The sequence below is a fragment of the Lygodium microphyllum genome, chromosome 29, assembly GCF_053477565.2.
Source record: "Lygodium microphyllum isolate KBCC chromosome 29, Lygodium_microphyllum_v1.1.10, whole genome shotgun sequence".
NCBI lineage: Eukaryota > Viridiplantae > Streptophyta > Polypodiopsida > Schizaeales > Lygodiaceae > Lygodium > Lygodium microphyllum.
Genome location: NC_141163.1, coordinates 25464720 through 25536808, shown reverse-complemented (window position 1 = coordinate 25536808; position 72089 = coordinate 25464720). Strand labels below are relative to the sequence as shown.

Sequence of the window (72089 nt, the reverse complement as noted above, 5' to 3'; positions counted from 1 at the left end):
ATTGTGACAACATGAGCACTATACAGTTGGCTAGGAACCCTGTGTTCCATGCCAGGACAAAACATATTGAGGTACATGTCAAGAATCGCGTGGTGGGGGGACTTGCTCAAGATGTTGTGCTGAACACACATAGAATGCACAAGGAGAAGCTCACTCAAGAGACAAGAAGAGAGATGGAGGCCAAAACGTTTTCTTGCTGGTTTTTTCTTCTTCTTCCACACTCTTTACAATGTACACAAAGTATAGATAAAGGAAAGTGGCCTACTAAGTCAAACAATGCATAACCGACTAAACTAGTCAACTGTCGCTATAACTATGCCAGCTGTAAATAGGTGTAACAACCTGAATATAATAAGTAATGAGTCAGTGGCCATGTGAGAGTCATAATGACCACCGATGTGCTAAGTGTAGACGTGTGGACCCATCTAACCAGGCGGTCCATCATCAATGTTCTCATGTGTTGAGCTTGTAATCTCAACACTCCCCTCAAGCTCAATTGCATCTCTGCAACTCCAAGTAAGCTTCGAAACTTTTGAAGCTTCTTTGTATCCAATGCCTTCATGAAGATGTCAGCTATTTGATCATGTGTGCTGACATATACCAAGTCAATCTCACCTGCTCGTACCTTCTCTCACACAAAGTGGTAGTGTACCTCAATATGTTTTGTCATTGCATGGAACACAAGGTTCCTAGCCAACTGTATACTGCTCATGTTGTCCCAATAAATGACAACTGCACCTTCCACCTGCACATCTAAATCAACCAATAACTTTTGCAGCCATACTATCTCACATGCTGCAACAACAGCACCTCTATACTCAACCTTTGTACTCGACAAAGCAACTGTAGACTGCTTTTTGCTGCTCCAAGCAACTGCTGCACTACCAAGAGAGAACATGTATCTGCTGGTAGATCTTCTATCAGACATACTACCAGCCCAATCTGCATCTGTATATTCAAACACATGTACATCTATACCTGCCTCATAGAAAAGTCCATAATGTAATGTGGACTTCACATATCTCAATATACGTCTGACTGCATCCAAATGTGGCTTTCTAGGTACTTGCATAAACTGACTCACAAGACGAACAACGTAGCTCAAGTCTGGCCTTGTAATGGTCATGTAGATCAAACTCCCCACTATCCTCCTAAACATAGTAGGGTCTTCTATCTCATCCCCAACATCAGCACTCAACTTTACATTCTGCTCCAATGGGACTGAAAGTGGTTTGCATGCTGTCATACCATACTTGGACAACATATCCAAGCCATACTGTCTTTGGGAGAGCCATATACCATCATCACATCTGATCACCTCAATGCCAAGGAAGTACCTTAGCTCACCTAAATCCTTCATCTCAAACTTCTTCTTCAAAAAATCCTTGACTTCAGCAATCCCTCTATCACTATCACCTGTAATAATCAAGTCATCCACATAGATGACTATGATGACCAAAGCTGCATCTCCCTTTCTCACATAAAGTGAGTGATCAGCATCAGAAACATAAAAGCCAATATTGACAAGATACTCTCTGATCTTGTCAGACCATGCTCTAGGTGCTTGCTTGAGCCCATAGAGCGCCTTCTTCAACCTGCACACATACGTGGGATGCTCTAAATCTTCATAACCTGCTGGTTGATCCATATACACTTCTTCCTGCAAATCACCATGCAAGAAGGCATTCTTCACATCCATTTGCTGCAACCTCCAACCTTTGGCTGCTGCCAAGGCAATCACACATCTGACAGTTGCCATCCTAGCAACTGGACTGAAGGTTTCATCGTAATCTATGCCATATGTCTGGGCATAGCCTTTTGCAACCAGCCTAGCTTTGTATCTACTAATAGAACCATCTACATTGTGCTTAATCTTATAAACCCACTTACATCCAATAGCTTTCTTGCCCTTCGGCAATGATACTTGATCCCAAGTCTTATTGGCCTCTAATGCAGCCATCTCCTCATCCATTGCTGCATCCCAATGAGTATGACCAACAACATCCTCAAAACAAGTGGGCTCAACATTCTCAACTAGTTTCACCATGTAAGCATAATGGTGAGCTGCATAACCTTCAAAACCAAATATTTTAACATGGTATCTGACCCTGCTAGATCTGCGTACCATCGGATCACTCAATGGAGCCTTTACATTACTATGAGCTCTCTGTACACCTGGTGTCCTGACAGAAGGAATACCAAGCTCATCATCCAAGCTCTCTGAGCCACTAGAGTCTCCATCAAGAACTGCATCAATGCCATCTGACACTTTATTCTTTCCTTTGTCTTTACCTGTAGTGCTACTAGATGCATCTGAAGATGTAGAGGTACTCCTTAGTCTCCCAGACCAAGGACTACCAGATGATGTCTCTGGTCCACTAAGAGTCCGTGATTCTTGTTTTCAGCTTGGACATGAGTGTCATGATCATCATCATCATCCAATGCATACCAACTGCTCATTTCATCAAAGATGACATCCTTGCTCACTCTAAACTTACATGTGACAGGGTTATAATAGCGATACCCTTTCTGCTCTAAAGAGTATCCAATAAAGACACACTTTTCAGTCTTTGGATCCAGTTTCTTTCGCAACTCATTTGGAACATGAACATACGCAATGCAGCCAAACACTTTGAAGTGTGAGACATCAGGCTTCTTACCTGTAAAACATTCTTCGGGGGTCATACCATGAACTGCAGCTGTGGGGGTTCTGTTCATAATATAAACAGCAGTATGAACAGCCTCAGACCAAAAATGCTTAGGCATATTCTTTTTAGCCATCAAGGCGCGTGCAAATTCTACAATATGCATGTTTTTCCTTTCTGCAACCCCATTTTGCTGTGGGGTATACCTGCATGTGAACTGTCTCTTTATCCCATGAGACCTTAAGAAATCAATGAACTCATTCGAGAGGTACTCTCCCCCTCCATCTGACCTTAAGCACTTTACTTTCAAGCATGTTTCTCTTTCAACTGCAGCCTTGAAAGTTCTAAAGTGCTCAAATGTTTCACTCTTTTCTTTCATAAAATATACCCACAACTTTCTAGAACAATTATCAATGAATGTGACAAAGTATGAGCTGCCTCCAAGAGATACATTTTGTGTAGGCCCCCAATTGTCTGTATGCGTAACATCAAGGATATTTCTGCTTACATCTCTATCATGTGAAAAGGGTTGTCTTGCCTGCTTGCCAAACTGACATGCTTCGCATACCTTATGAAATTCTGCAACTCTAAATGTAGGCAAACATGTAACCAACCCTTTGGACTACATTAATTTCAGCCTTTGTACATTTGCATGTCCAATGCGTTTGTGCCAAATTTCAATATCTGCAACAACAACCTTTTCCTTTAGCATATATAGCAGTATTCATAGTAGGAATTCTAGCATCCAGAGTAAACATACGTGCAAGTCTACTTCCCTTTGCTACCAACCTGCACTTGTCATTGAAGTCTTCTACAAAGCAGCCCTTTGCATTAAATCTGACTTGCAGCCCTTGCTCTACCATTTGACCGACTTACACCAAGTTCTTTGTAATAGATGGCACATGTAATACATCTGAAAGACTCTTTGTCTTACCATCATGCAAGGACAAGGGAACTTTTCCAACATGTGAAATTGGGTGGCATGAATCATCACCCGTCTGCACATAATCTACATTTTGCAAATCCTGCATCTCTCCAAACCATTCTGCATGGTTGGTCATATGATTGGATGCACTTGAATCGACATACCAAACATCATCATGTGTTCCCTTTCCTGTAATAGCATTCAACATATGCTGCATAACAAACAGATGTTCATTTTTGTCTTCATTCTGTCGTGAAGACGATGCATTGTTTCCTTGCTACAACTTACCACTGCGGATATCATCTTTCTTAGCATAACATTAGGCTGCGATATGACCTATTTTGCCACAATAGTGGCACATAATATCAGAGTTGTTAGAACCCCTTTTCTTCATCCACCTCTTCCTCTAAAGCTCCCCCTGCCTCTAAAGTTACCACGACCTCCTGAAACCTGCATATCTCCAAATTGCTGATTCAATCTGATTTGCTGGTTGTCACTACCACGTCCTGTACCACGACCTCTTGAGGAGAACCTGCTACATCCCCTTCCTGAACTGGAGTAGAAAGCCTGGACCTGTTCACCACTTCTTTCAGATGTCTCACTCTGCATGTTGATCTCTTCAGTGATCATAAGGGAGACCAACTCATCGAAATCTGGAAATGGCTTTCCGACATATACGGAAGTTACAAAAGACTTCCAAGCCTTTTCATTGTTAAGTCCACCCAAGGTAGAGGACACCAAATCATCATCATCAGGCATTGCATCAATTGTTGCCAATGCATCTGCAATGCTCCTTATCTTTAGTGCATACTCATTGATAGACATCTTCCCTTTCTTCAATGTATTCAACTCTTGCTTGAGTTGAATCTTTCGTGCCTTTGTATTTACAGAAAACATACTTTCAAGTATGGTCCAAGCTACATATGAATTCTCTGTATTTCTAATATGTCCCAGCATATTATTGTCAATTACTGCAGACAACCAATACATGACCTTTTTATCTTTTGCATTCCATTCCTTCCGTGCCTTTGTCTCTTCCGTAGTTGGAGGATCACTCACCTCCGGCTCCTTTTCTTCACCTGAAACAAACTCGTAGAGGCCTTTTCCAATAAGGAAGTTCGTGACACGGAACTTCCATGAAGGGTAGTTGTTCTTATCAAGCTTCTCAATGATGGAGCTTCCACTGTTCTCTGCCATTATCACAAAATTAATACCAACAGCAAGCAAATTTCTGCAACCCTCGACCATTAGTGCACAATAATACACCAGATAGCCTTTTTCACTGTCTGCTCAACAATACATGCAATCTGCACAGTTTGTAGATAAACCTTGTGTTTACTTGCTGGTAAACACCTTTGAACTTACAGATCTGAAATCTGTAACCTGTGCACCCACTTTCGGTCAATATAGTCGAAGTCACAGTGTATCCTGAAACTGCTGTCCGCAACCTTGCGGCTCTAAAACAGGGCCTGAAATGGCTTCAGATGCCCAAAATAACTATGGGAAAGCCCTAAAGGCCTTATTTGCGGAATACAAAGCGCTCTTCGTGCACACCAAATCTCACTGCAATCTGAGATTTTTGCTCGACCCTACTTTCAGTGCCTCCACAGGCACTATCCAAGAGAGAGAGTGGAAGAATAGGAGAGCTTCTTACCCGTGGCTTGCTTGCTCAAACCTTGCTTCTTCTCATTCGCTTCAGCCTTCGAAATCAGCCTCTCTTAGTGGCGCGGCTCTGATACCATGTCAAGAATCGCGTGGTGGGGGACTTGCTCAAGATGCTGCGTCGAACACACACAGAATGCACAATAGGTGTAACAACCTGAATATAATAAGTAATGAGTCAGTGGCCACGTGAGAGTCATAATGACCACCGACGTGCTAAGTGTAGATGTGTGGACCCATCTAACCAGGCGGTCCATCATCAATGTCCGCATGTGTTGAGCTTGTCGTCTCAATAGTACACTACCACTTTGTGAGAGAGAAGGTACTAGCAAGTGAGATTGACTTAGTGTATGTCGGCACACAGGATCAGATAGCTGACATCTTCAAGTTTCGGAGCTTACTTGGAGTTGCAGAGATGCAGTTGAGCTTGAGGGGGAGTGTTGAGATGACAAACTCAACACATGTGGATATTGATGATGGACCACCTGGTTAGATGGGTCTACACGTCTACACTTAGCACGTCGGTGGTCATTATGACTCTCATATAGCCACTGATTCATTACTTATTATATTCAGGTTGTTACACCTATTTACAGCTGGTATAGTTATAGCGCCAGTCGACTAGTGTAGTCGGTTATGCATTGTTTGACTTAGTAGGCCACTTTCCTTCATGTTGTATCTTATCTATACTTTGTGTACATTGTAAAGAGTGTGGAAGAAGAAGAATAAACTAGCAAGAAAACGTTTTGGCCTCCATCTCTCTTCTTGTCTCTTGAGTGAGCTTCTCCTTGTGCATTCTGTGTGTTTTCGGTGCAGCATCTTGAGCAAGTCCCCCCACCACACGATTCTTGACATCCTCATGCCCTGATTCCACATTTATCACCACCTATAACTATCTTCATTTATTGTGAATATTATTAAAACAAAAACCTAATGTGGAGGAAGAGTGATTACCGCCTCTCTTCTTTTATATCAATGTCAGAATAGATAGTTGTGTAATGGTGCATCTTATGATGAGGGCCACCCTCTTGCCATAATTTTGGATGAACCTATTATGACAGTAGATTCACTAGGTATTACCACTCATTTTTGTCATCTACCCCAGTCAATGTAAGAGCTAACTTGAAGGGGTATATGTAGAGCAGGGCCTTTCTAAGCAAATCCCTTAAGCCTCCACATAGCTTGGCCCCTGCTCATGAATAGGATACATCTTAGTGTGCTCCTTTTATAATTCAAAAAAAAAAAGAAAAGAGAAAAAGGAAAAAGAAAAGGGAAGAGAAGGAAAAAAAGTAAAACAAGGAAAGAGAAAAGAAAAGAGGAAGGAAAAGGAAAAGGAAAAGAAGAGAAAGAAGTGGAAAAAGGAATATAACAATAAAATCAACCCGTCCATACTCTATGAGCATCACAATCATTGCATCTAGGGACATAGGGCACATCAAGAGCATGACATGATCGATAGACCTCTCTCCCTAAGTCCCTTGCAGTACCTCCATTCATAGAAACTTGGTCCTCAAGTGTGGGACAATACCTTAGGCTTGTCTATGGTTTCAATCCATCTCCCAATCAAGCATCACCTCCACAATGCAGTATACGGTAAGGTAGATACAACCCCCTATAAAGGGCACTCTTTTTCTTTTCAGAAATATTGTATGGTGGCATGGCAAATAAACACCTATGGAGGCATTCTTCAACCAATCATCTATCTTCGCCATCGGTAATCTCCCAAACTCACTTCCTAGAGCATTCGCAATGTGATCCACATCCCCAACAACCTCAAGAATCATTCCTCATTCACCCTCTATAAATTCAACCCATATCATCAGCTACCATGGGATTGGCACCTAGCTAGGAGGGGGATAATGTTACACCCTCGAAAGGCCAAGACAAAAAAGTCAAAAAATTAGAAATGGAAGACAATTCCAAGGCAAGAGAAAAAAAGAGGAGAAAGGCACACTCAGAAAAAATATGAAGACATGAAGTATAAGCAAATTCCTCTATGTAAAAGGAAGCACATAATAATAAGCGCACTATGATATGCTAGCAAGAAAAGTGTTGGGTGCAGAGCAATTCATTTTGTAAAAGAGTGTCAGGCTCTCTCTTGTGCAAATTGTAAAGAATGAGAGGTGCAGGTTGAGGCCTACACTAAATAGGAAGGATAAGAAAATAGAGTAGATGAATGGACAAAATCTGAACAAAAGCCGAACAAAAGAACCAAAAATGGGATGGCTGCCCAAGGGAGGCATAAGGGCATGTATAAAAGTCAAGAAATGAATGATGAAGCTCATTCTTGTGTATGGCCAAGCTTGTTCTCTTCTTGCTGTTTGCTCTTCTTCCTTTGTGCGCATGAGAGAGAGAGAGAGAGAGAGAGAGAGAGAGGGAGAGGGAGTGCGAGAGAGGAAGAGAGTGCGTGTGAGAGAGCGAGGGACTGTGGAGAAGCTCATCTTCTCCTATCTTCATCTTCTTCTTCTCTCTTTCCCCTTCTTGTGTGCATAGCTATGGAGGTCAAATCTCGGATCTTGGAGATGGATCTTACTTGAGGGTGCATCTTGAATCATGGAGCTATTGGAAAATTTGTGGGAGGAGGTACTCAATCGAATTCGAAGGTAAGCTCACTACATTGGTGTGTGAAAGAGCGTGCATGGCTATGTGAGATGCAGCCATAGCTCTTCGCTTGAAACGCTTGAAGCAATAAGCAATCCGTGGGTCTTGGTGGTTTGCTCACAAAAGTGATGATATTTTTTTCGTTTGATCTTGTCTTGCTTATCATGTCTTGTGCCGAGGATGTAGTTGTATCCTCTTGGGAGATGGTTATCATCTCTCTAGGTGTGTTGGGATCATTCAATGCTTCTTCAATGATGGCCACCAATACCCCTCCAAATGAAACCATGGCTACTCTCCTAGTGGCTTTTCCCCTGGTAGGCTTTTGGCTTCCCACTATGATATCTTTAGACCTCATGGACTCATTAAGTAGCATGGTTGTTGCATGAATGGTGCTCCTTATGTGTGCATCTAGGTCCACATCGTTCAAATCTCATGTGACCAAATCTTCAAACATGTTTAGGTGGATCCTGTTCATTGTGGCATTGTGGCAAGCACCTGAGAACAATGTGTGGATGAACTTGACTTGTAGCTATAGATCATGGTCAAGGATTTCCTCAAACTTGATGCCATCATCGTCCATTTGTTGCTTTGTGAAATCAAACTGGGCCATAGCATCTTTCTTTTCCTTTGGTTTGTAGGGGCATTGTGGTAGACCTAGGGCTTGACACACCAATTTTCTCAGAGTGGAATCTTTACCTTCTATAGTCTTTTAGGCATATTTATCATAATGGTCCTTGTTCTTTTGTTTCCATCATATTTTGTTTGAAATTCAGTGCATTTTGGGTGGTTAACTCTACCTCCAAAATTCTCTAGATACTTAGCCAAGGAACATAATTTTACCAATTATTTCTCCTTCTATTTGTCATCCAGCACTTGTTCGAGGTTCTGTATCAGTTTGTATCTTAGATCTCCATTTCTTAAGATATCAACATTCATGTTGTATTTTGCTTGCTCTACATCTATAAAGGGGATTTGTAGCTCCAAATGTCTCTCATGGACAACCTTCTCGTGGATTCCTACCATTTTTTATGTCTTCTGTGAAAAAGAAAAAACTGCAAATGAGAGGAGCTATTACAAATATTGCTAATAGTGATATGCAATAACTAGCTTTCAACACTTGATAACATTTAATGAACACACACTCTCCTCCCTAGAGACTTAGCAATGCTTTCTAGCTTGTAGGGGATGAGTGCGAAGAAGAATTGGGGTGTCACAAGGCTCAACACATGTTATTACAAAATGACATAAAAGATAAAAATAAAGAGAAAAATAAAATAATGAAACTTGTACATGGTGACTGATAGAGATGCACATGTGGTCATAGTTGTGAGTGAACAGGGTGAATGTATTGTCAAGACTGTGAATGTTGTCAACTATACTGTCACCCATATTGGCAACCATGTCTGTTGTGAGTTCCACGATTATGGAAGGTATGAAGTATGTGGGAAATAACTCAGTAGAGGAGGTTTTGGTTTAACATGACTCATTGATTATATACTTATAATTGACCTCTCTGGAGGATTTTCCTGATTGTCTTTTAGTGCTGGGGCACACTTAGAAGTAGTTGTGGTCATTGAGGACTATCCCTCTAGAATAATTGTATTGAAAAGGGAGATGGCTTGTCGAGTCTTCTTGAGATGGAGAAGAAGTTTCCTTCAGGTCTGGATAGTGGGTTTAAGACTTAAGCTTTATATATATTTGTTTGCCATAGCATCAACTTCTTTGTTGGATTTTGTGATAGTGGGTTCAAGACTTAGGTGGCCTTTGAGATTGGAGTTTTGTAGAAACAATACTCTTTGTTAGAACCACACCTAGCGTAGACATTTTGACTAGGGATTAGCTCGCTTATAGGTTTCTGTTTAGCTATCTAAGCTTGTTACAAGTCATGAAGCATTTTTTTACCCCTCTCACTAGAGTTGGTGGGAGATGAAAACCTCAATGGCGGCACATGCCTAGGCCTGGGTGCTCTTTTTCTAAAAGCCATTATTATTGTGACATTTGTGAGACCAAGGTGGATACATTGGGTCACATAGTCAACATTGCATTGAGTTTGTTTCTTAAAGGTTAATTTTGGCCGAGGTCATAATCAATAGGGATTGCCCGTGGTCCACAATCATCATATGTGATTATGTTATTGTGAGCATCTTTGTCGATCAATGCATTAGACTTTAGTAATTAATACTACTTGTATGTTTATGGGTGGCATCATCATAGGGGGTTCATGCAGTGGGTGTGTAAGTGGGTAGTATTTCTTAATGCAACTTTCATTGAAGAAGCCTATGCCCTCCCCATCTAGGTTTTCAAGCTCCACATTGCTGGTTCTACTAGTATGATAAACCATGAATGGTCCTAATTCGCAAAACTTCATTTTTTGCTTATGGCTCTTGATCAAATAGAGTAACACTAGGCCACCTTTTTTAAAGTCAAATTGTTTGACATGCTTGTCAAACCAGGCCTTCCTAATTTGTGCCTTTTCATAGATGAGTGCATAAGTGGCGATAAGTCGTGTTTTAGATCATCTTTCCAATTCAACTAAGCATGTAGTCCAAGGCTCCTACTCTTCCCATCTCTCATGCATAGCTATTCTGGGCTCGAAACAAACAATTCCATGGACAAAATTGCTTCCATTCCATAGATTAGCTTGAATGGTATTTGTCCAGTAGTAGCTATTTAATACATAGTGCAATACATCCACAAGGCTACCATTAGCTTATTGTCCCAATCACTTTGTGAGGTAGAGATAGTTTTTGTCGATACATTGACCAAGATTTTGTTCATTGCTTTAGCTTGGCCCTTGTCCTAAGGGTATTATGTCAATGACTTTCGATGGATAACCAAAAAGGTGGACAATAGATGCTTAATGACCTTGTTAATGAAATATGTGCCCTAATTGCTAACTAGTTCAATGGGCAGCCAAATGACTTGCTTCCAAAGAAACTTAGCAATGGTTCTCGCATCATTTCTCCTTTTTGCCCTTGCTTTAGACTACTTTGTAAGATAATATGTAGCTACTATGATGTATTTTGCTTGGGAGTAATGAGTAGCAGGACTAATGGGTCTAATGAAGTTAGTGCCCTATGTTTCAAATGGTTGGCATGCTATCACAAGCATCAACTCCATTTTGTTTTTTTGTATGGGAACTTTTGTGCACTAGCACTTATCATAGTGCTTAACAAACTTGGCAGCATCACGTAATAGCAGAGGCCACCACAATTGAGATTACAAGACCTTTTGTGCAATGGTCTCTCCATTGAAATGGCCTCCCACAATTCTACCATGCACTTTAGTGAGCACATCATGCATCTCACTTTCATATATATGCCGTCTTAATAGACCATCCTAGACTAACTGATAAAGTTGTCTTGCAATCATCTGGTAAGGTTGAACCTTCAAAATGAGGTACCTTAGTCTAGCTTTTTCAATCGGGCGATTGGGGATCCCATTTTCTAAAATTTATACTATATCATCAGCCTAGTAAGGTGTACTATCTACTTTGTAAAGTTTCTTTTCGATAGATACCTTGAAAAGATGAGCATCAAGCAAATCATCCATGATGCCTTTCCTAGCATGTTCTCTAGTGGTTATGCTGCAGGACATGTGTTCTGCCATATAATGTTGCTTCCCTTTCATAGTACCAATGAGAAATCAAATTCCAACATGAGCAACAACCATTTGGCAATGCATCCTATTATGCAAGGCTTGTTAACTTGATAAAGCAATGCTTGATGATCAACAAAGAAGGTGAATGGTATAGCCAAACGATAATGTATGCACTTTTTAACCATAAATACCATTGCCAACTCTTCTTGCTCTCTTATGGAGTAGCTCGTCCTTGCATCAATGAGCTACTTGCTAGTGAGGCTCACTAGGAAATCCATGTTATGTTCACCAAATTGGTACAACACTACCCCCACAATAAATTTTGAAACATCAATGTGCACATGGAAAGTGATAGACCAATATCGAACTCTTAAGATAGGAGCTGATCTTAGAGCCTCTTTAATCTTTTCATAGGCTTGTTGGCACTCTCTATCCATTTGAACACGATTAGCAACTTGTATGGGGGTCTAGCAATCAATGTGTAGTTCAACACAAACCGCCAAGAGTATCTAATATAACCTAAGAGAAGCACATAACTCCCTTGTAGTTTATCAGAGGTGGAAGATCAACAATCACCTTCACTTTTGAAAAGTCCATAGCAATTCCATTCTTTGACATCATTCATGTTCCCTCAGATATAGCCATGTTTTACCCAAAATTGGCACCTCAAGGGGTTCAATGAGAGACCATACTATCTACACCGTTTAAAGACAATATGGAGTTTCTTTAAGTATTCTTCCTAGTTGGTATGAACACATAGGTCATCAATGAATACTTCTAGCCATTTTCTAAGCATGTCTTTAAAGATCACACACATGAGATGTTGTGGAAGGTGCCAGGGGCATTGGTCAACCCAAATGGCATGACTATATAAGCAAACACCCCCCATTCAATGGTGAATGCTATTTTATGCATGTTGTCCGGGTGGACTTGCACTTGATTATAGTCTAAAAACCCTTCTAGGAAGCTATATGCCTCCTTCCCCACTACTCTCTCAAGCATGTGCTCAATGTACGGCAATGGATAGTTGCCTCTCTTAGTAGTTGCATTGACTTTTGTGTAGTTTATACACACTTTGATCTTACTATTCTTTTTTAGCACAATTACAGTGCATGACATCAAGTCTGTGTGCTCGATTTTATAAATGAATCATGTGCCCAAAATTTTATCAATCTCTTCTTTCATAGCATGAGTGTGCTTTGGATTCATGGCATAAGCAAAGTCCTTAGGTTGCTCCATGTAAATCTCATTATGCAAGTCCCCATGAAGAAAATTTATCTTGAAAGCCATCTAATAAAGATCCAAGTCAAGCCGAGAAACCAAAGCTAGTACCAATCATAGGATAATCATCTTCACAATACGAGAAAAAACTTCATCAAAGTCCACACCATGTTCTTGCTTGAAGCCCTTAGCAACCAATCTGGCCTTGTATCCTGGCTTGGGACATCGAGGGGTACTTTTCAACTTGTACACCCATTTACATGGCAAAGCATGCTTTTCATTAGGTAAAGGAACCCAATCCCACATATAACTTTTATGCAATATCATACTATAATTGCATGGCCCTCTCCCAAGAGTGACTATCACCTTTGCACATGGTCTCATCATAAGTAAGAGACTCACTAGCATCTGTCACCATAACATAATCCATAGAGGGATCAAACCATGCAGGCTTTTATCTATCTCTAGTAGACTACCCCAAAGATGGCTGTGGAGCTTGTACATCCTATGGAGCATTAGGGACCTAGGCCATTGGAGCATCAACTACTACTATAGGTTGTCTAGCTGGCTGCACACAGTAATAGGAGGTTCCTCTTGAAAGATCACCCTGCATATCTCAACGACATGCTCAAGATGCTTATGCATTTTCTCTTCATGGAAGAAACAACATGGCTACGGATCACCTTCCAAACCTCTTGATCCCATAAGCGATAGCCCATGTCACTTACATCCCCATAACCAAGAAAGATGCATTTTCTAGACTTAGGATCCAACTTACTGTAGTTGTCCTTGGGTACATGGTAGAAAGCCTCACAACCAAAGACACACAACTAAGCATGTAAGGGTGGTTTTTCAGACCATACCACCTCTGTAACCTGATAGTCAAGAGCAGTACATGGAGACCGATTTATCAACTATACGGTAGTAGTATCTGCCTTAGCCCAAAAATGATGTGGTAAGCCTGCCAAGCTAAGCATACTGCTGCGAAGTCAATCCTGAATTGTCCTATTCATGTGCTCAACCATATCATTCTAGGGTGGGGTATATAGGGTAGTTAATTGTCACTTAGTACCCCTTTCATCACCAAACTATTCAAAGGCTTTAGAGACATATTCGCCCCCATTATTTGACTTGAGACATTTTAGCCTATACCCAAACTGGTTCTCAACCAAAGCAAGCCAATGATGAAATGTAACCAAGACTTTTGATTTTTGCTTGATAGGATATGCCTAGATCATATGTGTATAGTCATGAATGAAGGTAACAAAATACTTCATGCCTAACGATTTGCAAGGCATGGGACTATATACATCTGAATGAACAAGAGCCAAAGGCTCACCCATGTGTGTTATACCAGACTTTTTATATATATTACACATCTGCCTACCATATAAACAATGATCACAAGACTAAAAACATTTATAGTAGTCAAGGGGTGGAAGATACTATAAACAAGTAAGCATTTTTTATCCTTTCAAGGCGATGTACCCAAGGTGTGATATTACAAAGATACATATGAAACTACAGCCATTGCCAAAATATGGTCAATTGACCCAAATAATGAGGACTTATACCTACAGGACTCACTACGAGACTATCCACATGACTAAGAGCGAGGCTATTGAGAGTCTCTACTAGTGACCATTACCACCTCTACCATTATTGCCTCTAGCTATCAAAGCATGAGAGGTGTAGAAAGCATAAAAATTCTTCTTTGTTAACCTCTTCAGTTAAGAGTACATGTTAACCTCTTCAGTTAAGAGTGCACCCTCTACATCTTGCTGTAACCCATCAGTAGAACGCATGAGAGGTGTAGAAAGCATACAAATTCTTCTTGTTAACCTCTTCAGTTAAGAGTGCACCCTCTACATCTTGTTGTAACCCATCAGTAGGTACATGTTGGCACACATAGCAGTACAAAATGTATCCCATGATTCAAGTAGTGTAACTGAGAGAAACAAGGAAAGAAGAGTGCCCTTGAATTCAATCCCTTGTGAAGACAAATGGCTAATAATGGAATGAAACTCATTTAAGTAAACTAACATAAAAGTGCTCTCCTTCATACGAAGGTCCATGAGTTGCTTCAACCAATACATCTCAGAAGGGGGGCTTTGCTTATCATAGACATTATAAATCTTTTTCCATAATTCCTGTGCCGATTGCCCACCATCAAAGACAACATTATAGAGCACCTACTTACAAAGGGATAATATGATGGTGGACTTATATAGTTTATTTAATTCATCCCAATCATCGATATCAATAAGTTCGGGCTTGACACCCTTATGTTTCAAGAGCCTAATATGTATTTTTTGCATTAAAACTTGCTAGATTTGGGCCTTCTAGTAGTTGTAATTGGTGCCATCCAACTTGTCAATATTAAAGATAGCACTATCAGTCAAGCCATCAACCATAACGAAGGCAAACAAGAGCACAAACTATCAAAACACGTTGCTATAATTACTACAAAAGCCCTAAAACTAGTGCCAAATCAAGTTGAAAACAAGGGATACTGACCAATTAATAAATTGTCCACAAGCTCAATGCAAACAACTATCAAATGGAGGTGATTGCTTGCGTAAACAGTGCAGTAAACTGCAATTACAACATGTTGAAAATAAAGTACATCAATAAGAAATCAATGCCAAAGATGGGCAATCACTAATATAAGACAAACTGCAACTGCCAGGGAATAGCTTCAACTAGCATTGAGTGAATATATGACTAGCATCAGGAATTGTCGAAGAATCAGTGTGTCAAAGTGAGATACATCCCATAGGCATAACCATCATGCATAGAGTGGGTCTCATAGGTAACAGAAGAGACCAACTAGAGGCACAACAGATTGAGCAATGCAATAAAAGCTTAGTACATAACCAACCAAGATTCATACATCACTGACAATATCATGACAAAGATAGGTGTCAGTTGAGAAGTAATGTTAAATCAACCCACTAAGCATCAACTGTGTACATAAAGCATGACAAGAGCATGTACATGTCTCCAAGTCCCACGATCTCACTGTAAGAATCTCAAGCTCAACCGTGTAACCAAAAGCTCAATGTAATCTCCAAGTGTCAAGAAGTGGCTCCCACTAGGATGAAAGTTGAATGCCAGACAAGTAGACAAAGCTCAAAACATCATGTGGAAGGCATCCATACATCCAAGATCCAAGTAGCATACATATGGGAGCATTCAACCCAAGTATCTTACAAAACTCTTATTGGAGCATCACATAACCATAGATAATAGTGAATGATAGCTAATGTTAGTATTCAAAGGCTCTAATCTTAGCTCAAATGCAATTTGGAAGCATAACCAAGCATGCAACATGAACCATAAGCATCAATATATCACCTAAAATAATTGATAAGCACCCGGGAGCAATAGACATATGCTTTCACTGATAAAGTAAGCTTCAACCTTGGTTATTAAAGCAACCAAATCACTGTCAAACTAAGTAAAAATAGTGCTTAAATCAGCTCCAAAGTGATATTAAAGCATAAACATATCATCCCTGAACATGGTAACATCATATATAGCCATTCGAGCATCAAACATGCATGCCATTGATCATAGGACATTAAAGATAGGGGATTGCCCTATTATTATAGCCTAGAGACTATAATGCACAGTCAATAGCTGAAGGAAAACACTCCAATGGAGTGCTCAAGTAGCAAAAACCAATGTCGAGAAGGATTGGCCAAGTACCAAAGGCCACATGAGAGGTGAGATGAAGCTGGAGAAGGAGTAGGATAGCTAGACATAAATCACCCTAGTTGTTCCTACTATTCTGGCTGCTCCTTCTGATGGTGTTTAAGGATTGAGGAAGCTTAGTAGGTCCCAATGAAGCCTTGGGACAAGCCTCAACAACTGTTGCTGATAAGAAGGAGTTAGGGAGAAGGTAGAGCTCATGCATACCATAGGGTGAAGAATCCATGGCTGCCATTGAAACTGCGAGCTAAGCTTTTCTCCACAAGCTAAAGAAATGTCAGGTTGAGCTCCTCAATGCCAATGCAATGGCTCTGATACCACTTGAAGGGAGTGAGTCTTGAAGTGGAAGCATGGAGCAAAAGCAAGAGCTATCGTGGAAAGAGCAAGAGCAAGAGCAAGAGCAAGAGCGAGAGCGAGAGCGAGAGCGAGCGAGCGAGCGAGCGAGAGAGAGAGAGAGAGAGAGAGAGAGAGAGAGAGAGAGAGAGAGAGAGAGAGAGAGAGAGAGAGAGAGAGAGAGAGAGAGAGAGAGAGAGAGAGAGAATGTGTGAAAACTCCAACAATCAGGATTTGTGACTGGCCTTCCCTTTATTCAAATGTCATTGGAAGAATAAAGAATAAAGTGACAACAATAGGCACCCACCACCTGCAATGTATAGGTGGACAAGTGTGCGGGTACTGTCAGTCTAACTAATACACAGGTGGCTAGGCATAAGTGCCTTTACCTCCAATAGGAAAAAACATATGGAGAAATGCATGGCCTAAATGCCATCATCAATAAGCCTGATGTGCATAATGGTCTAGTATGACATGCTTCTCTTGATATTTTAGTAAGTTTATAGTTCTCATTATAACACATATAAATTTGAATTAATGATTTCTTATGTTACAAAAACCTTTTTGAGAAGCTGCTACATTGCGATGAGCTCTCAAATGGCTATAGTAGATCTTGTAGCACCTTGCAATCCCCAACTTAGATGGATTTTTGGAGTTTGGCTACTTACATCACCCCTATCTTTTTGGCCAAGTGCTCTATCTTGTCCCCTCCACCACATAAGGCTTTATGGTATGAACCTTTGTTTCATCACATATGAGGATGATGATGTTTATACTCATTGTATATGACATAAATATTGTATGTGGCTAATACTCAACGAAATTTATAGTCTCTATAGCGTACTGTAGTTCTACCCTATCCACTTCATAATTATGTATGCTATTATGTATACATTTTGCAACATTCAGTTGATAAGCATTTGTTTTTATACCACATATTAAGAAGACAATTAATTTGGATATGTAATTTATCCCCAAAGGCTTATCTTGATAGGGTGAAAAGCCACTACTCCCTCTTCCAAATCTCCCATCCAAACAAGATAAACTAACTCCCAAACTTAATAGATGATGGAAACTAAATTGGACCTCTCACAATTGCACTATAGATTTCAACTCTTATGGAACAACTGCATTTTGCAACCAAAGATGGCTTGTCTTATGTGGTTAATCCTCCTAAAAGTAGCTTGGACTAATGAAAATCTGCTAATATAGGAATTGGTATTGACATATGCCCTAGATGTTCCCATGAAGTTTAGACTATTCCTCATTTGTTTATCAGCCACAACAAGAATATATGTACCCTTTTGTTGGTGATAATCCTTCCATACCATCCTTTCTCCCTCTAACAAGAAATAAATCTTATGAAGAGAAAGTTATGGACTATGTCTAATACTCAAGAATTGGCTTAAATTTTTTTTACTTATGGGATATATGGATCAACAAAAACAAAGCCTTCTTTAATAATGAATTAATTGATCCTTCATATAATTTAAAGCCAATTTCATGTGGCAAGTAAAAGTAGATAAGGACATCAATAAGGACCATCATAGGTGGCTGAGGATAAAGCAAGCGAGCTTGGAGCCCTCCAGGAAGTCCTCAACATTGATGCAACTACTATATTGATGAACATGTAGTTTAGATGCAAGGAAGTTAACTCAATTCCATAGGAATCCACCCTTTGCAACGTTTCGAAGGCTATGGCCGCGATGTAAAGATATAGCAAGCATGAGTTTTCAGCTTCCTGCAAAAAAGATTTGTTAATGCGCCCTTTTCTCCGTTTCATTTTTTTACTCTACATACATGACAGTTTCTAAAAAGAAAAAGAAAAAAAGCTGGGTTGCTGCTGTCCTGCATCCGTTCCCGGTGTGGATTTACCTGAACACAATCTTGGGTTGATTGAGATTTGTGGGTTGCAGCTTGGAAATATCATGGGAAAAGATGAAAATCAGGTTACAACACGACAGAGAACAGTACTTTAACCGAGGAATGCAGTGATATTTACCAGATTTTAAATACTGTAATGGGTCTCTCACACCCAGAGCTTATATTATTACACAAGGTTTAATGCAAGGTGGGGTCGAATTTCAAGCTAGCGTCCACCCAACCCAGGATCATAATAAATAGTAATGACAAAAGCCTAAACCTTATATAAAACAGATATTCAATGGGGGGTTGGCTCATGCAGCTAATAATCAACAAAGCGAAGGGTGGCGGGGCCAATATTTTTGGACCTTGGTGACGACAACGAGAGTGTGTGGCTATCGATAGAGCGGATCGCGCTAAATTCAGAGGCGCGGCTATAAAAGTGTCCGTGTGTTTTGTGCGCTCGTAGTAAAAGCTGTGGATTCTTGTAGATAGACGAGACGCCTTCTAAATATAGTGGGCGGACGGGGGGAGGTCCGGGGGGGGGGGGGGACCCGGGGGAGAGAGCCTGATCAGTGATGATGCCTGGAGGAAAGATGGACGTGGCCCTAACTTGTCATTATTTTGGACAATATAGGGAAAACGGACTCGAGAGGGCAGCTTCACGAGTGGTTCGAAAGGCGTCCTATTAATCATTAGACGGCCAATCTAACAACAGATCAGTTAATCCTGTCTCTCTGGTCTCAAACGTTCTCCTGCACGTTTAATAAAAGGCTAGTATAATAAGTTACCAGCCGAGGATGATAGGATATTTCCCCACTGACTTTAACTTGTGATGAGAGAGAGACAGGAGTGAGTGAGTGAGAGAATATACAGTGGCTCATTGTAGCATTCCTGTGAGTACAAGTACAATGGCATGCAGCTTTTGTTCCATCAACTTCCAACTGCAGAGAAAGAGAGCCTGATGAGAGAAACTCTTGGGATTCTGCGAGAGAGAGAGAGAGAGAGAGGCTTGTCTTTGCAGTGAAATTGCACCCTGTTGCAGCTTTTAGGTGTCAAAAGTATGATCTGTTTCACATCACTCCAACAAGCTTCGGCCAACGAATGATGAATGTGTTCTTCTGTTGTGTATAGTCGACGCTGACCCAATCTTGCGTGATAGCTTATAGCTGTCTCCTTTCTCAAGTGGCATTGCTTAAGCAGCTGGCTATCCAGGACAGGGGAGCCATAATCGACATGGGCAGGTGTAGACGCCACCCTCGTGTGAGGGTAGTGGGCGTGTGCCCTGCTTGCCTGAGAGAGCGTCTGCTTGAACTGGTGGAAGACGAAGAGCTCCATAGTGTGAGAAATTCATTTGCTCGTCCCATGGAAGGGGCTGATGCTGCGTCGATATCCACCTCACGTGCAGAAAAATCAAGCTATCAATATGGTGCTGGCCAGCTTGCTTCTCCCCTCAACTTGAACGCAAGTCAATGGGCTGCCAATGGCCATGCTGATTACAGCAGAGAAGACGTCAAGCAACTTGCGGCCTTTTACCTGAACAAGCATCAGTCTCTCACTTCATCTCCTCTGCACCAGGCTTTGCATCACCCCAGCTCCAACGGTGCTTCAACATTAGCTGCAAACAGAAGTGTGCAGAGCATTGAAGCTCTAACTCCAAGGAAGAAGAGAAGCTCGCTATGGAGTCTTTGGACAAAGATCAACAGAGAAGAAGAGAGCTGCATCAGAGAGGTCGAAGACTGCACGACCAGAGCATCTCATCGTGAGAACAGTAGACAGCGGATCAAAGCTACCCGCAATTCCTTGACGCGGGAGGTCCACGAGAGCAATTGCAGCACTGCAGTGTCTCCTCCATTCTATTATCCTAAGGGCGCGGTCTCTTTACAGAAACCAGCTGCTAAGAAGCTGTCTCTTTTCCCATCGCCATTAAAGATGGCGCAGGTGGAGCGGCGCTGCTCGTTCAGTGAGCTTGAATCAGATAGAAGCGCAACTGGTAAGAGCGTCTCTAGTTTTGGTTTGAGTCCGGGCGGCCATGAAAGCTGCAGCCCGAGCAGGGGCAGAGATTTCAAGAGAGAAAGAGAGTCGAGGAAGCTTTCGTCCTCTCCGTCTTGGGTGTCTTCCTTGATTCCCAGTGTGAGGCGGGCGAGATATCTGTCACAGACGTACAGCAACGTGCATGAAGTGGATGCTACTGAGGGTGCGAATTCTGCAGGAAGCTGCACCTGGCGGTGGCGGCCATTGATGGTCGATGAAGTGCTGGAAGGAGAAATCCCTCGCAAGTGGACTGCCGGCAGCATCGGCGCGGATCGAAGGAGGGCATCCGCAGATCTGCACCGTTCTCCACATCACGACTCTTATGGCACGGATCAAAGGAGGGCATCCGCAGATCTGCACCGTTCTCCACATCACGACTCTTATGGTGCGGGTCATGTTGATACGTCCTCGCCAGGCAGAAAGTCGACCTACAGCGCCCTGCTCAGAAGCCCCCGCATGGAAAAGCTCGCTAACCTGCTCTCCATCAACACCAAACGTCCTAGTGCAGCAGCTGCTGCTGTTACCGGATTGAGGCCGGCATCTCCATCTCATAATTATTATCGCAGAAGCCGTGTAAGGCCTACCAGAACGAGTAGCAGTGCCACCGTCAGTCTGGATTGCTCTAGATCAGAGGCAAGGGTCTCTCCTGCCCCCATATTTTTGACTGCTACTGATGACAGTCTGTCCCCGAAGGTGGATCGTCGTCCTAGCATGGGCTCCCACAAGCACCATCACCGCCGCCGCCACAGCTGCAGCGATGCCCAAGCTCATGAGTTTAATCAAGGGCGACAACTAGATCACAACCGTGAGATCAAACAAGAGAAAAGGAGCAGTAGCAGCTGGAGCAAGGCATTGATGTCGCCCATTCTGAGCCTCAAGAGATTTGGCAAAAATGCCACTGCAGGATCAGCCCCTCAATACAATCCAGTCTCCAGTGATCCTGATCACCATCGACAGATCAAACAGCACCGGCCTGATCATAGAATTCTCCAGCATCCCCGCCCTAAGGAACACTTCTTCCTTTTCAGCGATAGCAAAAGCCCAGCAGGCAAGTATCTTCCTACTCACCATGAGCCCAAGTCCATGCCTCCCCAGCATTACTCCTTCCTTAACAAAGATTACAGTGCGTTTAGCTTCTACTTTAGCCCCACTCGTCCCTCCAATGACGTCCATAGTCATGAATACTCTCTCCCAGATGGCATGGAAGAAGGGCATATCCATCATCATATTGATGACGATATTATCGATTCATATGTTGCTAGCAATACTGGTGTCAAGTCAAGGCATCATGCCAAGGGTGCCATTAGCTGCAGCCGAGGGTTTGGAGGTGAATCCCCTCGTTATTTCTCTAAACCCTCCACAAATCTCATTCACATCGATGATGATTATCTGTCTCATGCCGCTAATCATCCTTATCTCTGCAGAGGACCAAGTGCTGGACGCAGTGGTAGAGCTAGATTTTGACCTTTCTTACTTGTTTCTAACCGTGTATCTCCCCATTTTCGCAACATATGTTCAAGTTGTCGTGATAGGTCCGTGCAAAATCATTAAATCTCTCTCTCTCTTTCTCGTTTGCACACTCAACGTTATAACTTCGGTGACACGGGTTGCCTCTCTCGTTTGCACACTCAACGTTATAACTTCGGTAACACGGGTTGCCTCGTGGGTTCTATAACCTTGGGTTAATAAGAAACACAAGTTTTGGTGGTTCGCCCATGGAAAAATGGTGAAACATTCTCGTATAATCTTCTAGAATGTTTTTGGAGCTATTACATCCCTTTTGTTAAATAGAAACGTTACAGTATATTAAATAGACAAAAACAAGATACTCTTACAAACTTGGTTTTTTACCACGAAGCCTAAACCCTTAGTAGTTTTCTAAGTACGTTGAGTGGGCATTGTTCTTAATTAGTTCACTAGTACATTTCAATGAATGCTAGTACATTCCAATAAGGGCTAATATGAAGATACTTAGTCATTGTCTTTGCATGGAAAGTTCTAAAGCACCAATTCTTGTTTAGGGTTCACTAGTACATTTCAATGAATGCTAGTACATTCCAATAAGGGCTAATATGAAGATACTTAGTCATGGCTTTTGCATGGAAAGTTCTAAAGCATTGATTCTTGTTTTAAAGAAAAGATGGAATTAAACCTAGTTTCATGCACCATCTTTGATTTTCCTCTTCGTATTTGCAAAACCTTTGGTAGGTTATACCATCCCTTGATTCTTTTGCATTCTTTTTCATCTGGTTCTTGTGAACTTGCACGATTTTTGGACTTGGCATGCTCCACCTACACCAAAAATTCTACTTTAAAACCAATTTTTGTGATTTGATATACTTGCAAAGCTAGACATTCTAGAGATAGATGCTGAACCAATTTCTGAACACAAGGGATATACCATAAACTTTTCCCCGTTTAGAACTTTTTTCCAAGCCTATGCATGAAGGGTGGAAAGGTGGAATGAGAACCAACAAAAAATTCAAAGCACTCTTATTAGCTTTACAATTGAAGAGGATGTGAGCTATTGCCTTCAATTCTGTTTGGCACTTAGGATAGTTTCCATTATCTAGTCCAAGTTTACTTGCTCTACTATTGCACCAAAGAGCCTTCGTTAAGATGAGCCTCATTAAACAAGAGTTGTGATTGATTTTTTAAAGCCTATATCATGTAAAACTTGCATTGCCAATGCCAAGGATGGCAGTTGAGGCACCATCTCTTATTGAGCTTCCTTGAAATCTGATTTTCTTTGTTCTTCATGTTACAAAAGGGTGATAAAGGTTTATCATTATACAAGCATATGCCCCTAGGATTGAATTCCATATTGTGTTGTATATATACCTACTTATAGCGGGGGCCACTAGTAGTTTTTTCCATTGTTCCACTAGCTAGATGCCTCTTTAAGATAGCCAATATATTTGTCTTAGCTGAATTGGGTTTGTCCAATCCCTTCTTTCATACTCCTAAACATTTCTCCATTGTTTAACCCCTTTTTTTGGTAGCTTGTGGGCTTTGGGAAAATCATCCCTCTCTATGGAACCATGGAAAATGCTTAATCAGATGGAGTCAAGCATGCTCCATGGAAGTGTGAAGTTCCTATTTGGGGAGATGACTATGGTTTTCTCATATAACATCCATGAGTGCCATAGACTTTTTATAAGGGAGGAGCAATCTTTGACTATGAATTGTGTAGAGCTAAATGCTATTATGTAAGCTCTTCTTCTTGGAAGTACTTATAGATGTTATGTATTAGTATCACTAGATCTTCATTTTCATAAAAAAGACACCTAGCTATCCAGTTGGCTATAAGGTTTATTGCTAGAACCATATTTAGCAATCCTAGCTTACCATCTTCTTTTGGGTATGTATAGTTCTCCCATGAGACCTTTGGGATTTAAAAAATTTCTCCACAACCATAAGAAGTTGCATGCTAGACTTTCTAGGTCCTTGCTCCCTGTTTTATATTATTTTTAGTAGGATAAAATGTAAATTATTGATGGGATGATTATATGTTTTAGAACCAAAATCTTGTCAGAGTGCAGTGATGTGGAAGCGTGGAACCACAACTGAGAGAGAGTGAACACAAAGAGAAGAGAGAAAGAGACAGTGAAACACAAAAAATCTACAATGAAGAATGCTATATAGGAATGCAGAAATATACACAGGTGCAAAAATAATATCTACATATGTCTCTCCTTGAGGACCTCGATCTCCGTCAGCCTGCCTGTTGTCTGTCACCAACAGGCTGTCTCTGTCAAATGCAAGTGATCAGAATGTGCTGGAGGATTACTATAAATAGTAGAAAAGAAAAGGTAAAAAATGACCAGGTCCGCTGCATTTAATGCAACCAACTGACAAAAAATCTGTTCTATTGCACAACCTGGCCAACTCTAGGCTGCCACATGGCACTTGCGCAGACTGTTGACGTGGCTATTGACATAGCGATGAGATGGCCTACTACTAGCATGGCCTGCCTATTGCACTGTCCATGGAATGACATCTCTAACACCCCCTCTCAGAGCCTAGATAGGTCAAAAGACTTAGGGAGCTGGCATGTCTCCGAAGAAGAGCCTGGGGAAGCACCTTCTGTTGAAAATTAGAGTTGAAGGCTTGAGTGTGCACGAGAGAGAGAGAGAGAGAGAGAGAGAGAGAGAGAGAGAGAGAGAGAGAGAGAGAAGAAAGAAAGAAAGTTATATTAACGTCTTCTAAAGACCAAAACTGGCCTATGAGACAAACTGTGATACAACCGATGAGGTCCAGCTATCCAAAATAAAAGTGTTGAATGAAAAGCTAAAAACTAGAAACTGAAAGTACGGTGCTGTGAGTGTGATAAGTGTCGTGTATGTGTATATGCGTATGTAGCGTTGGTACTCCAGATAATGGCTACAAAAGGGGAACAAATGTTGACTGTGATAGGGGAACAATTGTCGGCTGTGATAAAGTGGTGCAATGTGTATATGTAATAGATGCAGGGAGATATACTATCGTGGGATGTAGTAGTAGTCGTCAAAGTCGCTAATAGCAGGTGATCCCTCCTGGATGTAGGATGTGGTACATCGGTGGTGGAGAAAGAGCAAACTGGAGATCTGAGATCCAATGTGTCGAGTGTCATCGGATCTCAGTCTGCTGTCGATGTAGATCAAGAATCCTCCGGATCTCCTGTCAGTGTGGCTGTGGGGTCCGAAACCCACGGATCCTCGTGCGGCGTTGGGTACACTAGTCCTCAGCGTGTTGTAGTGTGAGCCCGCAGGTCTAGCTGGAGGCTGGTACAGTAGCTCTCACTCTGTCTGTCTGAAAGAACTGTGTAATAGTTGTCTGGGTGGGCCCCTCTCTGACTGGGACCCGCTGTGTGCTCTGCTCTCTGATGTGCCATGCCTCTCCCAGAAAACGGCTAAATGATCTCTGATCCATATCAGTCATACATCCCCGAAGTGAGCTGCTCAATGTGTATCTAGATCTCAACTCTGAGTATGCCGGAGAGAGAGAGAGAGAGAGAGAGAGAGCTCAAGTACAAGAACAAGATCTTGTTTAGTCAGTTGCTCAAAGTACAACTAGTACACTATCCTCTACTTGAGTACATACTTTAGGCTGTTTTTATAGCCACTGGAGGAGTTACGGTTACGGTGTCCCCTATCCTCCAGCCCTTTTACACCTAGCTACCCTTATCCTCTCTAGTGTAAGGAGAGTTTCCATGCTTATCTTTCAACACCCCCCCTCAATGCCAGGTGGCATTGGATAAAAACATAATAAGATGCCTCCCCTTAATTCTCAATGAGATGCCTTTATAAATCAGGCTACAAGAAAAGGTTATAGGTAGAGAGTGTTACAAGATTCAAAAGAGTCGTTCACTTGTGGATTGGGAGACAAAGTTGACCTCCAATTCCTTAGGTACTTTTGGAATACTAGGACACTTACTGGAGATATGCCTAGTCTTTTTGCATTTATTGCATTTCATTTTGTCAAGATATTTCTTCTAGTAATTGCTCATAATATGCCCCTTTTTGTGATAGAAGGAGCACTTAGTAGAAGTTGTATAGACTAACACTTGCTCACGGGAAGTAAATGCTGAAGACCCTTCAGTATGGTTTCTCTTCTCTTCATCTAGGCATGATTGAATGGTACTTGCTAGAGTTGGGTTCGGGATATTAGTTACGGTAGTCACAAGGGTTGGAAAGACCTTCTTCACAAAATTTAGCAGGATGGCAATGGCATCTTCATCATGGATAAGTGCTTGAATAGAGGCAAGCTATGCCATAAGCCCCTTCATATGTGAAATGAACTTGCTTAGATCTTCTCCCTATTTGTATTCCAAGCTAAAAAACTCAATCTTGAAAAATATCTTGGAGTTCTTCCCTGTAGCACCATAGAGCCTTTCAAGCTCATCCCACTTTTCTTTTGCAGTTGAGAGTTGGTCAATGTGATGAATTAAGGATTCATCTAAATGAAGCATGATGCTTGTTCATCATCTTCTACATCAAGGGGATTGGATGGGTCAATTACTTTGGTCCCTTTTATGAAGGGCCAATATCCTCTTTCCATCATTTTGTATTTGATCAAAACTTGCCAAGGATGGAAATATTTTTCCATTAAATTTTCAAATTTGAGGATGGACATCAGCATATGTTGTGGCCATTGGGAAGGTCTTACCACTTGTTAGAACAAGGGCAGTGTCTATTCCCTTACAACCTTGCCACTGAATGCAGAAGTAAATCAAACCATTGATATTAAAGTTGTAATGAGGAGAAAGGCTGAAAATCATACGTATGTGATATTTCAAGATATCATTTTGGTGGTCCTTTCTTATGTGCAATCTTCTTCCGAGGTTTAATGGTCTTTTTAGGCTTCAATGATGTGAACTTAGACTGGACTTCGGGCTCCTCCTTGTGATATGGCTTAGTGGATGAACCTTGTGTTGGACAATGACGATTTATGATTTCAATGCTTGTTCTGATGATTCCGAGGAGAGTACAATGATACTCATCCCTCTAATTTCATTGACCAGTGTACTTGAAAAAAAAAATCACACAAGATATGCAATACAAGTTTAGGGTAGGATGGTCTATGTGTTTATAATTGTACACATAGCCTTACAACATGAAGTAAAGCACTCAATTGTTTTAATTTTCTGATGAAAACATTCAGATTGTGTAAGTACCAGCAACAATAATGATTAAGCATTGTGCCTTAGTGCTTACAAGCACTCATCTGTAGCTTATGTTGCTAGAGATGGTAGATGTCGGTCTTAATAAGCTTGATGATGATCCTTCAAGTAAAAGAACCTTTAAAATGAAGTTCCCGGATTAGTAATTGACTCTGGAAGAGTTGAATCAGTGATTAAGATCACTATTAATGACCAAACATTGAAAATTTTTGAAGATGGAAGAAGCTTGAAGCTTCCTGGCTATGGCTGCCAAGAGACCCACATCTAGGGTTTTAATCACAGCAGGCTGTAGAAGATGAATTAGGAAAAACCCTCTTAGTTGATGATGGTCCACTATAGGGGCTACAATAGCCCTAAGATAACCACCATGATTGTGCCATGTACCAGTCGTGCTTTAGCTTGAATCAGGTCGCCTGCGAAAAGTGAGCCAAATCTGCGTTTTATGCGATGTTGTCCACCACGTCGCCTAATCCCAGCCTTTGATGTGCCAAGCTGAGTCATCCTGAGCTAAGAAGAAAATCTCTAGAAGAAATCAGAAGCTGAAACTACTTCTATTGCCCACGGCAGCTCCTCCAAGGTCAGGGGGTCTGGCTGGCTATGGTGGAGAGGAAGGTAACTGAGATGGAAAGAGTACTTCTTGTGCACTTAGATGTGTAAGGAGGCTAAGGGAAGCTGAAGGATTAGAGATGGATCTAATACTATGTTGAAAATGAGAGTTCAAGGCTTGAGAGAGTGCCCAAGAGGAAGAGACAGAGCTCAACTACAAGAACAAGATCTTGTTTAGTCAGTTGCTCAAAGTACAACTAGTACACTCTCCTCTACTTGAATGTGTACTTTAGGCTGTTTTTATAGCCACTGGAGGAGTTAGGGTTAGGGTTTCCCCTATCTTCCAGCCCTTTTATACCTAGCTACACTTAATCCTCTCTAGTGTAAGAAGAGTTCCTATGCTTATCTTTCAACACCTTCGTGAACAAATCTACAAGATTATCCTCTATCTTGCAGTACTCCACATCAATGGTCCCATCTAGAAGCTTCTCCCAAATGAAGTGGTATTGGATCTCAATGTGCTTCATCCGAGCATGGAATACAAGATTCTGTGTACCAAGGCAATGCAACTCTCGTTGTTGCACCCTAGAAGAGTAGGACAAGTCTGGGGGGAGCCAAGCTCCTCCAACAATCTTTGAAGCCACACAACCTCACATGTGGTGGAAGTCGCAACCCGATACTCTGTCTCAGTGTAGAAGAAAGGGTTACAGTGGGCTGCTTCTTGCTACTCCATGAGATAATACTTGAACCCAAGGTAAAACAATAGCTTGTGGTAGACCGCCAATGATCCACATCACCAGCCCAATCCAAATCGCTCCAACCTGCAAGAACAAGATTTGAAGCATCTATACCTACGGGATAAGAAATCCCTAAGTCTGAGGTCCCCCTCAAATACCAAAGAATCCACAGGACAACTTGCAAATGAACCTGTTTGGGTTCATTTATGAATCTAGCCAAAAGACCTACATCAAAACAAAGATAAACACGAGTGTTGAGTAACCAAATCAAGGAGCCAACGATAGCATAAAATGTGGTATACTAGTCATTGTATTGAACATCAAGTGTCGTGCTCACTCTCTCACTCTACTGCTCTCAACTCTCCGCATCTTCGTTTTCAGCTCAGCTTACGCGACCATACCTTCACAACACCTCATATGATGAAGCATAGAAGCGTAAGACAAAGGCTTTATGATGAGATTTGCTGCATTGTCCTCTATGGGACCGTAGATTACTACTTGCTTGGAATTCACGATCTGCTCTTGAATATATAAGTGCGGGGAAAAACGTGAAAATGAAAATACTTTGAACTTAATCAATTATCACCATGAAAAATTAGGAGAGAGAGAGAGAGAGAAAGCGAGAGAGAGAGAGAGAGAGTCGACAACACGTTGATGGGGAAACCGGCCCCCTCTCCCTTTTCAGGAATTTATTGAAACAAAACCATGGGCACCAAGTGCCTGAACCATATACAAAAGGACATCTAGGGAGAAGTTGAGTATGAAGTGGCCTTTTAGTTTGGATCCATAGGAGTAGAAATGGGCCAACAAGTCTCCATCTCAAAAGTCACCAAGTGATGCCAGGAGGCATATTCCACGGTGGATTTCGTGAGGTTTTGCGGTGGATTCCGTAAAATTTTATTACCGGGGCTCATACACAAAGTGGATTCTTTGTGCGAAAAGTCGATGGGGATGCCTATCCTTTTCGGGCGTTTTGTTAATTTAATATGTAAGTGGGTGATTCCACAAAATACATATTTAAATTAATAAACGTTTATGAGTTTAGAGTGCGCACTCGTAATAAATTAAGGTTAGGATTGATTTCTAACCAATTTATTTTTGTAGCTGAAGACTGCTAGGTATTCACTTTTGTCGGTTTAATTGCATTATTTTTCTAACAATTGTGAATGCTTCAGTTGATGCGTAGAGCAAGCAGCGGTGGCATTGGGAAGCATTGGAGGATAGCGTGTATTCAAATTATCATCAATTTTTGATGGATGCGTATCTTAGGCATGGCGTCTATATTTTGTCACACTTATTTACTCTCCTCACCATGAATGATGGCGCTTTCTCTCAAGATGTGCCCGTGAAAAACAACCCCCCCCCCCCCCCCCCCACGATTTGATTTTTTGCCCTGCCAAAACTCGTGGTCCTTAGCTTCCCAAGCAGTTGGGTGGGCCTCGCGCTCCGCTAACCACTTGGCCTTGAGCCTTGCACCCATAGCGATGACGTCCTCTACAAGTTGAATGGGCAGTACTCTGTTCAAGGTAGCGGGAAACTCAAAGCGCAAGTTGAAGGGGTCGCGGTTATATTCCTGCTGTTCCCAGATAATCAACTCGGCATGGAATTCAGCAGGGGGATCTTGAGGGCGCGGTAGGAGAGGGGCAGGCTGATAGCTTTAATTCTTTAGTGGCACAAAAGCAAACACAAAAGCTAAAGCATGCTAATTGTAAATTGGGCTATTTCTTGAGCTTGAAGATGAATAATATATAAAATACATGCTTTGTGGAGCACTCACAAAAGGCATGGGGGGATATTGCACCCAATTGGTCTCTTGTTCATGTTGTGCAAGCTTTCTTCATTGATTTTTGTGCAAAATGTAGAGTTCTTTTGTTCTTGGGGACCTTCTGACACTCACTATGTGCGCATACGACGTCCAATCTGTGCACCAGTGGTATCAGAGCGAAGCTGAGATCGAGAGCTTCCAATCGCTTACCATCTCGTACGAAGGCGGAGCTCCTGGAATGATCGAGCTCTACAGTCAGTCTCGTGGCAAACAGTTGATACCAGCGTGTTCCTGGCAGTCAAGACCCCCTTGCTGTACACTCAGATCGCTAGGGACCAACCTCTGTATAGGCGGAGGACCATGCGGATAGTTCCTTCATCAAGTCATTGAGTACATATAAAAAGTTTCATTCATAGGTTCTTCAAGTTTGCATAAAAATCTTATTAAGCTTTACAAGAAGCTTATTAAAAGCTTCATTAGCCGTTTCATTCCGCCTGCGGTGACAGTATGAACTGGCCGCGTCGATTCTGACGAAAAGCTCCTGAGGTCCTCAAAATAACGATTAGTCTTTTACACTAAAGACTCCAAGCTCTCCAAGTTCCTCAAGTCACTAAAGTCATAAAAGTCATCTTCAACAACTATCATAAAGGCGGTTCATACTCAGCAGCACACGACTCAATTTAGTACCCTCTGGAAGCCCCTGTTCACACCTGTGAATTGACAGAAGCAGATTACAGCAATCAATTATCAACATGCAGTCTATACGCAAAATTACTTTCTTGGAAGACGATTGTGATATCGAATTTTGCAATCGTAAAGGAGAAATACCATAAAAGCCAAACAATATATACACAAGCCTTGTAAACCCGCCTTTGAGCTACGCTCATCCTGCTAACAAGGTTTCGAGTGTGTGAGGTTTTTTTTGGAATTTTGCAGGATGACTGATCAAAACAGGGACGATCTTATGGCTAAAGGTGATTTACCTGAACCAACAATGGAGCAAAAGTTAGATTTGATTATGATGCAGCTACAAGAGGAACGAAGAGCTTGACAAGCTTTGCAAGCTCAATTGGCCAATCTGCAACGATCTACCACCGACCAAGATGGATCGCAACCTGAAGATATTATACGACGTACCATCGATGCAACACTTGAAGCCCAATCCATTCACAAAGAAACAAAGATAAGTAAAAGAAACTTCAAATTTCGTATTTTCAATGGATCACGCGATGGAAAGACTGTCCTTGCTTTTATCAGTCAATTTGATGATTATTTCCATGAAGAAACATATGCTGAGAAAGATAAAATTAAATGTGTCACTAACCATTTAGTTGACCGAGAATCCTTATGGTGGACTATGGTCCGCAAAAGCATTGATTGTCCCACTACTTGGGAGACTTTCCAAATATTTTTTTTGTAGAATTTTCTTCCTCCCCAATTCCACGAAAAAGCCATTAAGCAATAGGATCTTCTACAACAAAGGGATCGTGAACCTATTTCCAATACACTGACATATCAAATTTTTTAAAATAAATTCCCCTTCCTCCAGCCGACTGTCGGAGAAGAATAGCATGTGTAGGCAAGCTCCTTGCTGGAGCTTGCCTAGACTATTGATCAATGCAGCTCGATGCGTGGGGGAGGGAGGATCTTATCCCCTCCCCTATTTAACCAAGCGGGTGTGCAGGCTAAGGGAGGTCGCCACCTACTATTGCTGTGAAGAAAGAGGTTGAAGACGTTGCTGCTAAGCCATCAAGATGGTCGTGAAGAGGGGAGAGCCAGGAAACGGCCGATGATAAGTAAGGGGGAAGTCAAGCGTTGGCTGTCGTGTAGCCAGAGGGAGCCGTCGTCTGACTGCCAAGAGGGTGAGGAGGTGATCTTTGAGCTGCCACCATCTCCCTGATAGCCGCCACCGTCTCCCTGACAGCCGCCAAGCTGGTCCGACAGCCGCCAGTCGTCGCTTCCTTCCTTTCCCCCCCCACGTGGCATAGAAGCCTTAGAAGCTTCTTGGGGGGAGCTTCTAAGAGGCCTCTTAAGCCCCCTTTCCCCCTTAAACCCCTTTCTTGGCTTTGGGAAGCCCCCCCCCCCCCCCCCCCACGTGTTTTATTCCCCTAAGCCCCCTTTCACCCCCCCATGTCAAAAACCCCTTTTCCATGGGTATTAGTACCCCCCCTGCCGGGTTTTAAAAAAAACCCCTTAAGTCCCCTTTCACCCTCATGCTAAAACCCCTTTCCTTTCTCGTTGGAGTCACTCCCCTCAAGAGCAGGAAGGACTTAAGGGTCTCATTACATTTTTTACCCATGTATAATCCCTAAAAGCCCTATCCCTTGGCTTCGGAATCCCCCCCCCCCCCCCCCCCCCCACATGTTTATTCCCCTAAGCCCCCTTCCACCCCCCCATGTCAAAAACCCCTTTTCCATGGGTATTAGAACCCCCCCTGCCGGGTTTTTAAAAAAACCCCTTAAGTCCCCTTTCACCCTCATGCTAAAACCCCTTTCCCTTCTCGTTGGAGTCACTCCCCTCAAGAGCAGGAAGGACTTAAGGGTCTCATTACATTTTTTACCCATGTATAATCCCTAAAAGCCCTATCCCTTGGCTTTAGAATCACCCCCCCCGTGTTTTATTCCTTGAAACCCCTTTCACCCCGTGTCATAAAACCCTCCAATGGCCCTACTTGTGCCTATTATTACCCCTCCCTTGGGATTTTAAAGTTAACTTAGGCTCCCTTTCCTTGGGCTCCCCTCCGTGTTTTTATAAACCCCTTAGTCGTTCCTTGCCCTTTTCAAAATACCCTTGGGACTTTGGGTTTTTCCCCTACTCGAAAAAGAGAAGAAGAGTATTGAAGTGCAAGGGAGGGACGGTGGAATTCCCAAAAGGAGTGTAAAGCTTCTTCTACGTCTGAAGGACTACAATTGCGATGCCTCCTAAGAAAGTCCAAGGCGTAGCCGCAGGAGGGTCATCTCCTGGTATCCATGTGGATATCTTGCCCCAAAACCAGGTTTTTCTTCTTGGCTTTAATTCGGTTTTAAGTCGATCATGCAAAGAGAAATTGTTAGGGATAGGATATATTTGTCCGAGTTATTTATAATGAAGGATTTTAGCTTATTTAAATGAATGATAATGTATAGAACTTAGTTTCTTTCGAATTGCATCAAGCATTATAAATTACGAGCATATTATCCATTTACTATAGTAGTATATTTTAGTTAAATCATAAAGATATAGAAATTATATCTTGCACAATTAGTCTTATTCCTTTCACAACGAATCATTATAAATGATTAAATTCATGAAAGGTTTCTTTCGTTGCTCAAGTTATTAGGAAGTTATCATTGCTATTTGCGCATCGTAGCAAGAGAAATGTTTGTTATTTGGAATGAGTTCATCTGCAAGGAAAAAGGTAGTTTAAATTGAATTGTATTGAGACTGAAAAGTAAATTGTCACAAGGATAGCAAAACTGTGACAAGACGATTAATATTACCTTCCAAAAGTTATCCAAACCAATCTAAACATAGAAATATTTATACCCTAAGCACTTGACTATTTTCCTTATTGTAGGGTCAAACAAATTCGTAAAGATAAAGATCTAGGGCTGTCCCCGAGATCCTTAAAAAGAAACCCTAGGCCCGACATACGTCAGCTTAAAGGATCTAAAACGGATTACTCCATCGGAGGACTTGCGCAATAAGTACGAAATCATTTAGTCTTGTGATTGATTCACAAGGAGAAAGGGTAAAAACCCTCATCAAGGATGCCAGATCCCTACTCAAGTTATCTTGCAAAAGGACGTATTTTTGGATATCCTTCTAAATAAGGAAAGTTGTAAACCGGAAACTAGCATATCTAAGGAACTTTTAGGGTTGACCAAGTTGGGTTAATAAGGTACGCCCTACATCGGAATGTAAAGGATCTTGCCAATTTACAAGTCACCTTGGGAACGAGTGCTGATACACTCAGAAGGAAAGAACACTTCCTTAGCAGTTTGCCAAACAACACGGTTGATTAATGGAAATGTTTTTTGCTTGCTAGAGATTTTAGGTCTCTGTTTGAATTATGAATTACAAATTAAATGAGTACCTATACTTCAGGTTAAAGGCTTGAAGAAAGAGGCAGTTTCAGTTACCCCTGACTACTTTCCTAACCCTAACCAAGGGGGTTGTTCACCGCACCAGGAACGTGGACCGAACCCGCTGCGAGAGGTCTCTCCATTGAGCTCTACTTGGAGTAGGAGGACGCTTGGGTGCCAGGGGGGCTTTGGCCGTAAATCCCTCGCCTTTCGGGTCCTGCACAAGAGGCTATTGTGACTCGGGATTGGATCTCGAGGCCCGCATACTAGTCTACGGGCAGAAGCTTGGAATAGTGATCACTATGGATTACTGGATAGCCTTCGGGCGGATAATGGACAAGCCTATGGGCGGAACTCCTTGTATTTCAAAGATAAAATGATGAAATTTTAAAAAAAGAACTTGCTTGATATTGTTTTTCTATGTCACATGATAAGATTACGTGAAGGAATCAGTGCTTAACAGGATTAATTAAAGAAGTTGATTGTTATATGTCAAATTAATGTGTTAGATAATTACATAACTAAAAAAAATCGAGGAAAGTGCGGAGGATGGGCCATGGGTCCATCCTACGGTTGGGTAGTCCCGGTTAGCCGGAAACTTTTCTCAATAATCTCGAAGAACAGCGGGATGATCATCATCATCAAAACGAATAACGAGAGCGATGACCTAGAGTTACGTCTTACCCGATTTACGTTGTTTTAGGGGAATGGAATGGGACTATGCCTTATGGCAGAGAGGTTGAGCTTTGCATCCCTCTTGTTTCCCATTCTCCTTGAACTAAGTGCAGCGTAAATCCGCTTTGGACCTGGTGTTTCTGCGTAAAGTAGTTCGCTGGGATCTGACGCTAGTTGTTGTTAGCTAATGACCATTTAGGAAAACCCTAATGCCGGTCGATCCTAAGTGGGAACAGCCTGGATACTTCCGCTACGTGGCAGACGCGGGAAGACCTAGATCGCAAAACCCGTAACATTCCATGGGAGTACCGGGCAGAGTTTTCTAGACATCCTTTTCGATGGACAACCCCAGGTACAGGTTCCAAATTCGCCTCCTACATCCCCAGGTACAGGTTCCAAATTGTTTTCGATGGATAACGTTAAGAAAACTTTTATCCAGGCACAACCCCAGGTACAGGTTCCAAATTTGCCTCCTACATCAAGTACTGCTATGACCTAGGAGGAGAAGTTCCTCCTCAAGCAGATAAAGCCACCCGAGTTTGACGGGAGAGGCAGATTCGTCCAGGCTGATGCTGAAATTTGGATTGAATCCATGGAGGATTACTTTGAAGCAGCTGGTACTGCACCTACCAATCAGGCCATGCTCGCCAAGTTAAAGCTCACCAGCGAAGCTAGACTTTGGTGGAAGCAATGGTGCAGGGATCAAGGAATTTCAGAGGGGTCCGTTACCTAGGAGAAGTTGAAGAAAGCCGTGCACGGAAGATATTTACCACCTGTATATCGTACGCAGAAAATGAATGAGTTCTACAAGCTAAAATAGCTAGGACTCACTCTTGACGCATAGTACTCTAAATTTGTCTCACTTTTAAAGTATGCGCCACAGATGGACATGACGCAATAGGTGTCCAAATTTTGTGCGGGCTTAAATCCACCCGTAAATACCCGTCTCGAATCTATGCATCCATCAGATCTTTAGGATGCACTCATTCGAGCGGCGCCTATAATTCAAGAGGTGCAAGCTAGACCAAGGGGTAACAAAACTTGGTCCTATAGTGACCCGAACAGAGGAGCATTCGGACCTCAAACAAAGAGAGTTCAAGGTCATAATCAGGGACAAAGCAAGAAAGAAAAGATAAATAACGTCAACAACTTTGTTTCTACTCAAAGTAATGGCCGAAACCTCCGTTGTTTCCACTGCAACGAACCCGATCACTTCAAGAGGCAATGTCCCAAGCTCAGTGGAGGACATCGTCAAACACCTTTCCAAGGTGCAAGCCGCGGTCAAGGAGCCGTTACCCGTGGAAGAGGAAGAACCGCTTGCATTGCCAATAGGCAAAGATGCGAAGAAGAAGAAGATGAAGATCCGACTATGGAAGCTGAATTCGGAAAAGCGACAGTCCATGCCGCTTTACACAAGAAAGGGCCGAATCGCTAGTTCTCGGTGATTCAGACACCATCAGACTATCAAGGTAAAGGTTTCAAAACCTTGATTGATTGTGGCAGTACACATTCCTTTATCTCACCAGCATGTGCAAAAAGTTTAGGAATAACCATAGTAGAAGCACCTACCCTGCTTGTGGAGTTGGCAAACGGTCGTGAGGTAACTTGTACCAGGCAAACTGCTAAGGTGGAATTCTTTCTGGGAGGAAAGAAGACTTCAGTCAAATTCAGAGTCATGAATTTAGGTATCCATGATTGTCTACTCGGGATGGATTGGCTTAAGCCCAACGACGCCCACATCCACTGTGGAAAGGGTCAAGTTTCCTTTCGAAACTCTGAAAGGGAGTTTGTCACAACTCAAGGTGAGGCAAGAGTGCCAAGAATCCAATTAGCCAAAGTATCTCGGATCATCAAAGGAGTCAGAAAAGGATTACCCGTTTACCTGATCAAACTCAACAAGTTGGATCAAAAGCAAGAGTCTCATGAAGGACCTTCTTGGCTAAAGGAATACGCCGACATATTCCCTAAGGAATTGATTGAACTTCCGCCTCAAAGAGAAGTAGATCATGAGATTAGGCTAGTGCCTGGAGCTGCACCAATTGCAAAGAGACCTTATAGAATGTCCATACCGGAAGTAATCGAGTTGAAGGAACAACTCAAGCAACTGTTAGAACAAGGTTACATTTGGCCTAGCAACTCACCGTGGGGAGCTCCAATACTATTCCAGAAAAAGAAAGATGGGACACTTCGACTATGTATTGATTATCGAGGGTTGAATCAATTAACAGTCAAGAACAAGTATCCTATTCCTAGAATAGATGAGCTTCTCAATCGTCTTCAAGGTGCAAAGATCTTCTCCAAGATTGATCTCAGGTCAGGTTACTATCAGATAAGGATCAAGGAAGAAGATATTCCAAAGATGGCCTTCAATACAAGATATGGGCACTTTGAATTCCTGGTTATGTCATTCGGGCTTACAAATGCACTTGCCACCTTCAATAGATTAATGCAAGATATCTTTAGACCATATCTTGATGATTTTGTACTTGTCTTCTTCAATGACACTTTAGTCTATTCTAAACAGGAAGAAGATCATGAACCTCAACTTCGGATTGTCCTTGAGACAATGAGGTCTCATAAGCTGTATGCAAAAATGAAGAAGTGTGCATTCTTCAAGAGTCAGATTGAATATCTGGGATTCATAGTATCATCAGAAGGAATATCAGTAGACCCAGCCAAGGTCAGAGATGTGCTTGAATGGCCAATACCAGTATCCATCAAAGAGATACGTAGCTTTCTTGGATTGACAGGATGGTATAGGGTCTTCATAAAAAACTATGCTTTGATTGCAGCACCTCTTACAGACTTACTAAAGAAGCAGACTTCCATTACATGGTCAACTTTCGAACAAAATAGCTTTGACAAATTGAAGAAAAGTTTGGTATCAGCACCTATTATAAAACTTCCTGACCTCAATAAGGAGTTCGAGGTAGTAACTGATACTAGCATTCTGGCCTTGGAGTGTGTACTTATGCAGGAAGGTCATCCAGTAGCATACTCTTCAAGGAAATTGAAGATTCATGAAAAGAATTATGCCACACATGATGTGGAATTACTAGCTGTCATCCATGCTCTAAAGCTTTGGAGACACTACCTGTTGGGTAACAAGTTTACTCTAGTAACCGATCATAAGAGTCTCAAATGGATTTTTACCCAGAACGAGCTCAATATGAGGCAACGTCGGTGGATTGAAGTATTGGAGAAATATGATTTTGAAATCAAGTACCGACCAGGGAAGGAGAATGTAGTTGCCGATGCACTCAGTCGCAAGGCATTCCTAAATTCCCTAATCTTGCAGAATCCATCAACGGCTAGATCTCTGGCTACAAAAATATCTATGCCGAACAACCCTATACTTGAACTAGCTAGAGAGGAAGCATGCCACGATTTGGCCTACCAAACAATGATAAAGGAAATATCTACCAAGGAGCAGAATCAGAAGTTGCAAGCTAAGTGTCAAGAATTTTCCATTGATAATGGACTTGTCTACTACAGAACAAGGCTATGTATACCAACAAGCCAATCACTTAAGCAGAAGATATTATGGGAAGCTCATGATTCTCCTTTCGCAGGACATCCTGGCTATGCTAAGACTCTTAATGCAGTTAGGAAGAGCTATCATTGGGAGAGGCTTAAAGGTGACATTCTCAAGTATGTCACTGAGTGTTTGTCTTGCCAACGTATCAAAGCTGAACATGTCATGATGCTAGGGAAACTGCAACCGCTTGACATTCCCCAAATGAAATGGGAATTCATCAGTATGGATTTTGTTGTGGGCTTATCCCAAGTCCAAGGAGGATACAATTCCATTATGGTTGTGGTTGACATGCTTACCAAGGTTGCACACCTAATTCCAGTACAGACAAACTATAAAGCCTCCGACATTGCAAGATTGTTTATCAAGGAGATATTCAAGCTACATGGGTTACCTAGAAGAATCATTAGTGATCGAGATTCTCTCTTCACATCACACTTCTGGAGAGCTATCTTTGAAGCTATTGGGACTCAACTCTGTTTTAGCACCGCTTACCATTCCCAAACGGATGGCCAAACAGAGCGAGTAAATCAAATCATCGAAGATATGCTTAGGGCATACTGCTGTTGAGAGCCAAAGAGGTGGATTCAATACTTGCCTTTGGTTGAATTTTCCTACAATGCTTCTTACCAGCAGAGCATTCAGATGACCCCTTTTCAAGTATTATATGGTCATGATTGCAGAAGTCCCCTAAACTTTTCTGATCCAACCCTAAGAGTTGAAGCGTCAAGACAGATGTTGGAAGACATGGATGATCAAATAAAGTCAATAAGACAAGACATACAAGCGGCCAAGGATAGACAAAAGGCATACGCAGATTTGAAACGTCAAGAAAGAGTATTCAAAGAAGGAGACATGGTCTTCATTTGTGTATGCCCTAAAAAGAGTTCTCTATCCCTAGGAGAATGCAAGAAGCTAAGTCCAAGGTATTGTGGGCTGTATAAAATCCTCAAATGCCTAAGACCCAATGCTTATAGATTGCAACTCCCTGAGAACCTAAAGGTTCACAATGTATTCCATATCAGCCTATTGAAAAAATATGTACCCAACCCTAATCATGTACTTGACGATCAACAAGTTGTAATCCCTAGTCAAGGAGTCCTTGGACTAAGGCCTAACAGGATCTTATATGTTAGAGAAAGAAAATTGAGATCCGGAACCTTGAGAGAATGCCTCGTCGAGTGGAAAGATTATCCCGAAGAGGATGCCACTTGGATAGATGAAAGCACTCTCAACCATCAATATCCCCAGTTTATCTCGAGATGAGGACATCTCGATTCCTCCAAGGGGGAGAGAATGTGACATATCAAACTTCCAACAGCGTGTGAACCCTCTTTTTGTAAGGATAATTCTTTAGATAAAATACAATTTTTTAAAAATAAATTCCCCTTCCTCCAGCCGACTGTCGAGCTGGAGGAAGAGAAGAATAGCATGTGTAGGCAAGCTCCTTGCTTGAGCTTGCCTAGACTATTGATCAATGCGGCTCGACGCGTGGGGGAGGGAGGATCTTATCCCCTCCCCTATTTAACCAAGGGGGTGTGCAGGCTAAGAGAGGTCGCCACCTGTTGTTGCTGTGAAGAAAGAGGTTGAAGACGTTGATGTTGAGCCATCAGGGTGGTCATGAAGAGGGGAGAGCCAGGAAACGGCTGAGGATAAGTAAGAGCGAAGTCAAGCTTGGCTGTTGTGTAGCCAGAGGGAGCTGCCGTCCGACTGCCAAGAGGGTGAGGAGGTGATCTTTGAGCCGCCACCATCTCCTTGACAGCCGCCAGGCTGGGCCGACAGCTGCCACTGTCTCCCTAACAACCGCCAGGCCGGGCCGACAGCCCCGCCAGTCATCGTGTCCTTCCTTCCCCCCCCCCCCCCCCCACGTGGCGTAGAAGCCTTAGAAGCTTCCTGGGGGAAGCTTCTAAGGGGCCTCTTATGCCCCCTTCCCCCTTAAACCCCTTTCTTGGCTTTGGGAACCAACCCCCCCCCCCCCCCCCCCCCCTCGTGTTTTATTCCCCTAAGCCCCCTTTCACCCCCCCATGTCAAAAACCCCTTTTCCATGGGTATTAGAACCCCCCCTGCCGGGTTTTTTAAAAAACCCCTTAAGTCCCCTTTCACCCTCATGCTAAAACCCCTTTCCCTTCTCGTTGGAGTCACTCCCCTCAAGAGCAGGAAGGACTTAAGGGTCTCATTACATTTTTTACCCATGTATAATCCCTAAAAGCCCTATCCCTTGGCTCCGGAATCACCCCCCCCCCCCCCCCCGTGTTTTATTCCTTGAAACCCCTTTCACCCCGTGTCATAAAACCCTCCAATGGCCCTACTTGTGCCTATTATTACCCCTCCCTTGGGATTTTAAAGTTAACTTAAGCTCCCTTTCCTTGGGCTCCCCTCCGTGTTTTTATAAACCCCTTAGTCGTTCCTTGCCCTTTTCAAAATACCCTTGGGACTTTGGGCTTTTCCCCTACTCGAAAAAGAGAAGAAGAGTATTGAAGTGCAAGGGAGCGACGGTGGAATTCCGAAAAGGAGTGTAAAGCTTCTTCTACATCCGAAGGACTACACTTGTGATGCCTCCTAAGAAAGTCCAAGGCGTAGCCGCGGGAGGGTCATCTCCCAGTATCCATGTGGATATCTCGCCCCAAAACCAGGTTTTTCTTCTTGGCTTTAATTCAGTTTTAAGTCGATCATGCAAAGAGAAATTGTTAGGGATAGGATATATTTGTCAGAGTTATTTATAATGAAGGATTTTAGCTTATTTAAATGAATGATAATGTATAGAACTTAGTTTCCTTCGAATTGCATCAAGCATTATAAATTACGAGCAGATTATGCATTTACTATAGTAGTATATTTTAGTTAAATCATAAAGATATAGAAATTATATCTTGCACCATTAGTCTTATTCCTTTCACAACGATTCATTGTAAATGATTAAATTCATGAAAGGTTTCTTTCATTGCTCAAGTTACTAGGAAGTTATCATTGCTATTTGCACATCGTAGCAAGAGAAATGTTTGTTATTTGGCATGAGTTCATCTGCAAGAAAAAAGGTAGTTTAAATTGAACTGTATTGAGACTGAAAAGTAAATTGTCACAACGATAGCAAAACTGTGACAAGACGATTAATATTACCTTCCAAAAGTTATCCAAACCAATCTAAACATAGAAATATTCATACCCTAAGTACTTGACTATTTTCTTATTGTAGGGTCAAACAAATTCGTAAAGATAAAGATCTAGGGCTGTCCCTGAGATCCTTAAAAAGAAACCCTAGGCCCGACATACGTCAGCTTAAAGGATCTAAAACGGATTATTCCATCGCAGGACTTGCGTAGTAAGTATGAAATCATTTAGTCTTGTGATTGATTCACAAGGAGAAAGGGTAAAAACCCTCATCAAGGATGGCAGATCCCTATGCAAGTTATCTTGCGAAAGGACATATTTTTGGATATCCTTCTAAATAAGGAAAGTTGTAAACCGAAAACTAGCATATCTAAGGATCTTTTAGGGTTGATGAAGTTGGGTTAATAAGGTACGCCCTACACCAGAATGTAAAGGATCTTGCCAATGTACAAGACACCTTGGGAACGAGTGCTGATACACTCAAAAGGAAAGAATACTTCCTTAGCAGTTTGCCAAACAACACGGTTGATTAATGGAAATGTTTTTTGCTTGCTAGAGATTTTAGGTCTCTATTTGAATTATGAATTACAAATTAAATGAGTACCTATACTTCAGGTTAAAGGCTTGAAGGAAGAGGTAGTTTCAGTTACCCCCGACTACTTGCCTAACCCTAACCAAGGGGGTTGTTCACCGCGCCGGGAACATGGACCGAACCTGCCGCGAGAGGTCTCTCCGTTGAGCTCTACTTGGAGTAGGAGGATGCTTGGGTGCCAGGGGGGGCTCTGGCCGTAAATCCCTCGCCTTCTGGGTCCTGCACAAGAGGCTAACGTGACTCGGGATTGGATCTCGAGGCCCGCATACTAGTCTACGGGCAGAAGCTTGGAATAGTGATCACTATGGATTACTGGATAGCCTTCGAGCAGATTATGGACAAGCCTATGGGCGGAACTCCTTGTATTTCAAAGATAAAATGATGAAAAGTTAAAAAAAGAACTTGCTTGATATTGTTTTTCTATGTCACGTGATAAGATTACGTGAAGGAACCAGTGCTTAGCAAGATTAATTAAAGAAGCTGATTGTTATATGTCAAATTAATGTGTTAGATAATTACATAACTAAAACAAATCGAGGAAAGTGCGGAGGATGGGCCATGGGTCCATCCTACGGTTGGGTGGTCCCAGTTAGCCCGGAACTTTTCTCAATAATCTCGAAGAACAGCGAGATGATCATCATCATCAAAACGAATAACGAGAGCGATGACCTAGAGTTACGTCTTACCCGATTTATGTTGTTTTAGGGGAACAGAATGGGACTATGCTTTATGGCAGAGAGGTTGAGCTTTGCATCCCTCTCGTTTCCCATTCTCCTTGAACCAAGTGCATCGTAAATCCGCTTCGGACCTGGCATTTCTGCGTAAAGTAGTTCACTCGGATCTAACGCTAGTTGCTATTAGCTAATGACCATTTAGGAAAACCCTAATTCCGGTCGATCCTAAGTGGGAACGGCCAGGATACTTCCGCTACATGGTAGACACGGGAAGACCTAGATCGCAAAACCCGTAACATTCCATGGGAGTGCCAGGCGGAGTTTTCTAGACATCCTTTCCGATGGACTGCTAAGACGTGTCCTGGATGATAATAGGGGACACGTTACAATGTTTCTGGAATGCTCTACTGCAACTACATATGCTCGAAGATATACCTGAAGCAACTCATAAACGCAAGTTTATGTCTGGCCTACTTGGATATTTTCATGCGGAAGTCAATAAGTTCAAGCCAACAACCCTTGAAGATGCAATTTCCTTGGCCCATGACATTGAATACAAAATTCGCGGACGAGACAAGCGACCACAACAATTTCTAACTAATGGTAACTTTGGTTCCAAACAATTCAATTCAAATTTTGAAAGATTCAATCAAAGTCATTTTCTTCCATCTTCATTCCGTAAATCTTGGACACGACCACTTCCCTTGCCATCAAACACTAATCCGAACCCTAAGTCATCCCCATAGTCAAATCCCAACATTCCTAAACTTCCTGCCATTACCAATAATGTATCCAAAGCAAAACCCATAGTTTGTTATAAATGTCATCAACCTAGACATTTAGTAGAAAATTGTCAATCCAAAAAGCCATCCATCCATATCAATTATCTGGGCGCAATAGAAGATGAAGAACGTGAGGAAATGCTTGACTTTACGGAAGACGATGACGACATTGGTATTACTTCTGACACTTTGCCAGGTATGCCAACTCCCCATTCCTTATTAACAATGAAATGTTTTGTGCATGGTAAAGAAAAGACTATTTTACATCATAATGGGAGCACACATGACTTTATTTCTGCAAAATTAGTCAAAGAATTGAATTTACATACTGTTTCTACACATTATCGCATCAAGGCTACATTCCTAGGTACGAGATATAATGGAACACAAGAGGTGCATAATTTAGAAATTAAAATTGGTGATTATATTGAACGAAGAAATTTCTTAGTTATACCTTTGCAGTCTAGTGACATTATCTTAGGAATGCCTTGGCGTCATCAATACAATCCTGATATAGATTATTCTACGTATTCAATTAAAATTTATTTTCAAGGAAAACAAATCACACTGCATGGTATGCACGCTTCCAATAATTTTTCATTGCTTACTCATAATCAGGCTAAACGTGCATTACGTAAAAGTAGAAAATCCTATTTAATATGGGTGAATGAAATTCAAGCTAAAGAAAAACAGATGCATCCTAGGCATGCACAATTTCTTGCCCAATTCCAAGATTGTTTTGTTGCTGATTTACCACCTGGATTACCACCTTCACGTCCTAAAGATCATAAGATAGATTTAATTCCTGGAACACAACCATCATGTAAAGCACCATATAGACATAACCAAATTGAATAGAAAGAAATTCAAAATCAAATAGAAGAATTGCTTAACAGAGGATTAATTGTTCTCCATTTGGTGCACCTATCTTATTAGTGAAAAAAAAATACATATCACATGTGTATTGATTATCGTGCCCTAAATAAAATTACTGTTAAGAATAGATACTCGATTCCTAGGGTAGATGATCTTATGAATAAGCTACAAGGATCTACCATATTCAGTAAGATAGATCTTAAATCTAGATATCATCAAGTAAGATTGGACAAATCTGATATATTCAAAACTGCATTTAGAACACAATTTGGATACTATGAATTTCTGGTTATGCCTTTCGGTTTAACTAATGCACCAGCCACATTTAGTCCTATGATGAATCGCATATTTCTGAAACATCATCATTGTGTCATTGTTTTCTTTGATGAGATATTAGTTTTCAATAAAAATGAGAATGAGCATTATGAACATTTGTCTTTAGTTTTTAAGTTATTAAAAGACAATCAATTATATGCTAATCCAAAAAAGAGTGAATTCTTCCAAACAGAAATTGAATATCTAGGATATATTATTTCATCAGAAGGTATTAAAGTTGACCCTAAAAAGATAGAAGCAATTTTAAATTGGCTGATACCCAAAAATGTGAATGAATTAAGTTCTTTTCTAGGTCTTGCTAGCTTTTACATAAAATTTGTGAGAAATTTCTCATTACTTGCATTACCTTTGACAAAACTCTTAAAGAAGGGTATTGTGTATAATTAGTCTGATAATCAATAAAAGTCCTTTGATTTGTTGAAACATGCTTTAACTCATGCTCCTGTATTACAATTACTTGACTTCAATAGACCATTTTTCTTAGTAGTTACTGATGCAAGTGGATCTGGAATAGGAGCAGTCCTTATGTAAGATTCTCATCCCATAGCCTACTCTAGTTGCAAACTCAAACCATCTGAAGTTAAATATTCTACCTATGATAAGAAATTGTTAGCCATAGTACAAGCCTTACATCAATGGAAACATTATTTAATGGGATTTGAATTCATGATCAAGACTGACCAACAAAGCATTAGACATCTCCTTAGTCAACCACAAATATCTGACCGACACATTAAATGGGCCGCTTTTATTCAAAGTTTTCATCCCTTTATACAATATCAACCTGGAAAAGAGAATGTTGTTGCTAATGCTTTGAGTAGAAGATCGATAATTTAAAATATTTCTATGATATCATTTGATTTCCTTATTCCTATGAAAGATACTTATCATCAAGATCCTACTTTTCAAAATGATCGGAATAAACTAGTTGCAAATAATTGGATTCCTATTGATTCATTGTCTTACACTAATGGACTTATGTTTTATGAAAAAAGATTATGTGTAAGTGTTCCATTTCGATCATTTGTTTTGCATGAAATTCATTGTCCTCCATATCAAGGTCATAGAGGAATTATATCTACTTTGCGTACATTGGTTGAAGATTTTTATTGGCCATATATGGACACTGATGTATCTACTTTTGTATCTGAATGCTTAATTTATCAACAAGTTAAAAGACACCATGGTAAACAATATGGTTTACTAATGCCATTATCCATTCCATCACGACCATGGGAACAGATTTCAATGGATTTTATCACTGGTCTACCTAACACTAAAGCTAATCATGATATGATTTGGACTGTTGTAAACAGGTTTAGCAAACAAGCATATTTTATTCCATGCAAGAAAACTTTAACTGCATCTCAAGCTACTCAATTGTTTTTGAAAACTGTTTTCACTAACCATGGTTTACCCCAAGTTATTATTTCTAATCGTGATTCTAGATTCTGCAATAATTTTTGGATTACTTTGTTTACTAACTTAGGAACAAAGATTGATTTTTCATCTACATTTTATCTTGAAACAAATGGTCAAACAAAAGCTACTAACAGTACTATTTTAGATCTTCTGCGTACTTATACCATTTCAAAACCACATACATGGGATACATATCTACATTTACTTCAGTTTGCATATAATAACATACCACATACAGCTACAAAGAAAGCACCATTTTGAAGTTATTTATGGATATCGATTGCCTACACCTGTTGCATCATTGTCAAACAAAATTCAAACTGTTGATGATATTGCTAACATGCATGCTACTATTTTTGATGAAGTTAAAGATATGATTACCAAAGCCCAGCAATCATATACAAAACAAGCAAACAAGAAAAGACAGGCTATGAGTTTTAAAGTTGATGATTATGTTTGGTTATGAATTGAAAAACGCAAATTACGAAGTGTAGATATACACCCCGTTGTTAAATTAGCACCTAGATTTTATGGACCATTCAAGATCATACACAAAATCAATGACAATGCATTTAAACTAGAATTACCACAACATTGGAAAATCCACAACACCTTCCACATTAGTTTATTACGACATTTTAGAGGACAACTACCTCTACACCCTGTCTATGAAAACCCTCCTTTTCTAGATGATGAAACTGAAATTCTTGAGATTGAATCTATTATATATACTGACTTTATGACCACTAGAACTGGCCGTAGATATTCTACATATTTGGTCAAGTTTAAAAATCATCCTATTGAAGAGGCCCAATGGATGCACACTAGAGACCCAAGTGTTTTTCCCACACTATTAGCTCCACATTGAGCTAAAAGCAATTGAGGACAATTGCTATCCCACCCCAGGGGTATGATGCTAGGAGGCATATTCCACGGTGGATTCCGTAAGGTTTTACAGTGGATTCCGTAAAATTTTATTATCGGGGCTTATACACAAAGTGGATTCTTTGTGTGAAAAGTCAATGGGGATGCCTATCCTTTTCGGGCATTTTGTTAATTTAATGTGTAAGTGGATGATTCCATAGCGGGTGATTTCGCAAAATACATATTTAAATTAATAAATGTTTATGAGTTTAGAGTGCGCACTCGTAATAAATTAAGGTTAGGATTGATTTCTAACCAATTTATGTTTGTAACTGAAGACTACTAGGTATTCACTTTTGTCGGTTTAATTGTATTATTTTTCTAACAATTATGAATGCTTCAGTTGATGTGTAGAGCAAGCAGCGGTGACATTGGGAAGCATTGGAGGATAGCATGTATTCAAATTATCATCAATTTTTTATTGGCACGTATCTTAGGCATGGCGTCTATATTTTGTCGCTCTTATTTACTAAAGCGCTTGATATTTATTTATTATTTTTGTATGCCCATGGACGTATGATTTAAATATTTGTATTGGACATTGTATTTGGGTACCGCCTGACTTCTTGGGCACCCAATAGCTTTAATTCTTTAGTGGCACAAAAGCAAACACAAAAGCTAAAGCGTGCTAATTGTAAATTGGACTATTTCTTGAGCTTGAAGATGAATAATATATAAAATACATGCTTTGTAGAGCACTCACAAAAGGCATGGGGGGAGATTGCACCCAATTGGTCTCTTGTTCATGTCGTGCAAGCTTTCTTCATTGATTTTTGTGCAAAAAGTAGAGTTCTTTTGTTCTTGGGGACCTTTTGACGCTCACTACGCGTGCGTACGATGTCCGATCTATACACCACCAAGAGCTCCTGAATGTATCTCTACTAAGAGATGAAAATCCCCCTCTGAGACTAATAAATCTCATGAACCAAGAAGAAATGAAGAAGCCCAAAGTCCGTCATCTCGAATGTCCTATGTAAAGTTTTCTTTGTCTCTTGGACATCTGTGCATGGTCACCTGTAAGAATCAAATCATCAACATATAACACAAACAACACAAGACCAGCCTCGAAAGTGTGCACATAAAGCTGCAGATCCTTGGAGTGTTGATATTCCAACTTTGACTAAAGGAACAAGTTAATCTTCTCGTTCCATACACGCGGAGCCTGCTTTAGGCCATACATGGCCTTCTTCAACCTGTATACTTTCCCATCCGAGGAGCCAAAGCCAGGAGGCTACTCTACATAGATCTCCTCTTGCAAGTCACCATTGAGAAAGGCTGACTTCACATCCAACTGATAGACATGCTATCTCCTATGGCTAGCCAAGGCAAGAACAACTCGAATAGTCACCATACGAACAGTGGGGGCGAAAGTATCATGGAAGTCAATGTGTGGGCACTGAGCAAAACCTTTAGCAACAAGGTAAGAGCCTTGTGCTTGTCCAAAGAACCATCACTAAGGTACTTGGTCTTGAAGACCCACTTGACACCAATCACCTTCTTGTGAGAGGGATGAGACACAAGGTACCAAGTGTCATTCCTCTCAATAGACTCCAAGTGGACTCTTGATCCTACATAACACGAGTCATCAAAAAATACTTAGAGCAAACAAGCTCCATAGAATGTGTATGGTTCCTCCATGACCTTTATGGTCCATCCTGCAGTTCCCACTCCTCAAGGACCCCCTCGATCCCTGAATCTTGGAGTGTGTCACGGGCCCAATGAGGAGGAGGCCGAATCTCTCCTCGTCTCGCTCCATCTGCTATTGAAGACTTGGGTACATCCACCAACAGGATCTCCACTTTGGTGGCTGGTGGAAGGGAAGACTCGAAACCTGAAGAATAAGAATCGCCATCAAGAGGCTCTAGCTCCAAAGGTACTATCTCAAGAGCCCAACTCTCCCGTAGATCTCCAAATACATGGTGCTCCTCACCCCCCTTTGTGGCCTAAAATTCCATGAACCGCACATCTCGGCTCATGTAGACATCCCGCTTGATAGGATCAAACAAGCGATAACCTTAGGACTAGGAGTTGTAACCAACAAAAACCTGTCGTCGGGAAGTTGTCTCAAACTTGTCACATTGTGTCTTCGAGATGTGCACATAGGCGTCATACCCAAAGATCCTAAAATAAGAGACATCAGGCTTACTCCCAAAGTAAGCCTCAAAAGGTGCCATCCTGTCAACGGTCGAAGTCAGAGATCGATTGAGGATGTAAACTATCATAGCCACTGCCTCGGCCCATAGAAACTGAGGTATTTGTCGATGCTCCATCATGGTGCGTGCCATCTGGATCACACTTTGGTACTTCCACTCCAAAATGCCATTCTCTTGAGGAGTGTTGGTATTAGCAAACTCCTGGTGAATGCCCCTAGTTGCACAAAAACAAGCCAACTTATTAGAAACAAATTCACCGCCCTTGTTAGATCGCAAGGTCTTCAGTCTCCAGCCAGAGCAGTTCTCCTCGAAGAGAAGCCAATCCTTGAAGTGGGAGAAAGCCTCCAACTTTAACGTTAAGAAGGATGCCCATGTCATCATGCTAGAATCATTTATGATCAACATGAAATACAAGCTCCATTTCAGGGACTCTGTCCTCATTGGGCCACAAAGATCTATAGATACAAACTCCATAGGTGAAGTAGAGTGCCTCAAAAATTTGTTGGGAATCGCATCCCAATGATGTTTCCCATGAATGTAGGAGACACATGGCTGTTGGCTCACCACTATGTCCAGCAAACCTTGAACAAATGATCCTCGCAACGCCTGCCGAAGGTACTCATAGTTCAGGTGGCCAAACTGAGCATGCCTTAGCTCAAACCATGTCTGAGAGGTAAGAAGAAGAGAGGTAAGAGTTGTAGAAGACTTCAATTTGTAAATGTCGTTCTCCTCATACCCTAAAGAGAGAACCTTCCTTGATCCATGATCAAGAACTCGAATAGCATCACTGTCAAACCATTAGTGATTGCAAATCTCTGACTTTGGACTTGCAAAGTGGCTACCTGATCAAAGCTTGCACCATGTCTTGCCCACTACTCTAGAATCCTTTGGGTCCTTCTTGGTGTTTTTATTGTTCTTGTTGAGGCAATCCTTCTTCCAATGACTACTCCTACCACAAATATGGCATGCCAATTCTTTCTCTTTGTCCTTCTTGGATTTGTTGTCCTCCTTCTTTTGGTCCTTCCCCTTCTTTTGAGAGGCTTGACCAATCAAAGCCTCCAATTTGGAAGCATTTTGTCCATTCAACTGTTCCTCTTGGTCCAAGACCATATAAACCAACTCTTTCCATCAACGAGTCAACTCCCGCCTTGATGCAATAAGAGCAGAATAAAAGGTACCAAATCGTGGCGGCAATTGGGACAATAAAATGATCACCATGTCTTTGGAGGAAATGGGCTTCCCTGCATTTTGAACTTGCATCTGACGCTGCCAAAGCTTGTTGATGTGTTCTCGAAGTGAAGAATTATTATTCATGAACAAGGTCTGCATTTGCACCTCCAAAGAAACCCTCTTCATTAGGGTCATCTGGTTATACATGTGGTTGTCGAGCTCTAGCCATATCTCTCGAGCCACCATCAAGTGCTCGAGGTGAGCTATCACAACTGTAGTACAAGACAAAAAAAGAAAAGAATTAATCCTAGTATTCAGTTTGTCCCAATGAGATTGGGCCTTGGTCAACTCCGCACGAGCATTGGAAGAGAGTTTGGACTCATCTCTCACTGAGGGCCAGCTAGTATCCTCCATTACAAGCCCCACCAAATCATAAGACTCCAGAATGGCCAACATCATCATGCACCAAATGCGGTAATTATCACCATCAAGCTTCTGATCTGATGGAAGAGTCAATAGGACAGTCATCTTCTGGTCCATGATCACTTGGAACTCCAACTTAGTCTTTGTAGACATTTTTACCTATAATGCCTGCACAAATGCAAAAGCAACCTCCTCTGACTACGAAGATGCAGCTTGCTAAGGCTCTTTCCTCTACTTCCCGAACCTGCTTTAGTCGCGGGAGGTGATGAAAAGGTAAAATCTGCAAACATCAACAACCTATAGCAATCTTCCTCCTCTTCAAACAACAACAACCTATAGAAAATTCACCAACTGGACTCCTTTCCCACATGCCCATGCTCACTTCAGCCTTGTTCTGATGCCCAGCCCTCCTGCTTGCCCTCGAATGCTAGAAATGTAGCCTTGTGTTGTGCTAAAATCTCCTCTTCATGTAGGTTCTTGACTCAATCAGTCAGTCCATCTTCACCGCTCTAATACCATGTCAAAGTGCAACAATGTGGAAGCATGGGACCAAGACTGAGAGGAGAGAGTGAACATGGAGAGAAGAGAGAAAGAGATAGGGAGAGAGTGAAATGCAGAAAATCTGTAGTGAAGAATGTTGTATAGAAATGCAAAAATATACAATGATTGTAGAGAGAATATCTACGTATGTCCCCGCCTTGAGGACCTCGATCTCCACCCGCATGCTATATGTCACCGACAAGTTGTCTCTGTCAAATACAAGCGATCAAAATGTGTTGGAGGACCATTATAGTAGAAAAGAAAAGACCAAAAATGATAGAAAATGTGTTTGACTGCATAGCCTGGCCAACTACAGGCTACCACGTGGCACCTATGCAAACTGTTGATGTGGTTGCTGATGTGGCAATGATGTGGCATGCTGACGTGGCTTGCCTGCTGCACTGTCCAAGGAATGGCATCTCTAACAAATCTTGCCTGCAAGTTAAACCACGGTTCACTAGAGAAGATATGGACTAACAAATGTCCCTTTAGCTTAAGAGTTAATGACATTCCTAATGACAATAGATTTGAGGTGAACCAATGGGAGACGGGATCATGTACACATTTTATTCACTTACTTTTTTCCCTTGGACCCACCTAGGTACGCTTATTCCCCCACTCCATTGTAGCTTTCTCCACAATTTTTAAAATTGAGAACATGGACCCGTAGTATGTAGGCCCCATAGGGCATCCAAAAGTGAAAGGAATTTTTTTTTTTTTTCCTCCTCTCTCAAAAGGCCCTCTAGTTGGGGTAAAGGCCAATGGTCTACAGCTAGATGGGAACCTTTTGCTAATACACACACCTAGAATCATAGATAAGTGAAGATATCAAAGAATAAGGGTACCATTCATTTCATTTCCACATAAATCTCTTATCTTATTCTATCTCTCAACCCTCTTGCACTCCATAGCTTCTACTTCACATCCCACTATTACTCCCCTGTCAATTGGTATCAGAACACTACTCAGTATTTATGAGAGCTCATGTTTGGAGTGAGGAGAATAAGGGGTGAAGCTTTGTCATGAAGGTATCAGAACACTACTCAGTATTTATGAAAGCTCATGTTTGGAGTGAGGAGAATAAGGGGTGAAGCTTTGTCATGAAGGTCAAGGATTCAATCTTTTCCTTCCACATTGATGCTTGTTGCACATACATTGGTAGACAACTCTCATCCTGGAATCTAGATATCAGTCAACATGTGCTTAAGCCAATGAGGCTCAATTTGGGGCTGCAACAACTTGCTTTGGTAGTGATTTGACAACCATTTGTGGCTAGCTTAGCCAAGTTTGAAGGATCTTGCACATGTTGGCCACAAGTTTTTAGTAGAAACATTGGTAGAATTGAAGATTGGAAATTATGAGCTTTTTCTTTCTACAAAAAGGCAGTGCTTTATGGATATATTGGAGAAGCATGGTAGAGCATTTGGATTTTACCCATAGGAGATTGGATGCGTTGATCCTGAGATTGTGGCATTGATGGTTATCTTTACGATTCCCCACATTCATTGGAATCTTCAGCCTATTCTAGTGCCCAAAGCACATCTATCAAAATTGATTGAGTTGCTAAATGAGAGGATACTTGAGCCATCTTCAATACCCTATTAGAATCGATGGTTTATAGTTGCTAAGAAAAATGGTTCTCTTAGATTTATTCAAGATTTATGGCAAGTGAACAGGTTGACTATTAGGAATGTTAGTGCAGGTCCAATTATGGATGATTTTGCTGAGGCTTTTGTAGGTTAGGCTATCTATTCTCTTGGTGATCTATATTTAGGGGATGATCAATTTTAGCTTGCATTGGAGAGTAGAGACTTGACCACCATGAAAACTTTGTTAGGCCTTGTGAGTATGTGCACCTTACCACAAGGGGCTACAAAACCAATAGTGCATATGATGAATTCTACGAAGAGGGTCCTTCATGATTTTATCCATAAACTTACTATGCCCTTTCTACATGATGTGCCTATTAAAGATTTACCTTGATGATTGACACAAGACTACCTTTGACTAAAGGGGTAGTGTTACATACATTGTCATGCCCTAATTTGGGCTAACAAATATGCATGCAACTTCACAAGTCTTAATATGTAATACTTTTAGAAACATACTTTGCAAGTACCTTGAAGTGTGTTTGTAGATGACATGTGTGCAACCCCTCATGGGATGAGCACTTGCAAAAACTTCAAGTGATCCTTTGAGAGATATAAGCAATATCAACTCAATCATTGAATCTTCTAAAATGTCAATTTTGGATAAAATATGGTATTATTCTAGGTCATGTCATGTCAAAGAATGGGATTGTAACAACTAATACATCAAAGATTTAGGTTCTCTTGGTGTTGTGGCTACCAACAAACATGAAATAAATACAATGTTTCCCAGGATATACAAGTCACTATTAATACATGTGCTCAATCACATAGATATTGTGCGGCTGTTGTACGAGCTCTTGATAAATTAGGAGTGGATCAAGGCATGTCAAAAAGCTTATAAATATTTCAAAAACTCTTTGATTAGCACTATTATTTTACAAGCCCTTAACTCTAGAAAGTTATATTCCAAGTGCATTTAATCCATCCTTGAGGAGTCCACCTTATAGAACATGTAAGATATCACATGAGTTCAAAGGAAGGTATTTTATTTAATAAAAATTACATGATTGTATTTACAAAAGGGTTTTTTAAATTATAATTTGGAAAACACCCATAAGTTTAGTCAAGTATAAGGGGTCATTTTATGGCCTTATAGCATGTAAAGAAATTGTAATTTTTAATACCCTTTGAACACACATTATATAGATGATGTTTTATAGGTGCATCCCCAAGAATGCATCCAAAATTACCATTGAAGTAGTGCTTTGCCATCTACAAGAACACAACATGGACTTTCATGTGAGTTTCGCAAGTTAGTAGCTCATGAAAGAGTGATGAACTACTCAACCACAGAACATGTGGACTTTGCATGCTATGAAGAAATTTTTCCTATACCTCATCGTCACTCCCTTCCCTTTCTTTCTTGACCATCAACCTTTATTGTATCTAGTGAACAAGCTATGTGCCATAGAAGCATTTCAAGATAGCTGAAACTACTACTAGAATTTGATTTTAATGTTGTTGTGTGAGGGAGGGAATACAACACTACATTGCTCACCACATGTCAAGAGTAAAAAGTGAAAAAAAAAAAAAGAGAGATTGATGATAACTTTCCACACTCCTAGTTGTCCATTCTACCATAGGAAGGTCATCTTTTCAAGTTTGACCTAATATCCTATGGACCAATGACATTGTATACATATAAAAGAAGAGACTTCTTGAGTGCCCAATAGAGAAATATTATCTTACATGTTTGCTCATTAAAACAAGTCCCTATTAGCTAGAGTTATGTAGACTAGAACAATGCAGATTACAAGGGAGAGCATGATCTTGAAGATGTGTTGCAAGAGACACATGTAGGAATAGCTAGAGGCCATCACAATGCCACCATGGCATAAAAGGTTATTTAATCCCAACTTTGGTTGACACTATTCAAGTACCTAGTATGATTTGTAAAACAGTGTGGTGAATCCAACCTATGAAGGTAACCAATAAAAATGATAAATTGAGCTAGTGTTGTTTTGGCCCATCAACCTTTTTAAAAATGGGGGGATTGGCTTTATGGGACCCATCAGCTCTACGATACAATATTCCAAATGGGTTCAAGCATGCATTTTGAAGAAGAACATTGTAAGGAAAATATCTAAATTCCTATGGGAATAAGTGATAGTGCTAGATTTGGATGTTCAATAGAGATTATGAGTAGTTAAAGAGCACATTTTATCAAAAAATTAGTGGAGCACCTGATCTTGACATTCCTCATCATACAAGAAATCAATACCTTATTACCCATAAGTAAATAGCTAGGTTGAGTCAGTGAATAAGACCCAACATATTAACAAAGATGATGCCAAGTTTGTGTTGATATGAACAACTCTTAGAATCCACTAATGGCATTGATAATCTAATAAAAGTAACTCTCATGCACTAAGTTTACCACAAAACACCCCAACACAAAATTTTCAAAGTAGGAGTAATTGTGATTTGCAACTTGGATGTTAAAGAAGACTTGGTTAAACTACTAGCCTATATTTGAGTCAAACTCATTATCTTGAAAGAAATCCTAGTCAACACTCTTATTGACAAAAGCTCAAACTTCAATACCTTGATGTCGGGACATAAAACAGGCCTGACAGTAGCTCTAGGGCACTAGTCGGGCCTCTACCACTCGCCTAAAACCACCCCACCAAGCCTCGTGGCCAAGAGTGTCTAAGAAATTTGTGTTTGTATGATTTTTTAGTCCAACAAATATTCTTCCCCACACTCCTTAGAGGGAGTCCCTTAACATATTGCTTTTGTACACCACGTAGGTACACACATAGGGAGCATCCCTCGCTTGATCACTGCAACTCCACTACGTCGTGAACATAGAACACATTCAAAACAAGCTCCACTCTTTTGATAAATCGATCCAGGAGATAATAGATAAACCTCACCGGATATCCCCCAAAGAATTAAATCTCTAACCCTACAACTTGGGATACCTCGCACTCTCAATGTAGGTCATCGCTTATACAAATAGGTGCTATGCATCGGTGCATGCAATGAAATTGTATATGACTACCATACTAAAGCAAGTTTATTAATTAACAATCAACATCGTGAAAGTGCAAAGATAGTTCTTTTCATTCTTTTCTTCTAATATGCGATTGCTTCGTTGCTAAGGGTTAGTACCGAGCTTTCTAATGCTAGTAGACCCTTTTAACTTTAGACAAAAACAAACCCTATATGATATGCATTATAAAACATCATAATTTAGTGTACTTTAAACACTCAACAACCCCCTTCTCCCTACCATATACAATTAGGTTTAAGGCATATTTTTTATGTATTTTTCTTTTATGAAAACAATAAAAATCCACTATCACAAAGAGATAGGATTGAACTGAGGCTAAACCTCATGCTTCAACTCTACCATACATTCATAAACATAAATATTATTTTTCTTTATTTTTCAGATGTGAAATTTTTATTTTTCCATCTTTTTATTAATTTTCTCCTATTTATTTATAGAAAATTATTGATATTTACTTATTTACCAATTTAGATTGATTGATCTTATTGAAAATGGTTTCTTAGCATGTTTCAATCCATAGAAATAGCATATGCATGACAAAAACCCAAAAACCACATATTTTTTCTTAAATCGCATAGGCTCGAGTTTTGCGTGTTTAGCATTAAATTATTATACGACTGGTTTTTTTGTGATTTATTCAACATGACTAATCAATTAGAGTATTGGCAATCAAATACAATCATTTCTAACCATTTTTAATAAAAATTTATCATAGAACGATAAAATCAATGACTTACTTATGAAATCGCGCCTTATGACATGTATTTCGAAATTGGAGGCCCACTGATGCTCTTCATCAAAAGCCTCTGATGATCCATCCAACCTCAATTCATGCTTCTTTTCAATCCTTGCATCATTGAACGATTGAAATATTTCCTCTCACTCCACCCCCTTCTCTTATACACTAATCCATGAGGACAAACCACAAAAGGAGAGAGGAGAGAGGAGTAAGGAGAGAGGAGAGAGAAATACTAAAACCAGATCTTTTCATATAATGCATCAATTTCTTATCTATTTTTCACAAGAGATGGTGAATAATTGAAGGAACTCACTACTCTGTGTATTCCTTGCATGAATCAATCGGTTCAAAATCACATTTTTAAATTAAAGATGAGGCATCGAAAAAAATGGTGCCCCCTCTTCTCCCCCCCCCCCCCCCCCCCATTTTTTGAAAAATTGCATCTCTTTATTCTTCACACTAAGTAGCTCATTAAACTTTAACCTTAAAAAACTGGTTCATGTCCTTATGTTCACACTTTGGCAAAGTGGTTTTTTCACAAGAACGGAGATCCCCAATTCAAGATCCCATTGGATGACTAGCTTCGTGACATCAAAATCTTTAATCTAGCCACCGTTTGTATTTGTATGATTTTGTAGTCCAATGAATATTCTTCCCCACACTCCTCAGAGGGAATCCCTAAACATATTGCTATTGTACACTACATGTAGGTACACACAGAGCGAGCACCCCTCGGTAGTTGATCATTGCGGCTCCACTACGGCTCTCCTACACCTAGGCAATTGGCCCCAAGATACACCCTGAATATTGAACACATTCTAAACAAGCTCCACTCTTCTAATAAATCAATCCAAGAGATAATAGATAAACTGCACCGAATATTCCCTCAAAGAATCAAATCTCTAACCCTATAGCTTGGGATACCTCACACTCTCAACGTAGGTCATCGCTCATAAAAATAGGTGTTATGCATCTAGGATCTAACACCATATGGTGCGTGCAACACAGTTGTGCATGACTACTATGCTCAAACAAGTTTATTGTAGAGGGAGCTCACACTCAGCCTCCCCCAAGCATACCGATAGCTCCATGATTCTTGATGCTAGCTCAACATCCTCAAGCTTACACCTCCAAGCTCCATCCTCCATAGCCATGCGCGAGACAAGAGAAGAGAAGAGAATAAGAAGAGAGGAGATGGTGAAGAGCTTCACCTCCTTGATCCCTCACCCTCACACACTCACTCTCTCATACCTCACACTCCCTCTTTCAAGGACACACAAGAAAGCAAAGAGAAGAGAGGAAGAGAAGAAGAAAAGAAGAGAAGAGAGGAAGAGAAGAAGAGTCTCTTGTTGCCACACACCAAAGAATGAGCTCTCATTCACTTTTAAAACTTTATATACATGCCCTAGAATCCCATGGGCACCCATCCCCTTTTTTACATGAGCGGCCATTGTGGCAAGGTTCTCTTTTCCATTCCCTTCTATTTGGCCTACTTCTTTAGCCTATGCTTGTCTACCATTTTACAATTTGCACAAGAAGGAGCCTAGCACTCTTTTACAAAAGTTTTGGAGAGCCTTTAGCTTAAAAATGCACTTTTGCTTTTAACTTGACTTTAGAGGTCGCCCTTGTGGCTTTGCTTGTTCTCCATCCTGCTTCTTCATCTCATATGCATATCACTTCTTTTTCTTCTGTTTCAAGATGGGATTAACATTACCCCCTCCTAGATGAGTGGCAATCCCATGGCACTTTGTTGTTGAGGGTTTGGTGCTTCGAAGGGTGGTTGCCTAAGTGGATGATGGGGCCTTGTGTTGATTGGTAGTGGTTGAGGAGCTTGGCAATGATTGGGTTGTTGGAGACCAAGGGTATGTTGAGTGGATGGCGGGGCCTTTGATGTTGGTGGTTGCAACATCTAGGAGTACTTGAAAAGAGAAGTTGTGCTCTACGTAGGGGGAGTGTCTACCTCACCATGTAGTGCATCATGCTTTTGCTGGTGGAACGAGGAGCTGGTAGGTGATGTCCCACACTTGAGGACCCCTCATGTACGGAAGTGAGATGTAGTGGTTGTGGCTTAGGGAGACACGTCTAACCGTAGGCAAGTGTTACCTCCCTAGGTATGTCGTGCCTTTGAGGTGCCTTAAGCACGTATAGTGGGGGATCAAAAAGGGCTAAGGGGTTAGACACGGAGCCAGTCGACCAAGACCACTGGATGCACCTAACTTGAGAACCCCTAGGTGCATTAACTTTGGTCTTTGTGCAACTCGTTGCGTCTTTGCATGATTTCTCCTTCCATTTCCATTCTCTTTGTTTTTCTTTTTTGTTTTGTACTTTCTTGCATTTTCTTTATTTCTTTCTCTCTTTCTTTTCTCCCCTCTTTTTCTTTTCTTTTAGTTTATTTTTCTTTCTCCTTTTTTTGAGTTACATAGTCATGACAGAAGTTAGTATTCATCATCAGAGTGATGTGGAGATGGGGGCCTAATAGATTTGTTCAAGAATTTCCTACTCTGTACCCAGTACCATTTGAGGTTCAGGAGAACTTGCAGAGTGGTCGTAGAAAGAAATGGATGATTGCAACATGTAAAGTGGCTATCATTCATATATTCAAGGAGGGAAGAGCAAAATGAAGGGATAAGAGCAGCTTGCATCATCAATTGAGTCATGGCACAACTGTCTATGGCATTGGGATCAAAATAGAGGGTTGGAAGGCCACGTTCTTGTGGAGTGGGAGCTTGCCTACATAGTATTCTAAGTACTCTAAGGTAATTACATGTGGTGATGAAAGCAGGGTTGGGGCAAGAGGAAAATTTATTTACAAAATGGACTATAGAGTCCTCCAAATCTTCGGGTGTAAAGACGAGGGCCTCTTCAAGCTTAGTATAATTAGCGTTATAGATTATAGGGAAGTTGTAGCAGCCATGGACATTGGGATCAAAACCCACTCCTACTCTTCAAGGGTATGGCATGAATGTTGGATTGTTTTGCTCAAAGGACAAGGTGTTACAAAATGCTAGCCAAGTGTCCATACTTACATCACAGATGCGCCTTCTCCATGTGGGTTGGCACTCATAGCCAGGCACAGATCTAGGCACTTCAAAAACTTTATATTGCTAGAACTCGACATCTTCTATGCCCATAGGGTGGGAATCTGCTTTCTTCTAGCCAACCACTTCTCCCCGAGTCTCCCTCCGATGTTAATCACTTCTTCCACCCCTTTGATTGGCAAAATCTTGTGCAAGTTGGCGAGGAATTGGAAATTAAGATCAAAGTATTTTCTAGCAGTCTCTTGTTGTTCCCAAATTATTAGGTCAATGTGGAAACTTGCTAGGAAATCATCCTGAATTGGTGAGATGGATGCAGATGGCCTCACAGCCACCCAGTCTCCTTCGTGCTTCCTCCACTATCTGCTTCCTCTTTTCTTTGATTGCAACTTTTCATTCTGTGGGGGCATCTGGTTGTTGTTGTTGATCTTCTGGCCATAGAGGGAAAGGAGGCTGTGTGGGACTAATTCTTCATCTTGAGGTCCCAACTCAAAGCTTTGTCTAGCCCCTTCTCCTTGCTAGTCTCCTTGGGTTGCTTGTTGTTGATCTTCTAGCCATAGAGGGAAAGGAGGCTGTGTGGGACTAATTCTTCATCTTGAGGTCCCAACTCAAAGCTTGGTCGAGCCCCTTCTCCTTGCTAGTCTCCTTGGGACTAATTCTTCATCTTGAGGTCCCAACTCAAAGCTTGGTCCAGCCCCTTCTCCTTGCTAGTCTCCTTGGGTTGCTTCCTCTACGAACCCTATTGCACTTATTTCTTGTGGTGTTAAGCCTACTTGTAATAGATATCTTCGTTGCTCTTCAAGGGTTAGGCTGACTCCCATAGGTTGAATTGGTATTTGTAGGCTTGCTCGTAAGGATCTACGTCCAATCCCTAGCTTCTTTTTAATGGCGTCCATAGCCTCTCTTTCTGCTGTCTGAGTGATGTCCAACAAGGAATTGAGGAAGGTGCTTTGCTGGGTTTCAAAGGCCACTTGGGTGGCCTCTACTCTACTCTCAACTAGTACTTTGTCACTCTTTACCTAAGCTAGATGCATGCCAAGGTTTTGACTCTCTTTTCATTGAGGTTTTCCCAGCCTTCAACTCTCTTCTTCAATTCTTTACGACTTTCCCCTTGCCTCCAAGCCAATACCATGAGCCTCTGTTCTTGGTCTTCAATTTCTCTTTTGAGTCTCTATTGTTCCTTCTGTTCCAAGGCTTACCTCTTGTCTCAATTTTTCTGTTTTTTTGTGCAATATGAGGGTTTGCTCTTTTTTATATGCTCCCAATGTTGTAGTAGCATCCTTGAGATTTGCCATTTCTGCCTATAGTTCTTTACATAGCTCTCCCAGATCCACAGCGTTTTGCTGCATCCTCAAGAAGCTTTGCTTTTCTTCAGCCAGCCTTGCCTTCCACTGTCGGTCATCTCCTTCCTTTGTTATGAGTGCTTCTCTCATCTCCTTGTATATTTCTTTTTGGTGCATGGCCACATGTCTGGTCTTTTCCGACTAGAAGGCAACCACTGACTCCTCAACTCTCAACTCAACCATTGTTATTCTCTTCTCTTCCTTAGCTTTTTCTAATTGTAAGAGCAGCTCTTTGTATCCTAAAAAGCTATTGAGGAATTTGTAAGCCTCCCTACCTACAATAGGCTTGATCTTGGTGTAAGGCAATAGGGTATTGGTCTCTCTTGGTAGCTATGTTCACTTTTTTATAATACCCATATACTTAAATCTTTCCATTTTTCTTGAGCACATCTATGATGGGAAATACCCAATCCATAGAATCTATATTGTAAATGAGTCCTCCCTTAAGAAACTTTTCGATTTATTCTCGTACAAGATTCATGTAATTGGGGTTCATTGGATATGGTATTTTCTTAATGGGTTTGAGTTTTAGATCCATTGATACAGTATGGTGGTCCTCCCTTAACATTAGTACAATTCCACATGAACACATCTTGAAATGCCTTGAGTCTAACGAGTTTCCATTTGTCTTCTTCTGAAAGGTCATCAATAATGATGTTCACTTCCTTGAACTTTGCAGGTCCCTCAATCAACTTGTTAGATTACCCTTCTTAGTTGACTCCTAGAAGAATGACTAAGCAATCCCCCTTTTTTAATCAAGTAAATGTCCTTCGGATATCTTGTGGCTTCTTCTAGTTAACATCAGTAGAGTCTCATCTTTTTTGAGTTTAGTTTTCTCCACCTTAAATACACTAGAGATTTTATCCTAGACGGCTTGGATGGATTTTGCTATGGATCTCTAGATCTATATCCTTGCTATTGTCAACTCTTGAGGCGAACCTATGTCTTCATCTCTAGCTCCTTTAGCTACAATAACATCAAGAGAAGGAATGAGGTCTAAGGGCTAAAACATTGTTTTGTCATGGTCAAGAACCTCCAAATATTCTAACCATTCTAGTTCTACCTTCACTCTTACTACTCTTGCATCCACAAGCAACCCTTCTACCTTTTGGGGCTTGGAATCTAATGCAATTTGTTTTGGGGTCTTCTATAAAATTCATGGCCTCTAGATTCATCATTTCACTTTCCTTTAATTTCCTTATCATTAGTTAATTCTTCTTCAACATCACTAAATTCTTCTTCCTTAGGTTTGCATTGAGCTTCATTAGTGATGTGACTAGTTTGGCATGATAGTCAAATAATATTTGATGTTACCTTATACACTATCATTCTTATTATTAAAGTAATCCCTCAAATATTAGTAAGTTGAATTTAATATTTTTCTTAAGACACCAATGTTATTAAGCAAGGATTTTTCTAAATTTGTTAGATGGAACATTGAACCCCACAATATTAGGTCGAGTTGGTCTTGGGTTCATCAAGAGAGGTACTATCAACTCTATGGTGTTAGGATCAGTTAGGTGCACAATGAGCTCTTCTTCATCTACTTGACTCATTGATTTGCACACTTTTGTATCCTTCCTCCTCTATAAATTTTAGGTCAAGCATGGCAAGGATGTGTATCTACTAATCTTCATCATTTGGATAGGAATGTATTTCTTTAGAGAGTTGTCAGTGGTTATATAATTTGTATCCCCTCAAAGCATACTAGATATGGTGTCTAGATATATGGGCATGGCTATTGAACTTTTCATTTCCACTTATAATTGGGAACATATATACTTAAATAAATTGGTGGACTTAGATCCACTATTACTGTCAATCTTTGATGTCACCTTGGTTATTTGAAGATGCCTCATCTTGATCAAGGACCATGGAAGCTTGTGCAAGAACATTTGGAGCTAGAGTTGCAGCACAAACCAGAGCTTGAACTAGAGCTAGAGGAAGAGGGATGGGAATTGGAGGAGGTAGCAAAGGATGAGGTCATTGGAAAACCACTTGTTGACCAGTGGGTTGATGAGGTGTGGAGCTAGTAGATGATAATTCAAGTTATGCTCTTACATTGATTGACTAGTCAATGAGATTCTAGATGGAGATTGCAGAGTATTGTAGAATAATAGCTCAAAAGCTAGAATTACAATGTGCTAAGTAGCTTGGCAAACTCTTGATGTAAATCGTTTTGCTAGACACAAACCAAAGCTAGATGCTGCTCTAGATGATACACTCTGTAAAGCTAGAGGTCTTATTATCCTGCAAGGCTCCAATCTATAGTAAATGCTTTGATGCCAATGCCTTTGTTGAGGTAAGTTGATCTTGCAAGTGAACCAATTGAGAGTGCTTTCTAAAATCTAGATTAGATTCAAAGTTAGCAACTTGCATTTGCCCCTCCTATTTTGGCTTGCATGAGCGCTATTGTTTTGCACCCAACTAGCCCTATTAGGACCAATCAAAAGCTTTATTGGATGACTTTCTCCACTAAGTATTCAAATCCTTTTGTGTGCTAGAAGGTAATAGAACTAGGTTAGAAGAATAAGTAGAGGGAAAAGGCACAAAAGCATTTTTCATGAGTCATTAGTGAATTCTCACTTGTTAACTAGAATGTGCTTAAGAAGATGTTTCCTTTAGGTTTTCATCAACTAGAAACTATTAGGCATCAACTTCTAGAATCCAAACATGTTCCTACAACTCAACATTCAACCCCTCCAAGACTTTGCAGTGCTCCATTAGCAACTCCACTTATGGATTATCCCAATTGTCACTTGTAGCATGATCAAAGGTATTTAGAAAGGAACTCAAAATTGGTTGATCATCATCAACATTGGGAGCTACTAGTGCCTCTAGTATTGGCATTTTCCCTTTTCTCGTAATAGCTCCTAGAGTATCCTGAGAAGTAAGATTTACTAGATAGGAGTAGATGCAAAGGGCATTGGAATAGGATCCAGAATTTAGAGCTATCTTGACTTAGGCCACTGACCCCATTGAAGAAGAAGTAGCTAGCCAAAGCTACATAATTGTGGAAGTAACGACAAACATACACACGAGATGCCCATCTACATACGCATTTGATGATGTGATTGTGCATCAACATCCAGGTCATTATTGTTAGAGGGAAGGGGAGGGACTCTAGAGAAAGGATCTCATAGGCCTATTTGCAACTACCATATTGGCTCATCCCAATCATAAAAGATATGCTTGTGCAATGACAATTGTAGTGCCTTTAGAGAACTAGGATCAATGGGCACCAAGCCATCTTTTTCTTCCACATCGATCAACTAGGTTCATAGGATGATGGCCTCCATCTTAGTCGGAGAAAGCTGATTCTCAATATTATAAACAAAATCCAATTTAGTAGCTTGGCAAGCAAAAAACTACTACCATTGCTCTTGTGACTTGCCTCCTTGATGACATGGACCTTCTTCCACAAAGCTGCATTCTCTTATCACACCATCGCTACTTTTGTTGGCAATGTATACACCTCCTACCGGACTATAATAGGATGCCAAGCTCAGTAGCAAGGTATGTTAGACAATGCCAGGCATGACCTAGATTGAAATTCTCTAGGAAAGTAATAAAAGAACCAACACTAGTGGATCAAACTTCTCTAGGAATGTAATAAAAGAGCTAGTAGCAAACAAGGAGAGTTGAGCTAGGGTCTAGGAAGTTGTAATGAATAAAATTAGCCACATTAGTTCACTTATCTTTACCAAAATAAACCATGTAAATACCTTAGCCATGATGGTACTAGGGTTTACTATAAAACGAAATAAGTGCTAATGTAGGCATATTTTATTGACATTTAAATTCATTCTTGGAGATCTCTTATCCATCACCATCTTGGGGTAAGTACCAAGCCTTACATTCTTGTATCTTGATTTCAGCTTTCATGGCTATGATGTGCTATGTATAATGGAAGATGAATATGTCATGGCTTGAAATGAAGCATTTCTAGTTCAGTTCATTAGTTTTCTTGTTGATTTTCATGGTAAAATAGGCCTTCTTTACATTGGTATTAGAGCAATAGTTTAGATATAGTTAGAAGTCATTTTCATGCATTAGATCTAGTTGCAATGACTAGGGACTGGAAAATAGCAGTTTAAATTTAGTCACAAGAGTTATTTCTTCCATAACTGTGGTCAAAGACATGTAGATTTGTCACAAATTGTGATCAAGATGGAGGTTCTTCGCATGAACCTATGGATAATGGTGGACTTTAGCTATTTTGGTAGGTTGTCATAAGATTTTGGCTTATTGTGTGAAGGACATTTGCTAAATGGAGAGCTATGGGAGACTAGAGAGGACTAAAGTTACCTCTACTTTTTTGAAAGTTGGGTTCATCTTCTTCTTCCTCATCTCTCTGGAGCTTTTTTGTGAGCTTCAATGGTGGATTTTCTTACATATCTTCTTTCTTTTACATCAATGACTTGAATGCTTGTCAAAGCCTCATTCTAGTTGGCACATGGAGTATGATCAAAACCATTCTTGGAGGGTTTGATTTAAAACATGGTCAATAGGATAAGATCTTCCTAGACCATAGAGAGGCACAGACCTAAGACACAATTATTGAAGAAATGTGAAGCTACCATTCAATGAAGGGAAAAAGAAGTGCATAAAGCAGCCAATGCTACTGAGGGGCTGCAGCCACAAAGAGTGCCTTGGTCCCTCTCCTCTTCCTATGATTACTACTATTACTACAATATCTGCTACTACTATGATGGATGTGCATGCACAATGTCGATGCCATCACCATTGTCATATATGATGTCATAGTATTGGTGCAAGGAATGTCGTGCCCTTTTCTTGTCCTTCTTTGACTTATGTTTGGGTCTACTGTGCTTGTCAACAACAAGCAAGTTTGCGAAGAATTTGTTCATGAAGATATGGCACAAGACCAAGTTAATAGGTATCTTGAGCTTGCGTTTGAAGTGTGCTAGAAGAAAGGGTTGAAGTGTAGGCATGAGAAGCAAGGACTTGGGGGGGTCACTCATGAATATATGTATATATAACGTGAGTTCAAAATAAGGGGTTTTTAAAACACCATTTTTATACATTTTTTACATACAGAAGGGTGTCATGTAAAGGGGTTACGTACAGATTGAATAGAAAAGGGTTGTGTTTTATTCAAGAAAAATTCACAGATTAGGATATTTATAAATAGCCCATGAATGCACGTTATATAGAGAATACATATATAGTGAACCCCTCGAGAGTGAGGATCACTCATCACAGACAGTTCCCTCTGCTTTGATAGCTTCATTTTGTTTTCCCTCCTTTTCTTCTTCTCCACACGTTGCTTGCTTAATTCATCAAGCCCATAGTTGAAAGTTATCTCCAATTCTTTGTCACCATCTTTGGAATCCTTGCTTTCAAAAACACTAGATCCAAGGAGGAGTGCACAATACTTATCTCTCAATCTCATGTTGATCAGTTCACTTTCTTCACCATCATTGAGGTCATTAGGACTTGTTGAATCTCTAGCTTAACCATCACTAAGATTGTCATCTTCAACATCCTCAACATTTGATGATGAGACATCAGATGCTAGATGTGATGCAACCAACCTTTGGTAGAAATGAGTTCATGACAATCAGTATGTCTACAGCCTTTAAATGGTCCCAATCCATGTTGAGAAAGGGCCGAAAGGGCAGCAAAATTGGAAGCATAGTTATTACTACATTGAAGTATTCTAGTTTAGCATTGAAGAATTTGGTAGCAAATGCAAAAAGGGATTCATTGTTGGATCACTTTCCTACAGTTATAGTGGGATTACTCAACTTGTTTTAGGTCTTTGTGGAGATTATTCTTAGTACTTGCAGGGTACAAGGAACTGCAAACAGCCACCAAAAATTGCAGACAATTTTTTTTGTACTGAACCATTTTCAACATTTGATAGCTCATTGGAAAGATACATCCTTAGTTTCGAATAGAGCCAAGAAATTCATCATTTGGATCATTGAAGCTCAAGATATTTGAGCTTTACTACTATTGTTTACTCAAGACATATCATCACCTATGGCTAAAAACAAGAAGAAGGATCCCATTATGGATGCTGTCAATGAAGTTTTAAGGGGTTACTAGCAGGAAAGAGAGCATGAAGCTTCCCAAGAAGCTGTTTACCTCGTAAACCATGATAATGAGGAGGCGGAAATGAGTTCAACTCGTGTTTTAGTCAACAATCAAGTGAATGGGACTAGCACAACTAATGCATATATAGATTCTAATAACTTTCAACAACTATTCAATGATATAAGGGAAATGAAGTCGGGCATTGACAAACTTGTGGCTCTCTTAAGTGAGAGAATATTACCTACAATAGTCCCAAGTGTTCCAAGCCCTCCCATTGTTGAGGAGCAACCAAGGATTACAACACCTAAGGTTGTGGGGCATTATGAGGTTGGAGAGCAATCTAAAGCTCAACCATGTCAATTTCAGCCTTTTTATCAACCAAAAGTTTACACCACTTCTCATGGTCAAGACCCACAAGAGAGGATCCATGCTAACACTAAGCATGAAGAAGACACACATGGGTGTGATCCTTTCTACAAGTCTTTTTACCTATTCATGAAGAGAAGTTTGAAGAACAAAGACCATATCATGGTCAAGAAAGTGGAGGTAATACTTCTCATGGGCAACACCATTATAATGGACATGGTCATGTCAATTCATCCCCAAACTCTTATGGGCACCAACAACAGTAGGATGTCAACAATAATCATGCTTACAATCATCCTTCTAAAAAAAGTCCTCATTCTAATTAGTTTTGGCCTCATCAAATTAGTGGGAAGCAACCACAACTAAATGCCACAACAAATATTCAATCTCATGTGTATGGACAACATCAAGGAGAGTATATGGACAACCACATGTCATGAGTAATTCTTTCTCTCAGCCACAAAGAAAATATAATCAAGCACATGGATTTGGAAACCCTCATGGACAACAAAAGCCTTATGCTCATGGAACATGGAGCAATGATATTGAAAGGAAAATTTCATTTGGTACAAATACTTATGGGAAACAACACTATAATGGTCAACCTCATCAATTTGAGATGGAATACAAGGAGGAGATTACTGTTTCTAATATCAAGGGTAATAATCCATCCCCAACTAAATTATAAGAATGGTTTGACAAACTTGATATGTACTTATCTTTGTATCCTAGAGCGTAAGCTCAAGTTTGCAGCCCTACACTTGGAGGGATATGCACACACTTGTTGACGGTACATGTCAAAGATTGGTCATGAGTTCTTGACATGGGAAGCATTAAAGAGAGAAATTATTGAAGTATTTGTATCCCCTATCGAAAAAGAGAGGTTGGAAAAGAAGTAGTATGCTCTTGAACAAAGGGGATTATCAATTAGGGACTATTCTAACTAGTTCCTTAGCCTCTCTATGTATGTGGATGGGGTATCCAACAATGCCAAGATGAATAAATATATATCTAGGCTTGAATCTTCTCTATCTTTGGAAGTGGGAGCCATGAAACCTTCCTCTTTACAAGCAGCCATACAATTGGCTGAAAGCTATGGTCAAAATTATAAGAATTTTCTACCAAGAATAGAGCATCATTTTCAGAAAAACTAGACCACTAGGACAACTACTAATTTTGGATAAACAAAGATCAGCAAGGAGAAAAGCAATCAAATACATGTAGTAAGATCCCTTCATTTACTACAATTTACAGTTCAAAACAGGGAACTAATTTCAAGTTGAATGGTGCTGAAAAATAGATGAGATGGAAAAATTACTGAAATTAGTGGAAAACCTTTAGCTCCTTTGGTGCAAGACAAACATGTTTCGAATGACAAGCTGAAGGACATATATGTGAAAGGACTATGCTTCAAATGTGGAGAGAAATAATCTCTCGATCATAAGGCAAAATGCAAAGCCAAGAATGTCAAGGTAAGTATGATCTTTGAGGAAGATTTGGATGTTGAAGCAATTGAAGGCAATGTATTTCAACTTGAGAGTCCATCCACTCTTAAAGAGATGCATGACGATGAAGAGGACATCCATGAGGAGTTTTATGATCCCATGGATGGTTTTCCATTCGACCTAGGTGGATATTATATGGGTGATCCATGGACTCTGATCTAGATTCGTTGAGGCTATTCTCTATTTCCCATGGCTCATGAAATGGCTCTAAAGGGGAAAATACCCTATGCCTTAGAGGCTACATCAATGGAAGAATAGCTCACATTCTTATCAACACTAGGAGTACCCATAGCTTCATAAACACAAAGTTTCTTGATGGGCTGAAGTTGAGCACTCAAGAAACACATTTATCTCTATGGATTCAAGTGGAAAATGGAGGTTATGAGAGCAATAATTAGATTTTCTCTAATGTTTCTATCACTTTCTCTTCATTATGTACAAATTTGGTGAGTCTTATTGCCTTGGAGATGGGCCCCATTGATGTGATACTTGGCTGTAATTAGCTAAAGAGTATTGGTAGATTTACCATGGATTTGAAAAGGCTGCAAATGGAATTGCAATGGCATGGATAGCAAGTTATTCTTCAAGGGATTGAGAAGAAGAAGTTGGTAGTGATCAGTCCCAAGAAGATTAAGAGGGAAATCAATGCTAAGGCATGTATGTTCACTCTTCTCTTGTCTAAGATTGATGACTTGGATTATCCCTCTTCCAATTAGCCCTCTACACCTCCAAGGACATGTATCCTTATCTTTGCAAATTGTTGGAAGACTATGATGATCTATTTCAGCCTCCCTCTTCTCTTCCTCCTAAACATGAAGTGGATCATCCCATTGACTTGCTTCCAAATACCAAGCTTGTGAATAAGTCTCTGTATCATCTCTCAAAGGTGGAGAGAGAAGAAGTTGTGACAAGTAAAGGAATTACTTGAGATGGGTCTTGTACAACCAAGTCAATCTCCATTTACTTCTCCCATTCTTTTGGTGAAGAAGACGGATGGATCATTTTGTATGTGCATACATTATCATGATTTGAATAAGGCCACAATCAAGAATAGATATCCAATACTAAGAACTGATGATCTCTTGGATGAGTTGAAGGATTCCAAGGTCTTTTCAAGATTGATTTGCGATTGGGATGCCACCATATGCATATGAAGGAGGGAGATGAATACAAAACAACTTTTCGGACTGAAAGGAGACTATATCATTTTTTTTAATGCCCTTTGGTCTTTCAAACACTCTAGCCACATTTCAACCATTGAAGAATAAAATACTTCATCCATCTTGTTTAAGACACGTTTTGTCTTCTTTGATGATATTATTGATATATAGTAAGAGCAAAGAAGAGCATTTACAGCATGTTAAAGAGGTGTTTGACATCTTGAGGAATCACAAATTGTTTGCCAAAGCATCTAAAGCCACATTCATGACCAAATAAGTAGAGTATTTGGGTCATGTTATTGGGGAAAATGGTATGAAGGTTTATCCAAAGAAGGTCCAATGTGTTAAGGATTGACCTACATGGACAAATACCACATCATTGAGGGGTTTTCTTGCTTATCTTCATTCTATCTGAGGTTCATTAAGAATTATGTGCATGTGGTTGCCCCATTGACTGATAGGTTAAAGAGCAAAGATTTATTTTGGGATGAAATAGCCGATAAAAGCTTCAATGAGCTAAAGCAACTCCTCATTTCAGCAGCTATATTGGTTTGCCCGACTTCTCTAAGTCTTTACTATCTATGTGGATGCTAGTAGAAGAGTATTGGGGGCTGTTTTGGCCCAAGAAAATGAAAGGAAAATGCATGTATATGAGCAAGAGATGTTGGCTATATTACATGAAGTAAAAAGGTGGCATCATTATCTTTATGGGAGTCACTGTAAGGTGAAAATTGATCATAGGGTGCTGAAGTACTTTCTTTCTTAGCCCAACTTGTCTCCTAAACAAAGAAGATGCTTGGAAACCCTTCAATCTTATGATTTTGAGATTGCATATATGGATGGAAAAGATAATATAGTGGCAGATGTGCTCTCTAGGATGTGGGCTTGCAATGTATCTACCATCTCTACTATATACAAGGATGGGATAAATGACATAGAAGAAGAATATTTGATGGAGGGGCATGCTGCCACTATAATGCAAAAATTATAGCAAGGGAAAAATGAAGAACATCCAAACTCCAAATGGCCTTTAAATGGACTTTTATGGTAAGCAAGCTATGCAAGAAGTGTCGGGAACCTGTGGAGAAGAAGAGTCAAGCATCCCCGAGTCCATGACATCTAGGAGATAAGTGATTCCGCGGCTCCATACAATGGAGCAATCCAAGAATGCTCCTCATGAAGCAAGCACAATTCATTAGTGCACGGCTATAAAGTATCAAAGTCGGGCATAGTATCACCGTGACGCATACAAGATAGCGGAGAGTAATCAAACTCTCTAGAGTCAATCATTGAAAGAGAGCCAACATTCCAAACACTCGTCCAATGAGGTCTCAAGACTACATGTGGCCTCAGCGAAGCGGAAGACTAACATATGGCTAGCTTTCCAGCCTACAAAACTACAAGAAAATAACTCTCATGAGCATGCAAGGAGTCTAGCAACTGATCACAAACATCCTGACCCTGACTGCTATGCCTAGCTATGTCCTCTGGGCCAATAAGTGCCTCATTTTCAGCATAAACAACTTGATGTAATGGCACTATAGCTATTGTAAAATCAGCCATAAAGCGTACTGAATGCTCATCAAGAGGCCTAAGAGGTTTCTACGTCTCATAGAAGACAACATGACG

The 72089-nt window shown here is 40.7% G+C and overlaps 1 protein-coding gene across 1 annotated transcript; it reads left to right on the top strand.

The window, feature by feature from the left end:
* The first annotated feature begins 19215 nt into the window (after positions 1-19215).
* LOC148010458 (uncharacterized) lies at positions 19216-22132 on the top strand. Its single transcript, XM_087672124.1, has one exon. It carries the CDS (start codon positions 19801-19803, stop codon positions 22060-22062), a length of 2262 nt encoding a protein of 753 aa, XP_087528250.1. The 5' UTR covers positions 19216-19800; the 3' UTR covers positions 22063-22132.
* Positions 22133-72089: the final 49957 nt, after the last annotated feature.

Coding starts and splice junctions, on each gene's coding strand:
- LOC148010458 (XM_087672124.1), top strand. CDS start 19,801: ATGGGCAGGTGTAGACGCCACCCTCGTGTGAGGGTAGTGGGCGTGTGC.